This window comes from Oreochromis niloticus, linkage group LG17 (assembly GCF_001858045.2).
Source record: "Oreochromis niloticus isolate F11D_XX linkage group LG17, O_niloticus_UMD_NMBU, whole genome shotgun sequence".
Lineage (NCBI taxonomy): Eukaryota > Metazoa > Chordata > Actinopteri > Cichliformes > Cichlidae > Oreochromis > Oreochromis niloticus.
This window is the reverse complement of record NC_031981.2, coordinates 18,391,756-18,459,680: the sequence shown is the minus strand read 5'-3', so window position 1 is coordinate 18,459,680 and position 67,925 is coordinate 18,391,756. Positions and strand designations below refer to the sequence as shown.

Sequence of the window (67,925 nt, the reverse complement as noted above, 5' to 3'; positions counted from 1 at the left end):
CAACCACAGGTCTCTAGTGAAAAATGAGAACTCACCCACTGGTTACGAATGGTTGCTGGAGGTTGCTTTGAAACTAATTGCTAAAGCCCCACTGATACTGACCCCCTGGCAACCACTGGTTAATTGGGAAAAATGTGTATTGCCCGACTGAGTGGCTAGGTATGCAGTATACGGTGCTGCACCTCCTTGTATTTCCTTTGGTCGCTAGTGGATTACTGCCGTCGTCCATGGATATGGAAGTGGATATGGTATGGAAGAAGCTGAAACTTGGCACCTACTCCCTAAGTGGTAGTCAACCTGCAAAGCATGCAACACAAACTGCTAACAGAGACCAATCACCTTCACAGTAAAAGATGTGCCATTTCAAATGGGTTGGTTTTTTCACTAAGACACAATAATGACCTTTTCTGTTTGCATCCCACTGTTAAGCTTCAACGCAAATCAGTGTTTGGTTAGCAAGTGTTTTTATACACATTGGAATCTTTCATGCACATCATGGACTACGGTGGCAATCTGGTAGCAACCAAAGCAATCACCAGGAGTTTTTGTTGAAGCACCAACTTTGTGACCGAGTTCGCCCAGCAACCTGCAGCAACCGCTCACCAACTGGTTGGGGAATACACATCTTTCCTGGAGACTGATGGAAGGTTGCCAACCGGGCTCTAGAGCCCATGTGACTGAGGCATTATAGGGATTCCTGTAAAATGTGTAAAAATAACAATTTGTTTGACCTCACAGCAACACAGTGAATCTTCACAGAGCTGCTAACATGGCATAACTCTTAGTCTCGTTCTGTTGTTTGACTAAATTTGCCCCTTTAAGGTATTTTTGGGGCTTCTGTAAGAGTGGAAGTTGAGAGAGGACATTTCATATGTGGAAAATAATGAAAAGCAATGATGTCTTTTACAACTGCAAGCAAAGGGAGAAAAGATGAAAAAAATATGAGGACAGAAACTGACAATATAAAGGAAAAGAGAGCTAAAAGAAGACAGAAAGGAAAAACAAAGGCAAAGAAAGAGGAGGGTTGAGCACAGGCTTCCACTGAATGGTAATTAAAGGGGAAAATGTCATTAATTAGCAAACAGGCCAGCTGTGGCGCTCTTTAAAGCTCTGCTTCCTAACATTAAATATAGATTACAGGACATGCAGAACACACACACACATACGTAGAGACAAAATAACAGTGATGCACAGATCTAATTAGTGGGATTGATTTTCTCTAACCCCAGTGGAGAGACAGCAATAGGAGAGTGAGATTCTCCAAATGCCACTCCTCTGCAGGAATCCTCTCGCTCTGGGGGTATGAAATGAAAGACAAACTGACAGAAAAAAAGAAAGAAATGGGAGAATGGTGAGAAGGAAAAGGGGAAGATGGGCAGGCAGCTGTCGGTAGACAGAAAAAGCAGTAGGGAAATAAATAAAACCAAGAGGGAAGAAAGTTGGGAGGGGAGGGCAGGAGCACGACTCAGAGTGGCCTTTAGATTACATGAGTGGGAACAGACCTCAAAGCCATGACAATATCAGTGATTTGGCCAAAAGTTTTACATGGTACTCCAAGCTATTATTTCTCAGTCATCAAGGTAAGGTTTTAATCAACGGTAAGTTATATTCGTATCCCTAAAAGCCAAGTCTTTACCCTCCAGCTGTCTGTTAAAATTATATCGCCATAACCATCAGATGTCCTCAGAGTGATGGTTGTGAAACTAGGATAGTAAAATACTCCCCCTCACACACAAACATATCATCACAATGAAAGGAATGGTGGCTGGTAAACACAAAATTTGGAGTTCTGCAGCACTTAAATCCACTAAAGATAATTTGACCTTTTAGGCTTACTACAGTGAATACTTACCAAAGTGTATTAAATGAGATGCAGAAAATCTACAAGAACAAAGACGACATCTTTTTTCTTTTACCAACTTTCTGTATATTATTTGCACAAACAGCAACTAAAGTGTTTACAATGAGAACTTTTTCTTCATCCCAGGCCGCTCCCTTCTTGTTGTCTGACAATGCGATGGGATGCTAAACAACCTCCCCTTTCCCCTCTGCAGCATAACAATCTGCTGAAAATAGCCTCCTATTTACAACCGTATTAATAGTATTTCCACTGCTCTCATGCAGTTGAAGGGCATTTGTTTGTGTTATTAATAGTTAGGCCTTTGCTGGTTCTGCTTAGATGCTTGGTAAATAAACCCAATCTCTGTGTTAACTGCTGTGAGACTTTGTATGTTCAAACAAATACACGCTGTGCCCAATTTTTTGCACTGTGTGCTCAAAATTCAGCAGCCAATTGTGTGTGTGCGCGTTATCAACACAGCATTTCAGTCCATTCGGGGACTTTCGAATGACACCAAAAACTATCGCTGAAGACATCTATCAGTCATTAAATGAATAGTGACATGAAGTACGTGGAAAACAAAAAGCAGACATACCGAAGAGAGACACATAAATGGCAGCTTTTGTAGATGTAGATGAAAACCTGTGACACTGGGTTTTACCTTGAGATACTAACACGTACATAAAAGGGAATGAAGACAGAACACGGTTTTTCTTGGTTTGCTATAAAAAATAATGGTGAAAAACAGCAGGAATGGCATCATTTGGCAAAAGAGATGTACTAGAAATGATCTTGAGCACAAAGAAACTTTTTTTAACACAGTTTACACTTTTTCTGTTTTACTGTTTGTCCAACACATGGTAGATAAATATAGATATAGAATGGTACAGGAACATAGCAAACATAATTCTCTATGTCAGTGTTAAAAGAGGAAAAATCCACAACCTCTCCAGCAGTTCAGTGAGGCTGTATTTTCACATAGCAGAGCTCACGATCAGATAAATGACTAACATGCAGATGTTTAGCAGGTATGATATTAAAATTAAGCATGTTAGCACGCTAATATTTGGTAATTAGCATAAGTGATGCATTTGCTAAACAGCTGAGGCACATTGGAATGTCATAAATCTTGCAGGTATTTTCACAAACAATAGGATCACATACACATTCAAATTTTGACTAATGGGTTGATCCGGGGTTACAAGATTAAACCAGTGTAAAAAATTACCCTTAAGAAAAATCAAATAAAAACTAAGGTACATATATAAAAGATGGGCATAGGGTCTGTGTCTGCAGCCAGTGGATATATTTACCTGCAAAATACCCAGACTATGGCCTCAGTGAGCTACAGTCATAATTGCTAATTTTAACTTTTATTTAATGCAGCATAAACTTTTGTTTTGTTTTTTCAAATAGTCTAATTGAAAATAAAATACATAATACAGTAGGACAGAATTAAGGCTTGGCAATCATGCAGTTGTCAAGTCACCATCATACGTGCATGCAATGTCTTTACTTATGAAGTTTGAGTTTAAAAAAAGAAACTAAAATAGCACCTATGTAGTTCAGTCAAATGACTGTTTCAACATTTAGTTATGGTTTTCACTTCCTGCTTTATATTCTGATAGTTTGTTGTCTCTAGTGTCTTGTGTTTATTTTTTCCCCCTCCGTTTTATTTTCTTTACATATCCAGCGCCCGGGGAGCAGTGTGTAGGGACAGTATCTTGCTCAGGGGTACCTCAGAGCCGCCGTTCAGTGGATTCGAACCCCCGACCTTCTGATCATGGGGCGACCACTCTACCACCTGAGCTATCTGCAAAATGCACAGATCAACATTGTATTCTTTAGGATTTGGTGGACTGGTCATCACTGATCACTCACAGAAACAATACACAGCACAATAGTTACCAGAAGTTACTAGTTACACTCCTATCAGTGGTTGCTTTTGATGTGCTTAGTGTTTTCACAGATCTAGAGAAAACCGTTTTCCTACAACGCACCCTGAATCTGTAATAATTTGCAGAAAGACCTAAACTGAAACATAGCTATATCTCTCGGTGAATTTACAACCATCACAAGCAATGTGGCGAAGGACACATTCTTGAAACGCCACTAGAGTATTATGTTGTGTGGGTATTTGTATATTGTATATCATGTTTGATATACAATACACAAACATGTATTTTATGTTATATTGAGTGAGTTTTTTAGATTTTTTTCTGGTTGCTAGCTTGGCCAGGTTTCCTTTGTAAAAGAAATTTGACACCAATGGGGCTTCTTGCTTAAATAATGGACAAATAATGAAATAAAGACCTGAAATGTTGCAAACGGACACATGGATCATCTCTACAACCATCTGAAAAAACCCCAAACCTTCAGCGTGGGCATTAAGGTGAAGCATCAAGTAAGTTTTGCAGTGTGCCGTAGGACATAAGGAATAAAGATTAATCCCTCATACGTGGAGATCTTAAGCACTACAGAATAAAATTACTCCTCCCTCAGTTAAAGTATGTTTTCACTCCCAGAAAAATTATTGACATTTCCTGGGTACAAGATAATTCTCTCTTTATTATGCTACTCAAACTAGGTGATTGCATGCAAGTGTTTCTGTATGTGTGAGAGTGTGAGAGTGTGTTGGTGGTAGCGCAGTAGCTCCCAGGCTAACAGACTCTGGTGCACTGTGGGAAAACAGGAGGCTTTTGTCTTCTTTCATGGTTTACAGCACTCTTTCGCTGCTCTATCGATCCTTCCCTCCATCTCTCCCACACAGTTGGCCCCATCCCCATACCACCATGGTGATGTGTGTGAGTGTGTGGGAGAGGTACAACTCAGTTTTTTCCATCTCTTGCATGCTCGCTGCTATTTACCTCTCAGAAATAGTTTCCCATTGAACAAGATAGCACTCAGTAATGTGCAGGCTTAAACAAAAAATAAAGCTTTGCTCATTAATCTTTAATATCACAGTTTATACGTGTGTTATTACAAGGAAGCTGGCGCTAGGGTCATGATCACAAGGTTCACAAAGTCAGTATGGTGTTTTATTTTTCTTTCATTACCACATTACCAATATCTCTGGTGTTAAGAGTCTGATAGGTCACCAAAATGATTGTGCTTTTAGCACTTTGAAGCATGACTGTGCACAAAATATTCTAGGCCAATTCATTTATCCATTTAGGAGAAAATGTGTTAAACAATTGAACAGAGAGATAAACAGAAGAGGAAACATTATGTCCTCTGCAGACAGCAAAAAAGAGAGAAAAAAACAAGCTACTGGTGGTCAAGGTTATTTAACAAACCACAAAGACAACTGGGAAAGTACACATGTAAACATTACTTGTTCAATGTAAGCATCATAGTTGACATCCGTTGCTTATGAAAAGCATCATCTTTTAGTGAAAGATGATTCTCTCTCCACCAAGAAGTATTTTGGGGGTTATAAGATTCGCTTCAGTATTTATGTACCCAAATTAGTCCCTCAGTTTTAACAAATGTATTTTTTTTAAAAACAGAAATGCACATCGACTGTTATTGAATTTTCTCTTTCAACATGTGTGCGTCAATGTGAAATTGCTGTAAAAAGTGTGTTTATTTCTATGCATAGAAAACCAAGGCAGACAAAACCACATACACTGAAGGTCATGAAGGAAGAAAATACTTAATACCACTACTTTCAAATGCAAAATTCTAACCACAGTACGTCTACAACTGCAGTGAACTCTGTCCAATAAAATCTTTATAGAATTCCAACATTTTCTATATGAATCTTTAACAAAAAGGGAGTTTGTCCTATAAATACTGGTACTGTGTTTTCATCAGCTACTTAAATAAATAGGACTGGCTTATAATGTCATCCATCTCCTTGGCCTCAAAATATGAAACATTTTAAATAAAAACAAACTTATCACTAACTAGCCAACTTCATCTAAAAACTAAACGGAAACAAATTGAAAGGGAAATCATAATTAGAAATAAAAGTGACCGTGAACGACCATGAAGTGTGCAAAATGTTGGCATTAATAATTGTGATTCACATGAGGAGAAGGAAAGTTAGTGAATTTAGCAAAAGACCCTCTTCCATATTTAAGTTCTTGCACAAACACATGCATCCGCACAAACATGGCAAACCCTGATCTTCTTGTGCTTGATGTAGGAATTGACGTTTTTCCCTAAGACCCTCTCTCTAATCTGGCTGATTTGATAAGGAATCTCATTCCCCTTTGCGAGGCCACGCTGAGGGACCATCCGACAGATCTGACTCCACTTCATACTGCCCTGTCAATGCTATCTCCCATTGCTCATGGCAACCAGACAGGAAATGGAGCCCGGACACTGGGGGAGGGAGCGGTGCTGTTGTAGCCATTGCTGCTGCAACACTGGCCCCTCCGGGACCCTCTCTGGGAAGGGGTCTGTGAGACCCAAGACGATCGATTCTTATCGACAAAGGTGGTAATTACATTTCATTAGCTTTCAGCGCTAATCCACACGGCCCTGCTGGGGATGAAGCGAGAGACAAAGAATGAGAGAAAGAAAAGAATAATGAAAAGTAAAAAAAAAAAAAAAAAAAATAGGAGCAAGACAATGATGTCATAAGGTTTAATCACTGGTTGTTTCAAAATGTTTTAAGATGTTCATGCAATTAAAACTTGTACAATACTGTGAAAAGTCTCGACCCAACCCTTGTTTCTTTATATTTTGCTAAGTAAATAGCTGCAGTGATTTATTGAAATGGGAAAAGTTTATACAAGACAAAATATTTGGCATGAACCCTTTATTCTTCCAGATTGACTCAGCTCCCTTATCCAAATTTAATAGTTTTGAGGATTAGTTCTCCAGGTTTCTTGAAGGACATTCAAATGTCTTCTTTGGATGTTGGCTTCTTTGTTATTCTGTTCTCTGTCAAGATGATTTGCTTCAATAATCTTTAGGTTGAGCTCTGGGGAGGCCAATCCATGACTGATACTGCTCAACTGTGGTTTTCCATAAGAATGGCTTCCTGACAGCCACCATTCCAATGAGACCATCTAAAGACACGTCAGTGAACAGCAGATGGGAGGCCAAGAGCTGGGGCAGTGACAATCTAGGCAACTCTCAACCACAAAACACAAATATAGTCAATCTTTTGGACTTTCATCACTTTCATCTCTGATTATTTTTGTTTCCATTTTCTGTATGATTGGTTGTAGGAACCAAAACTACTAAAGATCATGGTTTTACCAAATGCACTCTGTCACATTTACTTTGAGGAGTTTATGTGCACCTTTTCCAACAGCTAGATGCCTTCCACTTAATCTGCAATTGCACTCCATTTATCCTTGAATACAATGGTTAACAAAAGCCCACCAAGATTGCTAGAAGGTAGAAGAGATTGCGTACTGATAACATGTATTTGACTGATAACAAGTGATAGTGGCCTTTCACTGGGCAGATAATAGAAATGGGTGTCAAAGCTCTAGTTGAGTAGCCAAGTAGATTGGCATGCAAGTTATGCAGGTATTTAGTAACAATACGAAGAAGCGGTCTTGTTGGGGCCCAGAGGGATTGAGGTCAGCTCTTCCAGGACTTGACTTATTAAAATCTTTAAAAACAGAAATATAATGAGGTGAAACCTCCTCAGCCATTTTACGCAGCTTGTGGAGTATTAATTTCCAAAGTCTGCATATTTACTCCAACCTTGTTAAAATTAGTTGTTGCAGGCTTGACTGACAAAATTTTGACATTTGAGAATCTACTTTAAAAAAAAGTCGATCTGAACCACAATTAAATTTGAAATCTGCTCTCAGAGGTTGGTGGTCATGTCTTCTGTCATCTCAGCCTGCTGTGTCTGCGTTTTTGTTTTGTTTGTGTTTTTTTAGGACTTCTCAACCTGTAGGAGTACAGAAGATGGTTAGCTCCACTGCACTTAACCCTTGGACTAAATATTCTACCATACAGAATTAAATACTAATTCATCTTCTTTTTCTATCTCCTGTACATCCTCCCTCCCTCTTCTTTTCTCTTATCCCCTCTTCACTTTTTCTCAACCCCTGAGGAGCATGTCAAAATGTTAATTTCCCTTAAATTACTAGCCATTACAGCGCAGATATGGGCAGTGAGGAAGAAAAAGAGTTATTTCTCTGTAAAGGTGAAGTAGTGAAAGAGCTGTAAGTGATTTTTTTTCCCCTCCAGTGTCCTCTTAGATAAAGCTTGTTTTTGCTGCTGCATTCATTTTTTAAAAAATTTGGCTCATTAGCAGGAAGCTAGGTAATAAGTTCAAGAGCATCGGCAAGCTTTTAATTAACATGCCTGCCCGTGCACGATGAGCTGTGGAAATAAATTCATTCATCAGCCCAACAAAGAATTTGTGATCTCTCAATCACTACAAACATGGCTCACTCACTCAAGGTTGTGGCTTTTCTTTGGTGAGCACTTTCAAAGCAATTAGTGTTGCTTTTTCAGAAGGACAACTGATGACATTTTCTCTTGGTCAAAGTTGAACTGCTCAGCTTGTTGACAGATGCATATATTAGACTTAAAGATATTCAGAGAACGCTCGGACTAAACTGCTTTCGATTCTTTTAAATTGAAGATTTAAAAGAATTGCGTTATTAAAATCCTAGATTGCATAGTTTGAATTCCTGGATCAATTTTCTCATTTCATTTGGCAATTTTATGGTCAGAGTACTTAAAAAAGGACAACATTATGTCAAATCAAGCCTTTCCCAGTACAGTTTTGAATGAACCATAGCGAACATCATGATTCGGTATCGGAGAAAAACAAACTTGAAATATTTCTTTTACTCAAAAGCTAGAAACCTTCAGTGATAGATCATCCATCTGAGTTCACTTCCAAATGTTTTTGGCAGATTTTATGCCTTAGCTGAAAGAGTTTGAACTTGACCTCATTTCCCCCCCACACAGGACCTTTTGAGGGTCTGCAGCAGTTTCTCTTTTTCTTACAGCAGCTAGTAATCACGCAATGCCACACATGCTTGGTGTACAACGGTGGCGGCCAAACTGCTTCTAAGCGCATTACCACCACCATCTGGGAGTAGTAACGTCCATCCATCTTATCCAGTTCAGGGTTGCAGGAGCACTGGAGCCTGTCCCAGTTGTCATAGCATGAAAGCCGGGGTACACTCTGGACAGGTCACCAGTCTGGGAGAGAGAGACACATTCCTACCTATGGACAATTTAGGATTACCACTTAATCTAATCCACGCATGTGTTTAGACTTTGGGAGGAAGCTGGAGTACCAGGACTTCACACTGAAAGGCCTCCCCTGGCTGGTGCATTTGAACCCAGGACCTTCTTGCTGTGAGAAATTTGCATAGTGCTAACCATTGCCTAGTAATACTGTAATTTCTTTTTCCTTCTTTTTTGCCAGTTTATTGAAATATTCAGAAATCATGACTATCCCTATATGTGTTGCTTGGGTCTATTGGCCTAATAGTACCCATATGTGACTATGGTCACACTGCAGACCAAAGTGGCTCTGGTCTGAGTTTATTTTTTTTCTCCACAAGAGCACAAATCAAAAGAAAGCTGATCATATATGATCTTTTATATATAATGACATTTGTTTGATAAAATCAGTGATTCCTCAAACATCATGATTCAACTGCTCCTGCATCCAGCTCTGTATCAGCAGACTGTAAACATGCACACAGAACTGGAAGTCATTGCTCTGCAAAGGGAACAAGAAGAAAAAAAACATTATTGATAGACTGTCTTTTATTGTTATCTAATGAAAATGTTACTAACATCTACTGCAGATCTCAGAAATGAAACTGCTTATGACTTCAGTGGCCTCTGTGTTTACAGTACTACAGCATGCTACGTGCAACATATTCTTCTTTTGCATACATGTGTTAGTTCAGAACTGGACTAGATTACAGTGGAATCTGATATTGGCAACAGTTAAAGAAAAATCTGAAAAGCCAAACCCAAAAAACATGACAGTATTTTACCACCCCATCAGCATCTGATTAGTTGCAAGCTGTTATTATTTAAAGTGACACTAGCATCTGGATTTCTATCAAGCAATAGAAACTGTAGGGAAAATCACTCCTCCTGATGTCAGGAAGTCCACCAGTCCTCACGTTTAGGAATGCATAGAAATATGGAGTATACGCTTAAACAGGAAGGAATTCTAAATGTAAACTGGATTTGCAAACAAAGAAAGTAAACTACACAGTATGCGTTAGGGCAGGAGCGATAAGGATTACTCACCTGCATCACTGCAGCCTGTGCTTGGGATCTTTAGGTGCTTACGTTATGTGTGGCTGTGCGTCACCTGCCAGCTCACCTAAACTGCATTTCAATGGGAGACATGGTTCAAACAGGATCCTGGGTAGGAGGTGTTTGCTGGAGCATTTGGCAGAAAGCAGGGGGGTACTGGATGTTGATGGCTTTGGGGAAGAGGTGGTGGTTGGGGGGAGGGGGGGGTCACAGGAAAATGACAGATCTGGTGTAGGTGGTGGCTAGCACATCGGAACGCAAACTGCCATCCAATCAGCTTCAAGAGACAGGAGTGTGGGAGGATAATTACAAGTATTTCTGTCAGAGGCATCACGTTGCCATTGATGCACTGGGGTGAAACCAAGAGCGATGTAAGAAGGCGAGTGGGCGAGTTATAAAGACAGGAGAGACATGAGAGGTTGGATTACTAAGAGCAATTAATTAAAGTGTGTTTTTGTCCTTTTATGTTCTTTATTTGCTCAGTGCTGGCATTATATACTCAGAAACAAATAGCATCATTTTTATCTGACTTTTCTCCAATATGTGATGGAAACAGAGGATGAAATAAAAATTTGTACTTTGATGTTAAAAAACAACAACAACACAAAACAAGGCAAAAGAGAAGGAATTGGTGTGCTGCTAAGATTTTTTGTTTCGCATGAACAAAGAACGGCAGAACTTACAGACTAGATTGCAGAAAAGCTTCTGTATGCATCTGTGTATTAATGGAGTTGAACACAGCATGTGAGTGCTGGCACTCATGTGTGTGGGTGCTGATGATGTAGCATGGAAAAGCCCTGAAATAGCCACCCCAAGCTAACAGTGTCACTCTCCCACACAGACGAACCACTAGACTCCATCAGTGTTACTACTTATCGTGATTAGACTAACACATGCCATTACTGGACAGACAGGTTTTTATTTTTGTCAAGAGTTTCAAAAAGGCACCGCACATCGTCAGCAGCATACATAATTTGATAGCACAAAAAATGGAGACCTTCCATTGACAAAATGGTCCCAACCTCAACCCCCCCAAGGCTGATTGATATGAGGCCCAAGTAGTCAGTGGTGTTTAAACCTAATCCTGACCTTACTGTATCAGAATGTATACATTTTTATATGGTCTTGCAAATCTTTGCGAAAAAAAATATTAAAACAGAAATGCATCAAAAAGTGCTTTTGCTTGTCTCCAGCATATGGGGTCATGATTGGTGTCTGGGGCAACAAGTCAGGGTCACCACCAGTGATGTCCCACTCATATCAATTCATTTCACATCAATTTGATATGTAATTTTTAAGCTTGTTTTGCATGTGGCTAAACAACTCTACTGCTAAGATGTTTAAATAACTACGTAAAAAGAATATAACTATCTCAAAGGGTAGGTTACTTGTGGTGATTAAGTGAGAATTGTCACTCGATTCTACCTGATGTAGGTAGATGTTATGGCAGGTTTGGTTAATTGGCAGCAGTTTCATACACAGACTGTACACAAATGATGGCTGTAGTGCTAAGGTTTCAAAAGTAAAGCCAATAGGAAACAGCAGGTGGCAGCTCTATTGGTTTCAAGTCAATGAGACATGTAAATAATTTTAGATAGCACTGAATATAATATTTGTAAAATAAGATCTGATTTAATGTAAAACAGAAGAGAATAAAGCAGGGCATTTTTCAGAGCATGGTTACCATTTAACCAAGCTGCTTTCAGGATTCCTTTTGTTTTCTAAGATTCCACCTTTGCTCATTGCATTCAATTAAAAACCAAAAAAAATAAAAACTGAGAAAAATGGGGTTTCAGGATGGAATACACAAACCAGCAACAAGTAACAAACGCTGTGCCATCTTTTATATACAGTCAGTGCACTTGTCAGGTTAACCTTACAGGATGGACAAGTCAAATCCACTGTACACATCAAAAAGACACTGACTAACTATCAATGTTTTTAAGCAAGTGGTTTCTAAAAATCCAGACATTTCCCTCAGGACTCAGTGTAGTTAAAAACCATAGCTAAAAGATTTAATGTTACAATTTACACTCGTGTTCCTATTAATATTGTTACTGTTGCAGGTTGTGATCAGTGGAATCCGATCATGGATGCAAGCAGCAAAAAACCAAAAAAAAAACCTACCTCTGAAACTTGTCTGCCCTCAAGCTGACAGAAAGGAAGAGGAGTGCTGTCTTTTGAGATTGGCTCAGATTGGCGGGTCCTCTACATCAAGAGGAACATGGTGAGGTGGTTCAGGCATCTGACTAGGATGCCTCCTGGGCACCTCCTGGTGAGGTGTTTTGGGTATGTCCACCAGGGAGGAGACCCTCTGGTCTGACCCAGGACACCCTGGAGAGATTATGTTTCTTGGCTGCTTCTTTGGGAATGCCTTGTATACCCCCTGGAGACAGGAGCTGGGGAGAGGCGAGATCTGGGAATTTCTGCTTATAAATGCTACACAAACACACCCAGACAAGCAGCAGAAGATGGATGGATGGGCACTTCAAGTTGCTTTGACGGCAATGCATTTCCTTGATTAAAAAGTCCAATATTTTAATCACAGAAGATTTTCTATACTTTTTATAAAACAGTTTGACAATAACTGAAAGGTGAAAGGTACATGTAAGCCTGGAAAATAAAACACGAATCCTCTTACTGTCTGTTACAGCCCTAAAATCAAAGTGGTGGATGAATCATGGGCCATAAGAGAAATTTTGATTGAACCGATTATGAGGTAAATGTTTACTGCACATTGCAATCGCTATGGAGTAATGACAACATCAGCGTTTAGATTGGCTGTCTATAACCCTCAATATGACTATATTGTATGTCAATCATGCATCCCCTGGGAAAACTCAAGGCTTGAATGTGCTACCAACACACAAAGAAAAAAAAAAAGACTGCTTTTGTTTTCCCAGTAGTAATAGTTAGCTTTCTTCTGGAAGCTGATGAGGTGGATGCCAAAACATCTTAAATAAAAAGAGTTTCCCTTGTAAGAGGAGGCAAACAAGGACAGTGAAGTAGCCTAAAAGAAAGAAAAAGGACCTTGGATGAACAGACATTGATGGAAGTATCTCTGGGATGTGATAAGATACAAAAAACACCATTCATTTGGTACCATTCCTACTAGATAAGTAAGGAAACAAAATCCTACCAACTTATCAGACTAATATGCACCATTGTACCATTTATGAACATATCTTTGCGCTGCTTCTTTTAGCACATGATCTGCCGCCTCCTCCTCAGCATCCTCCTCAGCATCCTCCTCTGTTGCACCAACTCTGTGCAGATCCTCCTTCACTACATTCATAAAGTCTGTGAAGGTTCTCAGTCATCCAGGTCATCGTAGTCAAAGGAGTTTGCAAAGAAAAGCGTCTGGACTTCTTTAAGTTGCTTGAAGACGTCTTCAAGCAACTTAAAGAAGTCCAGACGCTTTTCTTTGCAAACTCCTTTGACTACATTCATAAAGGTGCCTTCCTCTTTTCCTCCCTCCTGGCAGCTCCATATTCAACATCCTTTGTCCAATATATCCACTATCCCTCCTCTGCACATGTCCAAACATTGGCTCTCTAACCTCATCTCCAAACCTGAGCCCTCCCTTTGATGTATTCATGTCTAATCTTGTCCAACCCTGATCACTCACAATGGAAATCTTAACGTCTTCATCTCTGCATCCTGTTTTTTGTAAGTTATTTTGTTCCCAAACCATCCATCACAGCAGGTCTCACTACCATCCTTTAGACCTTCCCTTTCAAATCACGTCTGACGCTTGTCTCCGCCCACTCCACCCTCCCTGCACTCTCCTCTTCATGTCTCGTGTGTGCTGTCAGTTGCTTTGGATGGCTGACCCCAGATATTTAAGCTCATCTACCTTCACCCCCCACCCCAAAACACATGCATTCTGTCTCGTCTCTCCAGAGCATGTCTCCACTTCTCCAGGTTCTCCTCCACCTGCTCCCTTTTCTCACTACAGATCAACATGTCATCTGCGAACATCACAGTCCATGGAGACTCGTGCATGACCTCATCTGTCCACCTGTCCAAACAGGTGGACAAGCTGACGATACATGGTCATGTTTTTACAGGTGAAGATTGTTGATACATTTTCTTTCGCAGTTGAGAAATAAAATCAGACGTGTGGGTTTTTTAATTCTGATTATTTCCTTCCAGAAACAGTTGCTTTCTGACATTTTTTTAAAGGTATTTCACATTTAACAAACTGAATATGGGATGTTGGAGAAAAATTATTTGTTTTCCTTAAAAGACCTTTCAGTTAATATTAGGTGCATCATGAGTTAGAATTATTTTATAGTTTGCTGTTTTTATTTTGGTTGATTATGTGCACCTCCAGCTCTCTTTAGTTCACAGCTCTTGCTGACATTATTCAAATTTAGTGTTAAACCTCAGTTCCATTTGTCTTTTCTGCTCAAAGCAAAGTGTTGCTAAAGGATTTTTTTCCTGTTTTGTTCCAGGAACACAAAAGAATTTGTCTTCTCTGTTTTATTACTTTAATTTTGCCCTGATTTCCAGGATTTAAAACTCCGTTTAGCTATGGTGCTGTGGTGAATCTTACAAGCTGTCCAGAGTCTCTGCTACAACATTAATCCACCTGCCCAACACTGTGAAGGACCAGTGATACTGCTAAAAAAGAAAAATCTCTTACCTGATAGGTGTGGGAACTGGACCTCTGGGATTGTGCTGTACTGTCTTGAACCAAAATGCTGACAGTGGATGCTTTGAGTCCTGTTTGCAGAATGAGGCATCCCTGTGACACATCTATCATAAACAAATGTACACATGGGTGGCAGGCTGGACTGAACAAAAAGCAAGCAGTTTTATTTAGGTTGTTTGTGAAGGCCATGAAACACAGACTCCAAACAACAAGAAAGAGAAGAATCACAGACACTTTAACAAAGAACAGAAGAGCAGGGCTATAACGACACACAAGCTAATCATGGAAGTGAACACGACTGGGGGAAATGAGACACAGGTGAACAGAATCTAGATAATGAGACAAAGGGGAAGTAAACACAGTACAAGACACAAGAGACAAACGACTACCAACGTAAAACAGAAATTCAAGTGAAGTGGCGTTTTTTATGCCCAAAGAGAAATAAAAACACTCAGGAAAAAGATTTTCACTGAGGTTCTCATAACTCATGCATGAAAGGGTTGTATTTGTTTATTTAGTTTTTCAGATGAGTTCAACGTCACCGAGATTTGACCTCGTCCGAGATTTTTTTGTGGATGCATCTATGGTATGAACTTCAAAATCCAGTCTTTTATGGCTGAGGGGTAAAAATTTGAAAGCTATAAAAGAAGAACTAAGAGCAGCCAAAATCATGACCAAAACAGAAAATGCTTCATAATAACCAAAAAAATCAAGGCACAAAATCGCAAACTCAGTAATCTGATCTTTATTAGGCCTTAAAAATATTTAAATACAACCTCAGATTCACAGCAGCACACAACAGGAACATACATCATATTATACCATGTCATCAGTTCTTTAACAAACATTAAGTCAAAATAGAAAAGTCTGTGGAAAAAGTACACTTCAAAAAATAGAGAATAAATATTTTTTGTTAGGAAGGCCTGCCAGGAGAAAGTCTCTAAAAAGGACATGGTAACATGGTTTAGGTTGGCAACATTGCATCTGGTAAAATAAACATCTGTTATAATGTCTACTGACCAAAGTGGTAATCTCTGGCCATAATTCACAATACCACTTTAGCCTGGGCACCTTGCTCTGATTATGAACTCCTCTGTGTACCACAGATTTTTACAACAGTTTCTGAAATAAAATCTGTCAAATAGTAAAAGCTTAGCCCAAATTGGATCATGCAAAAGGACAATGATCCCAAGGACAAAATTAAAACAGAATGGCTGAAAAAGACAATAATCAAGGCGCTTCAAAGGCACAGTAAAAGTCCAGATTTGTCACGATCCTGGGTCATTTGACCCAGCATTTTGACTTTTAATATATTTTGATGTTTGTGGTTTATGCTTAAGTTCATTAGGTTAACTAAGTTAATTTTATTTTGCCTATGTCGCCGTTTAAATTCAATGTTTCTTAGATCGCTTTGTGTCATCACCACCTGTGTTTAAGTCTCCCTTGTCGGTTCATCATGTCTGCGTCCGTTATGTTTGTTGTTTTTTTGAAGATGTCTGGTGTCCCATGTTCACTGTGTTTAGTTTCACTTCCCCCTGTGGTGTCATTATGTTCATTCTAATCAGCTGTTTCCCCATGTGTTTCCACTTCCCCTGATCACCTCCTGTGTGCATTTAGTCTGCGTGTTTTTATTCACTGTTTATTCATGTTTCTAGGTTTTCATGCATCCATGCCAGGTCTTCATGTTCAGGTTCACATTCAGGATTTTTTCATGTAGGTTACTGTTTAGTTTCACCTTTGCCCTTTTATTTTGTACTGTTTAACCAGCTTTATATAAATGTCTCGTCCTTAGTAAAATCAAAGTTTCGTTTTGCGTGTCTGCACTTAGGTCCTCCTCACTCCACACAGTCAGCTTCTTCGCTAACTGCGACAAGATTTTAGAACCTGGTAAATACCAGATGATTTTTGTGTATTATGTAAAACCTTGAAACAATCACAAGAGGTTGCATTTTCTTTTTCACATGGCTGGCAGTCATCAACTGGTCAGTTTATGAACTGCACTCCTGGGGGAAGCTGCAGCAGTCGGGGAGTGCCATTAGTCTGCAAAGGTGTGGTTGACCTGTCAAATGTTTGTGGATATAATGGTGTGGTTGTCTGTCATACATGTGAGTGCATGTTGCTGCAGTTAATGTGAGTGCTGTCAACAAGGAACTCATCTCTCGGGAAAACACGGCCAAAAAACATCAGCAGTCAAAATATGTCCAAATATAAAAATCCACATCACATTGTATCTAAATAGAGTTTAATAGCATTCACAATAATAACAGCATGCAGTTAAAATGGCAAGGCCAGAATCCCAAACTGCTGCTGTCAGCAGTATCACAGATAGCCTGCTGTAGCACCATTTACCTCACACACAATTTAATAAGAGCGAGGTACATGCCGTCGCTCAATACAGCTTTATTCTGTCATGGATAATGATCGCAAGAGGTGTGAATGGGAACAACTCTGAGGCACAGTGTTGTCTGAGACAGATGAATTGTAAATAAACCTCAAACATCAATATGAACCATGCTGGATGGCCTGATTTCATACACTGGCACACGTGGAATGAAAATCACTTCAAAGGCAGTCCTTTAAAAATACCAGATTGCTTATAGTCTTTTTTCCCAAGGTGGTTCATTTCACTGTATTTTAAAATAGAAGTAAAATTTACATCTCTATATTTATGTGTAGAGAAATGGGTACGACTGATGATATTATCTCAAATCTACAAAACAAAATGCAGCGTGTATTTCACAAATAAGGGAATGTTAGCAAAATGCACATTTCCAGAAAATTATTTACATCAGTAAAACAATTTAGTTGAACACATTTTTCAAAAAATCCTATTAAGCTGGTTTGAATATCTTATAATACAAGTCTGCAAAAAATAAAAGGAAAATAAACTCATTGCAACTCCTGGAAGGTTTTAAGCCTTTTTAAGTCTCAATTTAGTAGATTTTTAATGCTTTTAACTGTATCTTAAACAACATTCAGTGACCAATAAAAGTAGTTATGCTGATATTTCATATTACACTGCTTTGCTAGAAAAACTTAATCCTGGTTCTCTCGTTTTTTCGAATGAAGGCAAAATTGCAATTAAATAGGGACAGAAACTAATTAAGAAAATAAAAACACATTGTCTTACCTTCTTCTGGAGAAACATTTCTTGGTTTCCTCCATTTTTGTAATTCATTCTCAATTGAGCATCTTTGGGCGTTGGACTAGTTTCAGGATAAAACAAAAGCAGATCTGCTATAGTATAAGAAGTAACGAAGTAACAGAATTATGAAGCCAAGAGACATTATAAATCATGCAGACTGAAGATGAGATTGACCCCTGTGACTAGATTTAATCAGGAAATAATAAGCTGTGGCTTTTCATTAAGGCTATGCTGACAAAGACAGAGAGAAGTTACAGGAGGCCTTCTGAGACTTTGTCAGGTGATGTCGAGGCCTCGTTTATACAAACATATACAATATTTTCTCAGCAAACTGACTCGACTAACCCCACAGCTACATTTCAGCTCCCTGGGACACACAAGCAGAGGCTGAAATTCCACTCTGGCCTTATCGATAGGTAGCCATCTAATCAGCAGGCGCTTCAATTTAGCCCAATACACCTCTGGCCAGTCACCGCGGCAAACAGCTTAGCACTGAGCATCGAGCCGCAAAAATGGCCCACACCCATCGCCTTGCAATGAGCCCAGCCAGACACCGGCCAGACCATAATCTGTGTGTGTGTGTGTGTGTGTGAAAAAAGGTGAGAGGCCGAGAGAGTGATAGCACATTCCTGAACTGTATGTCTGTTCAAATGTATCAAAAATCACTGCACGGATGGGTATGACTTGCCTTGTATTCGTTGACTCTGGGCAATATCACAGCTAAGTGGTGCAGCGGGGTTGTGGGTGATCGGAGGAGGGGGGCTGAGGTGGAGGGATGGAGGATATCTAAGACGAATTAGAGAGACATGATGAATGACGCAATATTTTCATGCCAGAGGGAAACTATTGCACTTCAAATTAGAGGGGGTGACAGAGAGAGGGAAGGAGGCAGAGGAGGAATGAAATAAATCCGCAGGAATAAAGGGCTAATGAGAGGGGAGAGCATTTTTACTGCTGGTGGGGGAAATAAAAGGGGCCGGGAAATCAGAGTAATAGCAGTTTACTAATACAAATATTGGCCTTTTACTGAAATGTAACTTTTTTTGTGAATATTTTCAGTTTCATTGTCTCTAATATGACAGACAAGACATAGCTTGACTGACAGGGGAGGTATTTGAGGGCTGGACAGTTGGATGGGTAGAGTAGTGATTGGCCAAAGGCATTTTCCATCTTGGATGGAAAAAAAAAACAGTATCTGGGGCCAACAGGTGTTACTTTCCTTATTTTTGTTATGTTGATTGCAAGTACAGGGTTAGACGGGCACTTATCATTAATAATAGGAGACCTGACCTTGTATGGTTGATGTTAAGAATTGTAGGAAGCACCAATATGGAAGTCTCTAATCCCCTTTACAGCACATTTCTGAGCTAACAATCTATCCTGGTGTCATTGTCTTTCTTGTCCTCCAGGTGCCTCTTGTTCCTCTCTGTCTTTTTCCTCTATCAGTGTGTATGAAGGCATGAGTGGCATTAACCACTCCAGCCATTCTCAAAGTCAAAAGTACTGCAGTCCACTTAAAAACCAAACAATCCCGTGGGGCTCACCCCATCTTAAATCTGCACTCTAACCCGAACACAAGAGTAAGTGATGTATTTCCTTAAAAACTGTATTCAAAAAACATCAACAACACAGGCTGTTGGCTATAAACTGTTAATGCTACTAGTGATGCACAAAGTGTTCAGGGCAGTGTGTGATCCACCTGAAACTGGGACACAAAGATCAATACAAAAACAGGAAATTTAAGACAGGATAATGATTAATAGTGAGTAACCAATCAAGAAACTTTTAATATGAATAAATAAACCTACAGTACCTTCACAGCCCACCAGGGGGGCTGGCCCACACTTTGGGAGTCAATTCACCAGTCTGTTGCAGTGGTGGACATGGCCTTGGGAAATTTTCAGAAGGCACACCTTCTCTGTCTTTGGTCAGTGCACTACTCAAATCTGACTTCCACCATCAAATTCTTTGTAGGTTTTACATGTCGCCTGTTTGCAGACTCAGTCAGTCCTTCCTAATCTCTAAGTATGTGCATATGTGTCATGCTTCCTTATTTTAGATCAAACAAATGTTTATATTGAACAAATATAGGTTAAGTAAATATGCAAGTTTTTAAATTGTTGTATTTATGAAGGGGGGAAAAACTCTATCCAAACTTGTCTGGCCCTGTCTGAAAAAGTCTAAAACTAGCACAGCGTTTCTTAAAAAGGACAGCATAGTCTAACATGGTGGTGGTGGTGTGATGGCCTGCGCTGCTTCACTGTTTCAGGGACCCGATAACTTGCTGTAACTGATGGAACCATGAGTTCTGCTCTCTACCAGAAAAACCTTAAGGTTTGTGTCCTGAAGCTCAAGAGTAATTGTGGTATGCAGCAGGAAAACGATTTGAAGCGCACCTCTAAATGGCTCAAAATAACAAAATGTAGTTTTTGCAGTGGTCTTTCAAAAATCAGATTGAGAATTAGATTGAGATGCTTAACCATGGCCTTAAACAGACCGTTCATACTTGAAAATCCTCAGATGTGGCTGAATCAAAACAATTCTGCAAAGAAGTGTGGAACAAAATTCCTCGACAGTGATGTGAAAAAGTCGTTGGCGGTTATCACAAATACTTGATTGCAGTTGTTGCTGCCAAGGTTGGCACAACAAGTTATTAGGTTTAGAGGGCAATTACTTTTTCACATAGAGCAGGTAGGTTTGGAAATGAAATCATTTAAGTGACGCTTTTTTTTATTTACTCGGGTTGTCTTTGTCTAATACAAACATTTGTTTGTCTGAAACATGTCAATGTGACAAATAAGCAAAAAAACCTAAGAAATCAAGTTTTTATGGGGCTGTACCTGAGCATCGCTCTAGCCTATGATTGTGCCTTAGATACTTGTCTGAAAATACTACCCGATCTCAGCTCCTGCAGAAATATTTACAATGATGGAATTAGGTATTTTCTGTTCTGCAGTTTGCCCTCTAGTGGTTGTTTTGTGTATTTTACGCTGCAAGATCTAGCCAGGGGCAGTTTCCCCCGTGTTAATCTGTTGCCATCCATGCCTTCACAAGTTGATAAACAGCATCATCTGTAAGTAATACTGTTTGTTATCATTGAAACAACTTGTGTGCATTATTGTTTGTTGTGAAAGCGTGATATAGTTTGTAGTTTGAATCTAATTTGAATGGGTGTATAACCTAAGCTAGTAAGGTTAATTTAGCTCATATGCCATGTGGTTTCTTTGACATTTTGATCATAAGCATGATTTCATTTGATGTTTTATTCAGGGACTCACTAAGCAGATAAATATTGTGCTCATATTTTTGAATATGTGGCTTACTGCTGTGTTTGTTATATTGTATATTGATGCAACATTTTTATTGGTTTATTTCTGGTTTTGTCAACAGTTTCACACTTTTTCCTTATTAAATCATCCAACTCAACACATCGGCCTGTTCCTTGGATTTCGATTAGGAGAGGGTTTAGCTGTCTGTATAGCTGAGTCTACGTTCATGAGGACAACACTTCGTGAGGACAGAACATTTACTGTGACATACATTGTTGTTCATCCTGAAAATGCTTTTTGACTTTGTCCTTCATTTTGAGTCCCTCAGGTTAACCTTGCCACACAGGTTTCTTGCCTTGTGTTCTACCCACACTAAATAGGTGGATGGTTTGAAATTTTCGTCAATGTATTGAATTCAAATTGATTTATATAGTGCCAAATCACAACAACAGTTACATCAAGGTGCTTTATACTGTAAAGGTAAACTTGTCAGTAATAGAAGTAAAAACCCAGCAGCCAGAAAGTTTTAAGCCTGGGGATGTCCGTCTCCCAAATCCAAAATGGGAGCTGATATCACAACAAAGGAGCCTGAAAGCTGGAGGTTCCGCCTCCCACTTTTATGCTTTACTTCAATAAATACTAAAAGTACATGTGTGGTGTGTTTATAGCCTTTCAACTTGAAAAACAAAACAGAGGTGTATTTTGGAAGTAGCTATTTTTAGGACAAAGAGTTCCTCAAGCAATACTTCTTGTTCCCAACCAGCAGTGTAGATCCACAGTTAAGGCCAGCGGTTCTTAAACAAAAATACACTAGAGTTTGCTGAAGCTATCGTGCTTTGATTCATATCAACTTGGGTCGTTTTTTTATTGTTAATGATAAGAATTGTGAGGTGGGAACCTTGATCTCCTTGGAGTGGAGTGTGCTAGAAAATGATTGAGAACTGGAATTTCATGGTGATTTAAGCTTAAACCAAACTGAATCATCAGTACCAAAGCTTAACAGCTGTGTTATAAAATGTCCAGTTCTTTAAAAGGTTTAAGTCCCTGCAAAAAGAAAAAATAGGCCATTAGCAACAACTGAAAGCTAAAAATCATGCTGCTGAGCATTCTGACACTTCAATCCGTAACACAAACCAGCAACAGGTAATTGTTTTTTGTGACTGTCCAAGGTAGCACCTATAGAATAATATCATTTCCAGCACACCACCTGCAGTTTCATCAGTTTGTCTTCAGCTAATGCTGCTCTCAGGAAATACCTGGAAAGTTTGGACATTTTTATGAGATATTATTCCATTTGACAAAATGCAGTTGGATCATTTTTCAATAAAACCTCCTACCGTCTTTTATGTATTTATTGTTTTTCCAGCCTGTACTACTTCTTGTAACTTTTATGAAACTCTGAACAAGCCAAAAAAAACCCCAAACCTTTTCTACCTTTAAACAATTCCAACTAAAATTCATCTCCAGTCTGGCAAAGATGACCTTTTTTCCACCAGTGGTCCTTCACACCAGCAATTTTCATCCAGATCAAACAGAAGCAAACAGACAACTATATACTGTAACACAGGTGGAAAGGTGTGACGGGTAAAAAGCAACTGAAGAAGATGGGCATGCGAACGAAGATGAAGAGAAAGCTGTCAGACATAAACACACACACAGACACACAGAAGTCTCGCTTACACATGCTAAGATTAAAGTACTCCTCAAGATGAGCTGTGCTGTGGATTATTCAAGCTTCCGGACCACTGATCAGCCAGTCCAGGGGTCCAATCAGACTGACAGCCAACAGTCCATTTCTCCCTTGCTCTCCCCCTTCTCACTTCACTGGTTTGATTGCACACACATGGATACAGACAGATGGATGAGTAATAAATTAAAGGGATTTAAAAAGGGAGGGGACACTATTCTTTCAAAAGAAGGTTTTTCAAGATGCTGGTAGAGTGCCCTGTCTAATATGCAATCTCCCACAGATAAAACACATCAAAACATTTTCATAGTCATTAAACCATTCAGTGCCCACCTCTGTTCACTTAAGGATGGGGGCATTGTCATTCTGGAAAAGACCACTTATATCGGGACAAAAGTGTTGCATCATAGCACAAGTTTTTAATGTTATTTTATTAGCTACAGACTCTGTGGATTCTGTTATTTTAATGCTTTTAGGTGCTTTTGTTGCTGTTGACCACAATATTCTTATTTCTCGCATTAAGCACTGTGGGGGTAGAAGGCACACCTTTAGCGTGGTTCAGGTCATACTTGTCAGAAAAAAAGTTTTATGGTCAGTTTTGGACGCATAAGTTCTGCTTCTGCACTGCTCCTATGTGGAGTTCCACAAGGTTCTATTCTGGAGCTCTATTCTTTTCTCTTTATATTTACTTCCTCTAGGATCAATTCTGAAAAGATACGGCATCTCATTCCACATCTATGCTGATGATTCCCAAATCTATTTGTTCCTGAAAGGAAATGATGGCAGCTCATTAAAGTTTTATTAGAATTAGTGCTGTCAGCGTTAATCTCATTAAAATGACGTTAACGCCATAACCGCATTAACGCAGCAAATCTCCGTTAGCGAGTTAGCGCGGTCATTTTAACGTTATTTTAACGAGATTAACGCTGACAGCACTAATTAGAATGTTTTGATGACGTCAAAGCCTCAATGGCCTTGAGTTGTTTTAAACTTTATTGAGAGCCAGACTGGTCATGATACATAGACCCAGTTGTTCCAGCAGTGCTCCAAAATTGGATCTGGGCCCCCACTATAAATAACTCTGGTGTGGACTGTGACTTAAATATGGACAAACAGAAGTTTTGTGAAGTCAGGTTTCCTTCCTTCTTATCTTTTAATAATTTTGATAGAGTTATGCATGCTTTTATTTCAACTTGACTCTTATAATGCGCTTTACGTTGGTATAAATCAGGCCTGTTCTAAAATCCTGCAGCTCGCCTTCATAGCAGAATCCATTTGTAAAAGATGTAAAGGAAATAGAAATTGAATGAAAATATGAACTGATATGTTCTGATGATAATGACGAGCTAGAAATAGGAACTGAGTCACTGATTTTAATGAAAAGAGAGTAATTGCAGACTAGTAATCAAAAACTAAAGAAGAGTGGACGCAGTTAAAGGAATGAATCATACCTTGAAAGTTTTAAAAAGTGACCTGATTTGGGGGAAAAAAAGAATTGGGTAGGAAAAGATTTGGTCGGCTTGTTAAAATGTGGCACCTTGTCAAAAATTACCCTTAAGTGAGAAGAAGAGGAAGTCAAGACCTGACGAACACGTTTCTTCCCCAGACTGTCTCTTTCTTTCTTATCAGTGCTTCACCTTCCATTTCACCTACCTGACTGACATCACAAACCAAGACAAGGCTCCAATTGATGTTTGAGTCCAATGTACCACGTTTCACTTCCCCATCCATTTCACTTGTAAGATGGATGGTAAAGCTGAGGCCCATTACCTCCAAAACTGTCCCCCAGGACAAGCCTGAATGGTCCGTGGAGATAAAGTTTTTACTTAGGTGACCAAAACATCTATTTCCTGTTGGGTTAAAGAGCATGATTTTTTTTTTTACATTTTGTAAAGAGAAACTATGAATAGAAATCACTGAAGCAAATACACACTCATGCAGAGTCCTGAACAAACGTGGCATGACCTGCAAACTGCAGTGGGCGGATTGGGGTTTCTGTTCGCTCCCAAGACAATTCTTGTTTGTCTGCACAAGTCTTTTCCTTCCGTTTTACCTGCTAGAGCCAGGTCAGCATCTGTTTTCCCATGGCGAACGTCTCGTTTCCAGCGTGGTGGGAAACAGAGTGGAGAGGGAGGGTTTTTGATGCGACACAGAAATGGGAACAAAATGTAAACACGGCAAACGCCCATTTCCCCCTGGGAAATCAGGCCTTGTGAAGACGGGGTGTCAGAACATATTCAAACGTGGTGTATTGCTTGCCTTGGTGTGCCTGCTTTAACTTGTAAAACATAACAGCAGGAAGAAGGGGAAAAAGAAAAGAAATTGGAGATATACTCAAGAAATAAAGGAGGAAGACTCAGTTGTACAAAACAAACAGATGGAGAGCCAAACAAAAGCAAAAACCTCATCAAGTTTTAAAGTGAATGGCAGTAGCACGGCGCAGGCGTTTAGTGCTTGTGACAGCACCTTGAGGTTTTATTTTCTCACCAAATGCTGCCGTGCACGTTGAATAACTTTTGCTGTTGCTTTAATACCAGCCATGTGCACATTTTCCTTCTGAGGTCTCATACTGTAGCAGCGCTTACAAGAAAGAATTTGCAGCTATCAGCGTACTTATAAAACCGAAAATCTGCAGGCGTTTTATTAATAAATTAGCATGTTATTATTATTTCAATTTGTAATGTGCAACAGTAATGGTGCTTTAGTTTAGAGCGGGGCTGTCAAACATAAGGCCCAGGGACCAGAATCGGCCCGGTAAAGACTCTAATCTGACCCACTGGAATATGTAGAGGGGGGCACAGATTTGTCAACAGGAGAATGAAGCGTGATGTTTTTCAGTTTTTACTACAGATAAGGAACCTCCCCTATTGTCATTCACACCAAAGTTATTAATTAAAAGGTACACAATAACAACTGAAAAAACACTGTTTTTTCCCCACTATCTAATGCAGATATCGATATTTCTTACAATGGGCCAGTATTTCATGGATCTGTAATTTTAGACATGCTGACAAATGTCTTTCATTTACTACAGCAGCATTTCTTTATCATTTAGAAAAACTGAATAGGATTAAAGGTGTAGTTAAACTTCTTTACTCTGACAGAAAGAGTTTTGGCCCGCTTTAGATAAAAATGTGGGCCAACCTGTCAAATGAGTTTGACATCCCTGGTTTAGAGAATCTTTATATACACAGTAATACTATTGTTGAGCACTGTTTGTCCCATGATCATGTTTGTGTGTGCTCATGCCGTACCATATATCCAGTATATGTTATGTTTCTCTCCATAATTATCTCAGCATAAATGTGATCGTACAATGAAAGCCACCTGCCAAGCAGAATCAAATAAATTACAGTGTACCTAATTTTTTGATAAAGCTGATGTTTGTAACAGTTGGATCACTTATTCACGGCACTTTTGCTCTGTCATGTAACATTTCTGCTCATTTTCCTTTAAGCTTAATATATTTCATAAAAGTGTTACACTTTCTTCTTAAATTGATCCCGCAGTGTAGTGACGGAGAGGCAAAGGCACTCTGCCTGAAAATCAAATCAAATAACCTGGAAGAAACAGTGTGAAAGGGATGGAGGATAGAAGAAGGATTGCAGTAGGTGTGAATAGCAAGGTTTACAAGACGGTAGTGAGACTATGATGTTGTGATGTATGGTTTGGGCATGGTGGGACTCACAAAGGCAGAGCTGAAGATGAAGATTTTCATTGGGAGTGAGCAGGATGGACAATATTAGATATAGGTACATCAGAGGGACAGCTCAAGCTGAGCGCTTTGGAGACAAAGTCAGAGAAGGAACACTGGATATTGTAGGCCAAAGGTTGTTAAAGATGGAGTCTGGAAACATCTACTCAGGATTTATTGTAATCAATTTTAGAACTTTTCGAGGCACAAACAATACCATTGTCACTACAGAACAATGCCAAATCTATCAATGTATGCTATTTTATCTTTTATCCCAAAACTGAATGTTATCACTTACTAAGTGAAAAGCCACCGCCTTGAAAATGTGTGGACGCTGTTAGTTGAATGGTGTTGACTCATCTTGTTCACAAGTCACATCAAATTGTCCCAGTCAGAGCTTTTCTGTTGAATTTGTTTGCTAGCCTTTCCCAGTGTTTCCTTTAGGGTTAGAGTAACATAAAGTTACTGTGTAGGTGTGTAACTGGCCTCTGTATTTGTTAGTTCCTCCCTTTTTTTTTTTTGAGTAAACTCACTATTTTGAGTTTATAGTGCAGGGAAATTGTTCAAAAGTGGTTACAATGACCAAAATTGTCTATATATATTATTTTAGATAAGGTAAACTTTTCAGAAGTTTAGAAGTCTCTATAACTCTGAATGTTTTTTTAAATAACTTGGTAACAAGGCCGTGAGGTTTAGCAGTGCAGATAATGCTTTTGGTTTCGTTCACATCTTGTGGCTGGACCCATTACACTCCTCACTAGTTATTCACTTCTTCCACTCCAAAAGGTTATTTATTTTTCGCTTGGGATTTAAAGCAGCTTATCTAATTTTTAGAAGGTTGGTGGTTGGATTATTTGCTCCTCAACCCCATATGCTAAAATGTTCTTGGCAAAGATACCCAACTACCCCAGATGCATCTATGTGGGTATGCCTCTGTGCATTGAAAGAGTATCCGTGGATGCCACTTGCAGTTTAAAAAGTGCTTTTAGTGCGAGGTGAGAGTTAAAAAGTGATATATAAATAACAGTGCATTTCACATCGACTAAACTAGGAGAGGGTCGCACCCAGACAATAAACAAAGGGAAATAAATTCTCAAAGAAGATTAAACACAGGTGATCACTGCTGTGAAACTCAGCTTGAGGCTTATTGATGGAGTATTTAGATCAGTTACATGACTAAGCCAATAAAACAAATAACTGTGCAGCACAGGCTGGTGCAATGGTCGCCTTGTAGAAAGCAGGCTCTAGGTTTGAACCTACACAAACAACTGCTGGTCAGGTTAATAGGTCAGTGTAAAGTGGGTGTTTATGTTATGGTCTGCGGTGTACTCCACATCTCCCATGAATTGGATAAGAACTGCCAGCTAAGAGAGCTGAGCCAAGGTTACAGGAGCCTTCATGCATGAAATACTTGAAATTTGTGAAGATGGACCTGAATAAATTGACACTGTAAGAATGTCTGAACAAGCGCTATCAAAGGGGTCAAAGGGTAATCTCTTACAGACCACTCCGCTACTGGACTGAACTACTGTAGGGACATGTGACATATGTCATTGCAATTATCCTAAAGATGCTCCAAAGAAGTTTAAGTTATAAATGTAACTTAGTTATACTTAAAAAAAATAACATTTCAAAAGTAAAATCGCTATAATTTATTCAGTGGTTTAAATTATGCAATAAAACAGCTGTTTCCTGAGATGGAAATGATGGCAATATTGAAAAACTTTGAGAACTCAGGGAAATTCAAAATAATGGCTCCAGAGGGACAAACATGCATTTTTTTTATACTTATATCCACTTTGGAAAGATTGCTTCAGTTGTCTTCTGCCAATCTTGCAAGTATGCATTTGGGTCCAAAACCTGTGATTCAAGACAGGGATGAAAGGACCTCACAGAAAACACGAAAGACTTCTGAGGTGTGGTGTTTCTATTAGGTGTAGAGTCAACGCTGTACTGATTGAACATGGTTATTTAATACTTTAAATCCATCCATCTTTAAATCCATCTGCCCAAAGCATTTAGGCAGGTCACCTAAAAGCCATTTCTGGCTTATTTTGAACCAACTTGCCAAATTAATTTAATTGGACCCTAACCAAACACCGCTTCAACTCGGTTGGATTTAGGGCAGCAGAACCACTGCCAAACGTACATTTTGACTTATTTGCTAACAGAAAACTTATAAAATAATCAGGGTTGTTCTTCAAAATATATTTTGTATTGTACAATAATCTAAATGACAAAGTGAAGCAGCAAAGTATGAATCACAAAATTTGTGTACTGCCAAAACGTTTAAGCACATCTGTAGCCTGGCCGAAAAGACTGAGCATTTGACATCTGCCTCTGATATTCTTCTCTGTTACTGCTTTAAATGCACTGTAACCACTGCATTCATATAAAAAACTATTTCAATCTGAAGTTTTTTGCTGACTTTTGTGTTGTATTAAATGGATTGGACAAATTCTCTGGACTGATAATAACCAGATCTTTTTTAGATTTGAGGGTACTTGATTATGATTCAGCACTACAAAACACATCTTAGGCACGTCACCTTTCATAACTTTAAACATGTGCCAAACCTCCAACTGCAATAAGTTTCCCTGAGATTTCCATTACAATCATGAGTGTGTGCCAGCTGGGTCGTGATTTCTTTGAGACACTGAAGGACACCAAATAAACTCTGACAAGTTATATGATGACTCTGCACACTCTGCCTTCTTTAGTGCTTCTTTGTGGCTTTGTGTTGGAGGCAGTCAGGCCCAAAGAGGAGGCAGGCCTGTCACCACCCGACTAATTGCTTACAAAGCGCCCACTTGGCCCTCTTCTCCCCAGCAGGTGTGGCATGTTTAGGTTTGTTTCTGGGTTTAATTTCCTTTTGTTAAGAGATTTAGTCAGTGTATATTTTCAGTTTAATTAAACTAACTATCCGTGTGGAATGTCATAGAACACCACTGGTCTGTGTCTTTCTTTAACTTTGAGTCTGCTAAGGGTTTAGCAGGTTTTCACAAGGGGATGGGTGGAGCGAGGCATATATTGATAGTATTAGTAACAACGCTGGTATTGGAGTGATACTAGCATGATGGGATCTATACTTTGGATTGTTTCTCTCCCCCTAAGTATAGTATGTTTCTCCTGCTCATCAGCAATTAGACATGTCTGCGTAAACTGCTCCTCTCATGCAGGCACACTTTAGATGTCTTGAAGTGACATAACTCAGTGGCAGGGCAGAGCATCGGGTGGAGGTACTTTGCAGCTGTAAATGAAAACACAGCAAACAGAGATCCTTGTTGGCAAAAACTTTACCCCGGAGCGAGCAGCAAGAGAAATGAAGAGGGGAGGAAGGGAATCCCTAAGACAGACCCAGACCACAAATATTTTCTAAAATATAGTGTTTTGTTTGTTTTTTAAAATTTCAGATATTGTATAACAAGACAAAACTGAAAACGTGAATGCAGTGTTTTCCCCCTCGCTCTTAACTAACTGAAGCCTTTCATTGAACTACAAATTGGTACTTTCTTTCTGGTCAGACACACATCAGCACTTCTGCTATCATTTTTTCATCATTTTAAAAAAATAAAAATGCAGACTTAAGCGTACACATTAGTTTTTGACTGCTAGTGAAAACTGTTTTCTTTACAAATAACTTTCTCACTGAACTAACACAGCCAATCCCTCAACATGTTTATGCTCTCTGCTCATATTTCCTTCATATTAAATAACTTTTTGCTTTTTAAAGAACTTATTTTAACATTGCACTCAACAACAAATAAACCCTCCCTAACCAAAAAGTAACTTAAAGGGCCAAATTGCATTATATTTATGGGCCGCAAGTAGAGGTGACGCGGGCTGATCTAATTACTTTTCGTGTCGAATTCCATGTCTATTTTACTTATATGGCACATTTAAAGAGAAATCAACACAGTGTGCTTTAAAGACACGCATATTTATATTCCAGGTCTCTTTTAAAAATACACAACAAACAGAAAAGTTTTTTTTGTTGTGGAAAGTAAAAATCACTCCTATGTAGTTGTAATTAAATTGCTCAGATTTGGGAAATTGATAAGTCATCTGATAATGACACACTCCTAACACTCCTCCTAATAACACTCCTCTATCCTACATAAGCTGCCTTTATAAGTTAAAAGTGTTGGTATTAGTATTAGTATCTGCAATACTGGACCAATACTGGACCAGATCAATAGCAACATTTGGAGGATTGCACTTGCTACTTTTCTCCACCCCTTTCCCTGGAGCCTTTACACTCCATGGCCAGATCACATGTGCTTCATGAGGCACATCAGCTCCAGTATAAATGGGCCAGCTAGACCCTCCAGTCCCCACCAGATTATCAGCATCTCAGTTTAGCTGTTCCTCATGCTGTCGTACAGCTCCTTTCCTCATGGTGATACAGACCGGTGGACTCTCACAGCCCCTCTCTGAGGACGGGTTCATCATCATCTCTCGCCTCTTTGTGGAAAATGCTTTTTGAAAGTTTGTAAAGTTTCACCTGGACTGTCTCTCCCCTCTCCAGGTTTAGCCTGGTCCTCTCCTTGACCTTTGCATTACCCGGATCCCGCACACTTCCCCGCCGCACCACAAATCCTCTAAGTGTGAAAATAAAGACTTTTGAAACATCGCCATTCTCTGTCGTTCTGGTTTGGTTTCTGCACTTGAATTCACTTGTCACCAGTTTTGCTGGTTTGTGTGATGGTCTCCTAATTTTGTCCGACCTTTGAGCCCGTTCATGACAAACCGCCCTTTTTCTCAGACTTTTTCTCAGCTGATGGAGCACAAAACAGAAGTAAAAATCCCATTTAGTTTAGGTGTAGGTGGCTTTCTGTTGGTAAGACAGTCTGAACAACTGTAGTGAATGATAACAGTAATGATAATCCAAGAATGAACTATTGAGTCAGCTGTTTAACTGTAAGATTGCCTTGACAACTGATTAAAGTTGTATTTTCTTTTCAAATACACAAAAATCATTACCTGGAGCAACATATCATTAACAGTTCGAGCCCCCTTGGCAGTGGTCAAATGTACCTACCCAGCAAGAAGACAACACGGAGCACAGCCGGCACCAGTTCAGGGCGTTATTCTAAACAAACTGCTCATGATTAATGCAGTGGATCACCACAGGAATGGGAATTATCATTCTGCAGAGCTGGGCAGCTGATTGGAGTAATGATTAGGGTGGAGAGACAGAAGGGGGTATGTGCGGGTGGGATTGGAGGTGGGGGTGGGGGGACACGCCAACGCCATGGTCCTGATTTCTTTCTAGCAGGGGGCCACTGCTCCAGTAGCCTGGCACTGAGCCAAACACACTGGATTTAGTTTGTTATTGAGGGAAGGCAAAGCAATCAATCTGGAGGCTGGAAGGAAAGGAGAGTGAAGAATTATTTTTGATAAGTCGTCTGAGGAAAACATAATCACGGCTGTGCGGTGTAAGCTTGTGATGGGCGTTAAAAAAAAGAAAAACGATTTTTTTTCCCCGTTGCTTTTCAGTTCTTTATTTTTTTCTTTCTTTTAGTACGGTGTGTGCTGAAATTTTCTGGACTTGTGTGAAAGCCTGAAAGGTGTTCCTTCCTCAGCTAGTGACAGATGTGTCAAAGCATGAGACAACATGAAGATCTCGAGGGACTTCTTTAAGTGTCACTGAGTAGCTTTACCGCACAGACACACACACACACACACACACACACACACATATATATACACACAACATTTTTTCATCAGAAGTGCTGAATAATAGTGCTGTACTAAGCAGACTGGGCCAATTAGGCCCACTGGGACTGGGAACAGGCACCAGTCTATTCGTATGTATGTGTAAGTGTTGCATGTGTGCACGTGGACTTTCCTTGAGTTGCAGGCAGACAGCAGGAGTGGATGTTAGAATATTGTCATCTGCCTGCTACTACACACACACACACACATGCACACATATACCTACATATCACAACAGCAGGGGAGGAAGACTGAAAAAGAATGGCAGGAGCACTGGAACAAATGAATGTTTAGACATGCTGCTGTGTAGACAAGCTTGTGAGGATGTGACCCAGCAGCTGTAGAGTCAGCACGCTGTTGCATATGTTTTCTAACTTCCCACACATGGTCTAACAAGGAGCTGTGAGTGATTTGTATAAAATCGGAGACTGTATAGAAAATGTGTTTTATTATAGACAATATAATAGCTTAAAGAAAAACCTGAACACCGAGAGTGAGAGGATCCAAGGGCTCGTCATGCTGGTATGGGTTCCCTTAGAGGAAAAGGGTCATTGATGAAATGCCAACGGCACTAGTATATATCAAGTGCTGAAAGTGCTTTTTACACTACATACAGCTTTACTTTAAGTGCTTCTTATCTATCATGCACATACACGGATGGATAAATCAGCCACAATTTGGAGTTCAGTATATTGCCCTTGGTTGCTTTGATACACAGACTGAAGGAACAGGGTAATGCAACCACTGAACGTCTGATTAGCAGGCAACCCGCTCAGTCTCCTGAGCAATGATGGGAGTAGTCTTCTCACGCCCCTAGAGTATGTCCCGAGGGCTCGCTGAATAGTTTGATGAGGATGAAAATGATATGAATCATGTGCTATCACAGTCAGCAGATCTCAACCCAACCTGTTGGATATTTTGGACCTGCACATTAGACAACATCAAAACACCAAATGAGGGAAAAGCTTCACGATGAACCTCCAGAAAAGCTCTAGAAAGAAAACGATCAACATGATAGAGCACTACTCTGTTAGCACATGGTGGTGATCCAGCCCCTTGCATAAAAATAATGGTCCCTGCCATCTTTCATTAACACAAAGCTACCAAAATATGTTAAAAAAATCATAATCTCAGTAAAGTAACCATAAAGCAGGTTTCATATCTACTCATCATACATAAATGTGACTTTTCCTGTAGACGTCCAGTTTCTCTTTCAGCAGTGCAGAGCATGACAACACAGCCAGCCTAGTGGCATATTTACCCTGTGTTGTTTCTTTCATTTCTAGACTAATTTTTATATTTCTTGGAGTGATTGGTGGCTCTTGTCAGATTTAAATGTATGCCACGACTCCCAAGCCTGGAGAACCAATGTCTAGATATGGCCTTGGTTAGTTGTTATTTTAAATATTTGTTAATTTTTTATTTATTTTTTTTGAATTTGAGCTTTTTACTACATATTGCATACTTCTAATCAAAATGACATGGCTGCAGGTTTTAGATCCCTTTGTTCATGTGCCTGTGTGATCCATATTGGACTTCCTGCAGTGTGTCATAATGGTCTTTTATGCTGATTGTCAGGACACAAATAAAGTCAAATGGATGCAAATCTGGTGAATAGCAGGTGGAAAGAACAAATGTGTCAGTGCGGGCATGTAACGCTTGGATTTTCAAAGTGATCTCTGGTGGAGCACAATGGCAGTAAAGCACATACATGATTGTTCTGTGGGGAAATCTCTTTTCTTGCAGTAGAAGTTTGCATTGAAAGCCTCACCCACAGGGATGAACCCATGGTGCACAACACTCTGAATCTTGCTGGTTTGGTGTCTGCCATGATGCCATCACTGCTTTCAGGTTTGTAAAATATAAACGCTTGAACTGTAATTTGTTTGCTTGGTTGGAGCAGAAATCCAGCCACCACCATTACTGATGATTCTCTACATGAAATTCATGTCACTTTGAAAGAGAGAAGTTAGTGTGTGCAAATTTGAAGTGAGTTGTGATATTGCTCATACCTGATGTAAGCAAATCAGCAGGAGTGATGTGAGGATAGAAGGCGAGAGGGCGGAAGGTAAGAAATGAATGACGAGAATCTGTCAATGAAGTAAAATGGAAGGTAAACGTAGAAAGGAGTATCTAAAAAGTGGGGTACACATGGGAAAGGTTTGTCCATAATTATTAGTGTTAGTGGACTGTTACGACAGTCCAGTCATATACAACATTTATGTTTCTGTTTATTATGCTGCGCTGGGCTGTGCTCACCACCAGCCACTCGCCTCCAGAATCCCGTACCTGTAAGGAGAAGGACTTACATTTCTTTAGTTTCACACTCTCTCCTTGCTGAAAACTGGTTGCTTTTTAATAAAAAGCCAAAGTGTCCTGAGTCTGAATCCAGAGTCCAACTTTGACATTAACATGACTGTATTGGCTCAGTGATGACTTCTGTCATTTCCTTCTCTTTGTTATGCGCTGCATGGATTGTCGGTGCCAGCTAGAAACACCAGGACCCAGTGCTCACAGTCTTTAACACTTAAACTATTGCTGGTACTCTTTCTCTCACTGTCCTGCCCAGGAACCAACCGTAGTTCCACCTTAGTTATTTCTATGCTTTTATTTTATTGCCTTGCTGCTCATGCACATCCTACAGTGTTGATTCTACTGATCTTCACGCTCCATTTGCTTTGTCCTTTAAGTAATCTCTGTATGTTTTATGAATTATTTTTGCCTGACTGTTGAAAATGGCTTCTCTTCCCCAGATTTATAAGCTTCTTGTAAGGAGTTCACATTTTCTGTTTTTTAAATAAGCGTCACATACAGAAAAGAGGGATTTAAGGAATCAAGGGTAAGATTAAATAAAAAAAGTAGATCGCATTGACTGGCTAGAATGAAGGAGATTAAGGATAAAATATATGGAGAGCTGATACAAGCAAACCAACAGGAGGGATGGAAGGATAGAAGGAAAGAGAATTATTGAAAGTGGGGGAGGAAAAAATAAATGGCGAGAATCTGGCAATGAACTAAAATGGCAGGTAAAAGTAGAAAGAAACAGAAGTATCTAAAAAGTTGGGGACACATGGGAAATCATGGCTCTCATGGAAGGTTTACCCAAAATTATTAGTGTTTATTAATAAGCTCTGGAAGGCGCAGTTGCCTGTTGCTACAGTCCAGTCATATATGAGGTTTTCCTCCAACACTCCAGAAGGTTCCACCTACACAACACACACCGCCTCACACATCTACGAAGGCCCGTCTGTGAGGATGCACACAAACATGCAATACGCTCACAGACACACATATATTGGACAGGCTTCCCTGCAAATCCATTCAAAATAGACTTCAGGGGGAAAACAGTGTGTTCTTTCACACATTGCAACTCATTCTGAAGTACACCTGTCTGCTCTGTCGCAGAAGGACGAGCAACTTGTCTATGATCACAACATCCTGATATTTACAATCTATGGCCAATTACAGTTTTTCACAATTCTTAAGATACATTTCTTGAAGCCTTCTCCCTTTTCCCCTCAAAGCTGTAAACACTAACCCCAATGTATAAAAGTACATTCGCTAAACCTCTGACTCTTCTGGTTTTAACTCTGCTCAGAACCAAACTGTTTTTCAGATCATGCACAGCCGGCAAATATAACACACAAGGATGAGGACCCAAATGCAGGCACATGCATTATGAAGTTTCATGAAAAAAACAAGAACAGAAAGACGGTGGTAAGAAAAGAAGAAATGAAGAAAACCACAAAGAAAACTCAATTCTGCTTCGGGAAGTTCCAAAGTGAGTGAAGTGACCTGGAACTATTTGCATGGCAGTCAAAATAAAAGCCGGCTGGACTCTCTAAATACTTAGAGAAAGCTGGTTCAATGCCCTCTCTATCACTTCCTTTAGTATAGGATATTTTATAGATATATTTAGGCGATCGTGGCTTAAGAGTTGGGTGTTCGTCTTGTAATCGGAAGGTTGCTGGTTCGAGCCCCGGCTCGGACAGTCTCGGTCGTTGTGTCCTTGGGCAAGACACTTCACCTACCGCCTACTGGTGATAGCCAGAGGGGCCGATGGCGCGATATGGCAGCCTCGCCTCTGTCAGTCTGCCCCAGGGCAGCTGTGGCTACAACTGTAGCTTGCCTTCACCAGTGTATGAATGTGAGAGTGAATGAATAGTGGTGTTGTAAAGCGCTTTGAGGGGTCCCGAAAAGCGCTATATAAATGCAATCCATTATTATTATTATATTTCATTCATTCAAATTCATTTTGTTTTCTTTGCTCTTTTTAAATGTGCTTTAAGAATTTTGTAGTTCAGTCAAAACAAGCGCAGAGTGAAGACTTTTATTTTCCCTGTTGTGACCCATTTTTAATGTACTTGACATGATTTTGAGGACAGTTATTGTTTAATTTTTTGTATTCATGTGGCTATGGTACATATGTACCATTTATTTCACTGAATAGTAAAATTCTTATAAATGTTAGTAACGAATATCAAGTGAAAAAAAGTTTGGGATTACAATGTTAATTGTAATTTCTTTTTATAAAATAAAATAATTATTCAACATATTTTACATAATGGGTATTAAACTCTTCTGTATTTAAACAGTTATAAGCTGTTACTGTTATGTACATGACAATGTCATAATAAAATGATATCATTTTATTTTTAGATTTTATTTTTTAATAATATTTAGAATCCCATGTATTATTGACTAGCTTTATATTGCGTTGTTCTCATTTTGACCATCAGCTCAATCTATTAAACTTAAAGGAGAGGTCAGAGGTCAAATGTGACATGATATTTGGGGGTTTTTCTATACACAGCATCCTACCAAACACTACTGAAAACATACCCTCCTTGGCAGAGGCAAATATAACTGATCATGTAAATGTTAAATATGACTTAATACAATGTTTTGAATTTTTATCAGAGGCTATGTTGACACTGCAGGTGAACGCTGAACACTCTACTGCTGTAATAAGCTTCCTATCAAGTTGTTGCCTTATGTGAAGAACATAGACGTAGCTCCCTATATGTCAGCATGTAGCAGTTATATATAATGTTGCACTGCCAGCATTTAGGATTATGATTATATTATTTTTTGCATCAGGCCAGATGGGCTCCATGTTTCCTCCCAACCATCTGTGTGAGCACCACCCTGGATGGATGGAGGGAATTTTAATTCGGGCATAGAAAGCCGTAACAGATAAGAGGAAATGAGTCACTTTGGCTCATCTCTCCAGCATAAGGAATGAGAAAACAAGATTTGTTTTGCTTTGTAGCTTGTATGCTCATTTTTCTTTAAAATTCCAAACTTAATAGTAAAATGAAGTTTTTTATAAAAAGTGCTTATGATTCATATGACCTCCCTACATGAACCAACCTGGTAAGAAGACAGCAGACCGAAGTAAGACGTGCATTTTGTCGTCCATGATCTGGACATTGTAGCTTCAATATCACAGACATCCGCAGTCAAATTTATTAAGGATCCTAAAAAAAAGTCCTTACGAATGGTCCTTGACACCTTTCCAAAACTGTTAATACACGTGTGTGATTGGACACGAGTGAAAACAGATACACACTGCTGAGAAAGTGTGGAGCTGACAATCACAGAAAAAGGAAAAACAAAGGAAGCAAAGCAACCAGAGACGCATGAAGATAGCAGTTACCGACATAAAAATAAGAAATTTGTAACAGAGAAACAAAGTAAACAGATAAAGACGAGGAAACAGAAGAAGCATGAGAAAAGACAAACACTAAGAAATGCAAGAAAGGATACTTAATGAAGACAAAAGCCAAAGCTCAAACTTCACACTAAACCTGATACGAGGAAAACCTATGAAAACATGTTTTATATGCCTTGTACAACTTACGCCTCAGTTGTGAGCAAATGAGCCATAAGTTGTACAAGTTTCATATGTTTCTTTTACAACTTAATTGTACGACTTGATTATAATTAAATTATTTATATTAAATACTCAAAATGGTCAGTTTCTGCAGTAAATCTCATCAGATAATGTCAAAAGACAAATGCAAATGAAATGCAGATATTTATCAATGCAAATGTCAGTAAATTATTTTTCTCTAATTCGTTTCCACATACTGTCGGTCTTCATATCATGAGAAAGAACATCGCCTATCACAGGTGGTTACATTTCAGTAAAAGAGATCTTCCAATAAGCTTTGGTTCATAGGGTTTTCTGTTTTAGTGTATTAGCTAAGCTCTAACAAGAGCCTGTATAGAAGGCTCTTCACATGAGAGATTTTTCCTCTTGACCCATGTTCGATAAAATTATATGTCTTTATGACAATCAGGAATGTGTCAAGAGGACCTCAACTGGATTTATTCTTCACTCGTCTTTCACATGTGTGGTCTGACCTCTGTATAATAGAAATCAGGCAAGTGTGGGGCACAATTTAAGAAAAGAAGACCTTTAAAACCATTTAAATAATAAAGGCCTCCATTAGCAAGTCTTAATTGGTTTTGGTTAATCTCTGGTTCCAGAAAACAACACAAAGTACCACCTTTTAAAAACACTTTCTTGCCTTTTCCCTCCAATCTCTCTCTCTCTTTATGCCTCTTCCTCTCCTTTTCTTCTCTCCATCTCCATCCTCAGTCAGCCAGCTTCCCTATGAGATTGTTAATCTAATGCCACTAGCACAGGAGTTGATGCTGCTCATCTGATACCACAAAGTCTCAGATGACACACTCGCACTCAGGTACAATCAGACGGGGACAGGCCCAGGAGCCCTGCAGCTTCACTAACGTTTTTTAGCACTTTCAGAAGCCTTGGTCCCAGAGTGGATCATTAAACTGGAGAATACCAGTTGCAGATGAACCAAAGGCGCAAGAGCTTGTTGGATCATTCCCAAAACAGAGTTGGAGAAGAAAAGGAAGCAAAGAATGGGATGAGAAGAAAGTTCTCCCTTCGTCTAAACACCGCTCATTAGCAGAAACAGGTATGTCGCCGAATGAATGATAGTGTGAATGGTTTAAAGAAAAAAAAATGTCATGGGAAGTTGGAGGAAAGACGCAGGGGTGCTGACAATGAGGGAATGACAGTTTCATGCTGAATAGGCAGGAGTGTCTAATCTACTGTTAGACATCCGCATCAAAAAATGTCTCTACTCCAACAACTGTTCCGCTTCCTGTCAATTAGGTGCCAGGAAATTGCACGCACATTTGTCCAAGCGGCAAAAAAACTACACACACACGCGTACACACTGCATAGTCGAAAGCATATGCACACACACTCCCGCATGCAACACACACCTCATCAAGCTGCAACGAGCGCGCCGTGATTAGTCTATCCGGGGCCCAGCATGCAGCGCGTGTGGCTATGCATTTGCTTGACAGAATGTGTGCGTGACACAACTATTCTCTATAATTTGTTTGACAAATAGAAAGCGAAGGCACGGAAACCGTAATTACACTTCTCGAGGTCGGAGTGAATTTTGAAAAAGTAAAGGGAAATAAAGGTTAAGAAGCAGCGAAAGTGAGGCCTTTAGACGGGGACGCGGAGGACCGCTGTTACCAGAATATTGATGACGAGCTGAAATTATCAGGCATATAGAGTCGAACCAAGTGGAGAGCTGCCATGAGCTGGCAATTAGTACCCACCATTCAACAACGCATGCTGCTACCCTACTTTCAAATGAGACAAGCCGTTCTTCTCCCCCCAAAAAATTGGCCATGACATGTGAGATTCTGCTGCTGGTGTCATTTTCCGAATTAAACCTCATTAAGTTAATTCTGGCAGAGGCAGACTTCAGGTACATTGCACGTATTTTGATGGCAATTATATCAGTGTGTGCTGGAGTTTGTCGCTGCCCTTTGCTACCTCCTCAGCCCTAAACACCAATCTGCCATGTTGTACTTAGCCATAACAAGCTCACTGAGAAATGCTGCAACTTTTCTGCCACTTACCTCTCTCCTGTGACTTTTTTTTAATGAGGTAAAGGGTCAGTGTCCGATTTTTACCTCGGAATGTTTGTATACCACAGAAATGATATTTATATAGGAAAGCTGTAGCACAAGGAGTCAGAGAGGCAGACGTGATGGAGAATGATGTCAGAGGCAGGCGGGGGGAGGATTTGCAGACTTTTTTCTGCATGAGCTGACTGGTTGCGGCAGTAGAAGGGTAGACGCTGTTTATTTCATTGGGCGCATGTTAAGCGCAATGTGTTGGATAGTCTGTTCTCACCGCCTGGCTGCTCTGATCTCATCCCCTCACAGAGGGGTTTTATATAAGCCTCAACATCAACATAGCTCTCAGTGATGATTACTTCAATGAAGAGAGGAGCAGGAGGAGAGGAGCAAGAAAAAAGCGTGACTTGTGGAAGAGAAGAGGGGCAGTGATGACAGGAGGTGAAGGGGTAAATGGAAAAATATAGGGGCAGAGAAGAAAGGCGGAGAAGGGAAAGAGAGGTAAGATGAAAAATAAGAGGGAAGAAGAGAGGGGAAATACGTGAGGAGTGGATGAAGAAAGAGGAAAAGGAAGGAAATGAGCATGATAAAGAAAGAGCAGTGGGTGAGGTGAGGAAATAAAGAAACAAAGAAAAGAAGACAAAATTAGGGGAGAGGTGCGAGTGAAGATTAGACCAACAGGAAATTGAAGAGAAATTGAGAAAAGATCCTAAAGAGAAACAGAAAGAAGACAGGAAGGAGGAAAGAATGAGGAGAGGAGCAATAGAAGGATAGGAAATAAGGAAAAGAACACAAGTTTAGAAGATAGGGTAACATGAAGCAGCCAAGAGAGGAAAAGTGGAAGAGAGAGGATGAGGGGGGGGGGGGGGGGGGGGGAGGAAAGGCTGCAAGTAAAAAAGTTAAATCAGGAGAAAGAGCAGTAGGGAAAAAATAGGCGAGGGAAGAAGGAACGAGTGAAGCAGAGGAAGAGAGATAAAGATGCAGGAGGAAGAAAAATGGAATGAAGTAAACGGAAGGAAAGGAGAGGAAGAGATGAGCAAAGAGGAAGAGGGAGGAGAGGAAACTGAGGATAGCAGGACGAAGAAGACAGACAAAAGAAGAGGAGGAAAGAAATGGTTCCTTTAGCAGAGGGAGGAAAGAAGAGGAAGAAGTGGATCTGGAAACACACACACACACACACACACACACACACACACACATACTGTACTCTGCCTAAAATGTCAGTCAATCATCGGGAATACTCGGTGTTCTCTGTGTTCGTCTTATCTCCCCTGACAGAGTCGACAGTTTGTGTTTGCTCAAACAGCAGATCAGGAGGCCGTCATTAAGAGACTATTGACTCCCTCCAAGTGCTTAAATAAACACATATCTGCATGCCTGTCAGCCATCCAGAGTCTGGAGGATGTGCTGTAAGAACGATCAGAGAGCAAGGTGTTTGAGTCAGGAAGTTGTGCACACTTTCAACCAACATGTTTTTGAAGGGAAATACTTTGCTTTTGGTATAAAGCTGATTTTTGCACTGATAACTTTAAAGGTGAGACTTAAGGCGGCGGGACTATGGAACATGATTTGTATTGCAGCAGTGATTTTATGCAGGGTTAAAGTGGGCTTTAGCAGGTGGGGGAAACATAAGACTGGGCGTGGCATTGTAGCATGGGGGAAAGAATTACATCAAAAAAGTCACATAATAATTTGTTTTGTGAGCTTGAGTAGATTTCTCTTTGTGTACAAACTGTGATCAGCTGACCTGTGCAGCTATTCCAATATTCACTGCTCTTAATCGATTTAGCTATATGAATTCAATCAGGTATAAGCAGATGCTACACAGGCTATCTGGCTGATTTTTAACCCCTAGACAAGATAAAGTTAGTGTAAGAGATATAATTCAGTGAGTGAATCATTATCAGGATCAGCACTTAAGTATAAATTGGTTTCGGCTACCCTTGATGTAACCTAGCAGCAGTATCCTGAATCTAACCAGTCAAAATAGCTTAATCTGCACTAAACTGCCTTGTATTTTAATGCAACCTTTAAATAACACATTAGTCTTCCTCCATTTGCTTTGTTTAAAGATTCACAAAAACAGTCCAACAACACATCATGTATAGAGCCAATATCTTATTTAAAACCTCTAAAGTAAATTAGGACAGTGTATAAAAAATTACAGTATATTAAATTTCACTTGCTGAGCAGTGCTTAACTTTAAAAATAATCTCTCATCTTCCTCTATTGGGTTGCACATTAATGTTTTTTTTCCATCTCCATGGGAAACACAACATTAGCTAGCGGACACATTTTGTGACACATTGTGCACAAACAGTTTTTGTGTTTGGTGACATTTGTTGAGGCGTTGAAAAAAGTTGCATTTGAAATTACCTGGCACTTTTAAAAAAAGCCATTACTCTTTTTATGCTCAATGTTTACGTAGTGTGACTGCAACTGTACGTCTGAACTCATCACAGGGATGAGAAGGAAAAAGCACGCGTTGAAGAAATAAGGGTCCATAGGATGTCATTATTTTCTTATTACTGAGCAAGTATCTCTATGCTGTCACTGGAAGCAATGCCAGGCTGCAGCACACAGACAATTAAACTAATTCAATGATAATATGCATTTATCTGTCTATTAGATTTAATTACTCATTAACTGAAAGTGCCAGAACACTGTTAGTTCTGGCCCACTTTACTGCCTATTTTTACAGGTGCTCTACTGAATAATCGCAAGCGCAGAATGTTTTTCGATAGTGAACACTGTTGATTTTTCTGCTCTTTCAATAGTTTGAAGAAAAGCCTAATCTGAAAATAAACTATACAACATGAAAACAAGCTGGGGAACCCACAGGTAAGATTCAGCAGATGCCATGACAAAGAGTAAAGGGAACGACTGGAATATTTATACACATGCGAGGCAATCTGGATCAGTAGAAACAGAAGGTGAAGAGACACAGCTAAAGACAATTAAGACAACGAGACAAGAGAATTAAAAACTGAAAAACTAAACACAGGTGACAAATGACTACAAAACTGCCACAGGAAGTCAGAAATGATAACTAAACAGAGAAACTAAGACACATGAAAAAACTTCACATGGGGTGGGGGGTGGGGGATCCAGGAGGAACTGACAGGAAACTCTGAGCAAACAAATAAACTCCAATACAACCAGAAACTAACAGCTAAAGAATCAATATACCAAGAAAGCATGAAAATATAAAACAGATAATAAGCAAACTAAAAACTGAACAGAGAACATTTAAAAGTCCAAAAACTCAACATACTGGGTTTGAGATTCAGCAATATTACAATACCAGTAAATGAGCAGACAAGAAAGGAGAAGATCTTTTAAACTACTGTAGGTGAACAAATGAAAATGAAAGTTAAATACCTGTTTCAAGCTGGCATCATTTGTAATATATATGTATATTATATGTAAGAGAGATGAATTTACCATTTAAAAGTTTCAGGTCATCTACAAAAGGCTTTTTTTTTTCATAAAAACCTTTCTTTTTGTTTTTTTCAGTAAGGATAAGAAAATAGTGATAACACTGAAAAGGAAAGCAATAATATAACATCTCCTTTTAGACTTTTGTGTCGAACAACAGAATACCTTTGGAAGTATTTGTCAGTTAATAAATATCTATTGTTTGAGGGAGCTGTGATTACTTACAAGGTCGACTGGAATTCATGTTTAACCTATACAAGCTTGTTCTTGTTGCTGGAGGTTTCAAATACAGGGATTCTGTTAAAGATGCTGGCATCTGAGGAACATTCAAAAGCAGTCTTTGGTGTTGTCGCTGTGATGCATCGTGCCATGATGTCGTTGTGAGACGAGTCTCGTATGTGAAAAATTGTAGTTGAGGCTTGTTCATAACCCTCTGGTGTAATACTTAAACACAGTGGGTACTTAACGTGCATGTTTACTGAAGGAGAATATTTTAAACTAAAATATTAACTAGGTCTAAACACACTCTACTTTACCATCCTGAAGAATATGAAGGAGAACATTGATGCCAAATGACCTGAACTTTAGAGCATGTCAGCATGCGCTAGCAAAGACCAGTCTTTCGGCCACACAGACAGAATCATTGCTCACCATCCGCTCAACTCACCAGATCTGATGCCCTGTGGCTTCTCTTCTCCAAAATAAAAGTTGATAAAGGGGATTACATTTTGAAACCATGGTACAGGTCCAATGCACAATGCATAGAGACATGTGTAAACCATCGGATCAGGAAACCCAATGACAGACCCAAACGACCAATGACAGGAGAAAATAGCAAACCTGACTGTATTTACCAATTAATTTCCAATCAGTTTGGATGGTATTTGAAAATAGAACAAATGTGTCCTGTCAAAAACCATTTCTTTCAGGATCTGCCTAAATAGATTTATTTCTTCACCGTTCAGTGAAAGCCAAGTAACAGTGTTCCTCATGCATGTGTGCATTCACTCCCCAAGAGTGTAAAGTAACTATAGCCATTATCTCCATTTAAATGGGGACATAAGGTGAATTTTGAATATGGAAAGACACACATTTTTCTAAAATTGTTCTAAAAGCTAGTGAGAGAATTCACATAGAAATTCAGTTTCATATTTTGGGTTTCCTTGTGGGAAGCACCGGATAGTATAGGGTTCATCATGTAGAACTGAATAATGCAAACTCCATAGATGTGAGATTTAAAAGGAAAATATTTTAAAGGATGTAGAAACTAAAGACACATCAAATGTGTACATGAATAAACTGCACACACACTCACTGGGGTAGTTAATAGTTATCAAGCCACTGTGATCTTGCAATTGATCAGTGTGCAGATCAAAGCAAGGAGCATGGCTGCAGAACCGTGTTGGCTAATTACCGGGGCCTGTAAAGGATTTCAGTCTTTAAGCATGGCCTCTGGGCCTCACCCCCATAGCAGGGATCCTGTGATCAGGGCCACGGAAGACCTGACAGGCATGGAGATGAAGCCCACGATTGTAAACACTCAGCTGGCATATGTTCACCATGACTGATTGGCCTCAGCCCTGTTAGACTTCAGTGCTTCCCTGCAGAGGAAGCATCTGTGAGCTGCAGACTGATGTTTCATGCAGCTCACCTCAAAAGCGTACATCTCTTTTTGATTCATCTCTTTTTTTAATAGTGGAAATGATCACAAATGATGGCATTAGTGGATCAAGGGTAATGACTCTGGACTGTATATACTGTAAAAGAACTGAGTAGCCTCCAGGTGGGAAAGGTTGGGAGGGAAATTGCCTTAAACCTGCATTCTAATTGGCCAAAAAGGGCTACTCCTTTAATTGCAAAAATAACCACATAATGCTCGTTGATTTTTTACTGAACACATAAAGTTAATTTTATAAGTCATGGGTCCAACTACACTCAAAAAGGAAAGGTTTGCTTTAAAGCAGGTCTACATTCTAATTGGCATGTCTCTGTACCAACAGACATTGGCAATTTGCCAATTGCCATGCATGGCAATGACGCAAATATTCAAAGTAAGACTATAGCATCTTGGTGGATCTGGCAACCTTTTATTTACAGTTTGTGATACTGATGAGAAGAAGAGTGTAGCAAATTAGGGCCTCTAAGTCCGCTTCTAAAAGTTACAACTCTGATAGTCAAATTTTTAACTATAAATTTAATTGCTGTGGGAACTATGTTTGACATATTCTGCCAGTCTAGGATATTTGTGTTCAACATGAGAGCAGTTGTAAGATCAATGAGGTTTTGAAGCATGGTTCACCTTTTGAGTCCCTGTGAGGTTAGATTTAGGCACCCTAATAAAGACAGTGGCTCTATTAAGCAGTGGAAAACTTGGAAAAGTGGAAGTGGAAAAAATAAATCTGAGCTCTGAGTTCAATTTTATAGTTCAAGTGTGACAAGATCCTAATTATGATCTCAGAATCTGTTTTTGGAAATTCTGATTGCGGCTTAAATCCTGTTTGAGATCTCATTTAACTCACGTGAGAAAACCTGGTGATATGTCAGCTTAAAAACTACTATTCGCATGCTCACATGTTAACGGGATACCCAAAAAGCCTGTTTAAAAACAGGACAGTGTGTATGCTGCAGTGACGCAGCTTTGAGCTTTGACCTGATAGTTCTGGATTCAGCCCATGTTTAAACTGTCAAAAGATTCAGGTTAAAATAACTGTCAACCGCTAGTCCCTTTCTGGGCTTCGGGCCTGAATGAACTAGGTCAGTTTGGATTTGGGTTGAAGTTTCAGCCCCCGTGCAGTTTTCGTGCAGCTTAAAAATTCCAGTCCAGCTGTGGTTTTCTGCTCCGTACCGACCCAGAGGCTGAAAGGATCCAGGCCACACTCCACACTGAAGGTCTTTTACTCGGTCGACCTTATCACAGTGCATAAACCTAACACAGAAAATGTTTCCCCGACAACCTGTCACACATAAGCACTTGCCACAAGTCACGGAGAGCTAGCCTGTGAGTTGAGTGTGTGTTTGTGGGTGTTTCTGTGTGTATGCTGCCTGGCAGAGCACCAAGTGCACCCCTACCTCTGCTGTCAATCTTGCTCTCACACTGGAACAAACCGGGGCATGTGGCCTCTCCTCTCTCCAACAGTACACCTAACACACAAACACATAGCACTCTGCCACCCGCTGCGCCACAGCCACTGATGGACACAGAGGCTTGCCGCAGCAGCACGCTCCTATTTCAATTACTCTGGCCCTCTCTTTCCCTCTCTTCTGCCCCCCCCCAATCTTCCTTGGCGACACAAAATGCACACCTCACTTCCAGCAAAGGTTTATTTTCAACTTTTGCTGTAATCCTCCACACCGCCCATTTTTCCCCTTTCCTTCAGTCAAAGGAGCATTTTCCCTTTCATCCACGGACCACCGCCGCCGCTGTACCAAAACTGATGGGCTGGGGGTAATAAAACGGAACAAAATGGAAACCCTACATCTACTACCACCAACAGCAAAAAAAAAGGACGAAGAATAGAGAAGTGACAGAGGCTCTGATAGCCACTCATCCGTGTAATCACATCCAGCTATTAGAATACTGCAGCTATCTGATGCCATTTGTTCTATCAGTGGATAAGCATTAGCGCTCATTAGTCACATGCATTAGCTCCTGAATTGGGCCTGACAGAGGAGTTGGTGTGGGTTTAAAACAGCAAAACAGGCGACGGCGTGGAAGAATGATATGTAGACAAAAGGATGGGTTGATGGATGGATGGGCAGTCAGAAGTATTGACTGGTGGGTTGACTGACAGATTGTTAAGAGAATGGACATGTATGTGCACAGACAGAACACAAATTGATGGATAGATTGGATGGATGGGATGATTTGTTGGTGGATACATGGACATGTGCTCTGAGATTGACAAAAAGTTGCAGCCTGAAGCCAAATGCTAATACATTTGACTTGAGACCTCGGATAATTATCAGTAAATCAGTAGCTCTCATCAAATAGTGTGGAAAACCTTTAAGAGTGAATAATGTTAACCATGCTACCATGTTTCCTAACTATGTGAGATGTTGCCAAAATAGTGTCTCTGTACATAAGAAAAGCTTATATATTCAGCTGCTTTCCCCCTCGACGTTGGGTTCTCACACATTTGAGCACTGCTATGTTTGGATTGCTCCTTTAAAGTCCAGCTCTTAAGGAATTTTCCAAACTTTGACACCCAAAACAGGAGTTTTGGGGTGTTTATGTGCAATATCCAAGCCTAAATAAAGGGGTGTTAGCTCAAATGTGTGACCATTATTTTCACCACTTGGGTTTTGCACAGTGAATTCGTCCCCTAGGGTCAGACTGTTCCACAAGTGCTTACCTTGAAGTGGACAGAGATCAGATTTATCCAAATGTTTTTAGTGTTTTGGAGTAGTTGTAGTCCATGTTATATACTGTAATGGTATCACTGATCCACCATGTAACTACATCTGCTACAGTTTTACTTCTGGATGGTATTACCTTGGTCTTCAGTAACACTCGGAGGAATCTCAGAGTCATTTTTGACTTTCTTTCACTGCTCATAATTAACAAATCTGCAGAACTGCTTTCTTGCAGTTGCACAGTATCTATCAAATTAGAAACCTCCTGTAAAGAGTGATGCTGAAAAACTAGTTCATGCATTTATTGCTTTTAGGCTGAACTATTATAATTCATTGTTATCAGGATGTCCTAAAAACTCCCTGTAAAGCCTTCAGTTGATCCAACATGCTGCAAGAGTATTGACATGGAAGAGATAGAAAGAGCAGATTTCTCCCATAGTGGCTTCTTTTCATTGACTCCCTGATTAATCCAGAATTGAATTTAAAATCCTTCTCCTAACACACAAGGTCTTGGATAATCAGGCCCAATCTTATCTTAAAGACCTCATAGTACCATATCACCCCAATAATGCACCTTGCTCTGAGACTGCAGGCTTATTTGTGGTTCCTATGGTATTTAAAGTTGAATAAAATATCCTCTTTTGTGGAACCAGCTCCCAGTTTTGATTTGGGAGACGGACACCCTTTTCGAATTTTAAGATTAGCCTTAAAACTTTCTTTTTTGACAAAGCATATAGTTAGGGCTGGATCAGGTGGCCCTAAATCCTCTCTTAGTTATTAGGCAATCGTGCTAGGCTGCTGGGGGATTCCCATGATGCACATGATGAGTTTTTCTTCACTCATCTCTTTTCTCTTTTTACTTTTTGCTTATACACAACTCTCCATTTAACCATTAGTAATTATTCATCTCTGAGTCTGTCTTGCCATGTCTACCTCCCCTCAGCCCCAACCAGTAACGGCAGATGGAAGGCCCTCCCCAATATGTCTAACATTTCTTCCTGTTAAAAGGGAGTTTTTCCTTCCCACTGTCACCAAGTTCTTGCTCACTGGGGGGGGGGGCTCTGAGTGATGGTGTTTTGTCTGTATTATTGTATGATCTTTACCTTACAATATATATTTGGCTCTATATATCTAAAATTCAACTGAGTTGACATTTTATCTATGATAGACACACTTCAGGAATCAACTCATGTATAAAATACAAGCTCGTTGTCTTTGAGGCGTGGCCTTTTGGACATAAAAATAAGCAATTAATGTTTCAACTTACACGTTTGTACCTCCACTAATTTGTTGACATGTTAGAGCCTAAATCACTAATTTAAACAAAAGCTGTCTGATTAATCAGTCATACACAGCAGACTCACTTGTAAATGTCTGCTTTACATCTCTGCCTGTGTCTTGGTGTATTTGTTTGTTCTGTTCTCTTTAAATTGCATTCTGTGTCACTCTTTTTTCAAATAACAACAGTCCAGTTACCCACGGGTATCATTAAAGTTTAATCAAATCTGAATTAATCGTGCATGCTTGTGTAGAAGCCGATCAAAATGTCTCATTAGAATCAATCATTCGGGTTAAGGACTTGCCATTAAAATAAAACAGCAGTGCTGATGAGTTCTAGAACAAATACGTCATCAAACAAACACGCTGTCACATCGGGAGAGGGTGATGGTGCACTGGCCGGTATCCAGCGATTTTACTGAAGCTTGACTTTCCTGTTAAGACCTGCAGACAGATGACAGATGTAATTCTTGACAAAATGACAAATGGTCTCCCTACATGTCTGTCTGTCCTGTCAGCAGGGGGGTAAATGTTAATCAATAGCACATCCCTATTAGAGGCAAGCAGATGCCACCTCCACCTCTGTGGCGCTTTGTGTCTGGTCTAAATGAAAGCCTGGGTCAGGACCACAGCTGTGGCAACCACACACACACACACACACACACACACACACACACACACAGTGAATATTGGATGAAAGCGTAGACAGAAGAAAGGGTAGGTTGACTGCGGGAGTAAAAGAAGTATGTTAGTTGAAGGTGGCCAACACGAATCAGTGCAGAGTGGGAGCCACGGTGCTGCTGAACTGGCTAAAGTAATGAGGCCGGCATAGCAGGGAATATGGCTAATATGGAGAGATCAAACTACTGGTACACCTCTAGGAACAAGCTCCCTGGGATCCCTGCACTTAGATGTGACACCCCGCAGGCCCAGACACAGGCCCACCCACACACAGACTGTGTGTGTATTAGCTAGCCTTCCTGTTAAGAACATTTTATATGAGTCATGATGTATTGACTTAAGACGGATGTGTCGAAATGGCAGAATACCAGGTAAATTCATAACTACTGAAACTGTGTTCTTACTTTTCTTTCAAGACAAAAATATCTTGCTTATAAAGATGGAAATATAGCAGATAAATAGAAGAGAACAGAGCATCATGGGAACAAAGTTTCACTTCAGTTCACAGGTGGCACTTCTGAAAGTTGTTCGATAGTTTCTAACATAGCCTTCAAGTTTTAAAGTCTTATATTTTGTGTTTAATTAGCTGATAAAATTTTAAAACTTTGTTTTTAGTAATGGTTTGCACAAAGAAAGCCAGGTGCTTTACTTGATAACACTTTTTGTATTTTGTTTAAGATTTTCAAAAGTTTCTTTGCACCTGAATTAAAGGCACATAGAAACAAGACATATAGAAAATGCACTTTTGTGAACCTTAAAGAAATCTTGGCAACAGCAGGGGGAGGTTTTTTTTAAGCTAACGAAAGGATTAGAGGCATAACTTTAATTCATGATATGAAATATACAACAAAAAACAGTCTGAAAGTTTGGCATTCTTTACTTTACTTTTAGCGAAAGCGAGTTTGATGTTACATGGTGAGGAGATGCTACCAAAGCCAACGCACTATGGAGGTAAAGTTAGAACACTCAGACCTCATTAGAGGTAAAAAAAAAACAAACAAAAAAAACTTCAATGAGGCTTTTTAATGTAACAAATTACCTTTTAAAGATACTATTACCCATCAAAGTTTGTTTGGCAATGCTTTGAAGATAAAGTGTTAAAAGTTGCAAAAGTATACCAACATTCTCAAATTTGGAGTTCTCTGTCTAACTTCAATGTTAACCCTGCCTTACATACCCTAAGTACACTTTTTTACAAAAAAAATATTACTTAAATAATCTGTAGCAGTATTTTAGTCATAAACATGTGCATTAACAGTCTAGGTGTGTCATCAAAAGACTGAAATTAAGCACCTTGAATATAAATGCTGCATCTAATGAATTACAGCTACACATTCATACAAACCTGATTAATAATGCTTAAGAATAAAAAACCCCCAATAAAAATACATGTGTTAAAATATTTTCACTTACCAAAACTGATGTCTACAACTGGGCCACTCGTACCAACAAATTCTCAACATTCAAGATGTTTACTGCCTTTAAATGACATTCATGTGAATTCTTCCATTTTTTAAAATCCTTTTTCAGATTATTCTGGGACTTAAGCACACGACCAGATCCATGTAAGCAAACTTGGAAAATTGTTTGAATGTTTTGCAAATTAGCCAGGTACAAACTGGCAGTCAACATGAAGAAAGCATAGAGCTGTAAACTACAGCCCTGACTGCTCTGAAGGACTGGGTGCTACCCTGTCCATAGGACTCCATCTTTAAGGCAAGTGATAGTGGTGGAGCAGAATTACGTCAGTTAGTGCCACTGATGTCATGTGGTGGAAAATATGGATTATGGGTATAACATTTTTCTAACTGACATTTTTAAAACTATTTGTCTGTCCTTGAGCCAACCAAGGAATACGGTCCTTGTTACAAATTTTGACGAAGGGTAAAAATAGACAACTCAACACCCTGTCTCTTAATAGCCCCCTTAATGACTCGAACAATGACCTTTCTCCAAAAGTCATGGGGGGAAAGCCATAGGTTTTGTAAGAACATTTTTCATTGAGATTTAAAGCATGTTCAATTCCTTAAGATGTTTCCCTTGTGCTACATGTACAGAGTGCAACAGAGAAGCAGAATTTTACTACGTGAAAATAGATATTATAATGTGTCCAAACCTCTGTGGCAGAGAAGGAAGAGCATATGCAGGGTGTACTCTTTGGTGGTGGACCCATACCAAGTTTGCGTCCAGGCTAGAGACCAGCCACATACACAAAACACTAAAGATGGAAGAAAAGAAGGAGAACAAAGAGAAACATTAATTATCAGTAGATTAGACATACCACCCTCCCGTCTCTGGACAGCTGACGACAGCCAGTTCAACAATAACAGCTGGTTTTAAGCTAACAGAATGCCAGCTAATGTTTCACTAAGAGCAACACCCACTAACAGCAGCAAGAACCTCAGTATGGCTGTCAAAAGCGAGCTTCTCTGACTCACTGACCTGCATTGTATCCTTTCACAAAGTTTTACATATGTGGGGCAACATACTTGTCCTACAGCAGCCACCGTAGCTGGGATTGTTCCCTTGAATTGGAAGGAGTGAGAAAACAGAACTCAACTGACTGCAATTTGAAATCTACTGACACTTAACGGTGAAAAATTTACACGCTGTAACTTTAAAAACACACACAAGCACAAGGCCCGGTTTAGGAACAGGAATGTGTAACACCAACACCTGTGTCAGCGGCAGTATAGCAGTTCCTCCTCCTTCCCACAATCCTCCTGGCCTTCACACCTGTCATTACAAACAAAATGAGTGAGAAATTACGCCAAACATTTGTCTGTGCTGTTTACCTGGCTTTGTGGGTTTGTCAGTTTAAAAAAAAAAAAAAAAAAAAAAAGCAAGATTGAGCGCGAGGTCGGAAATAAAACAAAACTGCTTTTTTCCCCCCGGTGAAGGACGCACACAAAGAACACGCTGAGAATACAAAGTAAGTGCTGTAACGGCACCCGAGGGAGGCCTTGTCAAACAAACAATGAGACACGATTAAATGGCATTATTATATGAAACTAGCTCAAGTCATCAGGGAGAGAAAGAGAAACAGATTCACATTTGCATCCTTCATTAAGTAATGGAGTTGTTTGAATGCTGACGCGCAATGTCAAGACATGTTGATGCCACGGCAGACATTTATGTTTCCCATGTACAGCATCCCTCTCACTGAAACTCTACAGGCCTGTCAGAGCTGCCGGAGCGAAGCAATCACTCACTCTCTCACACGCATACGGTACACACACAGACACACACTCGTACAAAAAGAGGCTGTATGCATTCAAGCATTCTCTAAACTAATAAACCTGCCTATGGACTTAGCCAGTCTTAGTCTGAAGTGTCATTAGAAGTGGCAGGCAGCTGTGGCAGCCTGTGAGGGGCTAAGAGGCTTGAGCTCCCACCGTCTGTAATCCCTGCAAACAAAGTACACGCCATGCTGGAAAATAAATATATAAGCGAGCGAGACATGCAAACATGATGCCACACACACACACGCACACAGTTTTACAGTAGGTGATGCAAAGATGCGCTCTCGAAAACTTCAAAGCAGCGGTGAAAATGCAAAGTCATGTGTGCGGCAATCCGACTTAAAAAAGTAATCCGACACCCTGATGGAAACGTGAAGAAGCACGTGTGAGGTGCACGGCTCCACCTACACCACCCCTCAACACACACACACACACACTCTTGAAAAAAGCACAATTGGCTGGAAGACACACATGTGCATAGAGATTGCTAAGTGGTAATAAAGGCCAAGGCTTATTAATGGGACAATCTGACAAGCAGAAGTGCTGTGCTGAGGATTCTCTCTCTGCCTCTCTCTCTCTCAAACACACACACACACACACACACACACACACACACACAGGCTCATTCCCGATAGCTGTAAGTTATTGGAGAGGAGGTAATGTTGCTGGGTAGCATCTCCCTGTAGTCACATTTCCACTTGGAGATGAAACAGCTAATTGGAGATGGGACCCTCTCAGCTCTGCAGACTCTAGTAATGGATTTGGATGTGGAGAGCCCCCCACCCCCATTCACCCGAGCTATACTTCACTTTTTATAATCCTCTGTTTAAACTGCTCCTTTGCCTGACCAAACCCTCACAAAACCGGTTTACTCTCTATTTTAACTTGTGGTACAACTTACCCATGTGTTCCAGGCTAATGTCAGGTTAAATGGAAATAGAGGATATATTTCATAAGAGTTTTGCATAATGATCATCAACAAACTGAGGTCAGCGTAATAAAAAACGGTGGGTCACTTTTTCTTAATCACTGCGGAAAGACAAAATGAATTTTTCTTCCCCTCAAAAAAAAAAAATCCTCTGGTCTACTCACCTTCCTCTTTTCATTTCTAGCTTGCTGTGAAGCTATTGAGGCGTTTGAGATATTCTTTCAAAACACTCACTGCTATTACATCTTCCAATGTGTAAGTGTTTATCTCCATCTCGCTTTTTCTTCTCCCCGTGTCTCTTTCTCTCTGCTGCTCCTGGTGTGAGTTTCTCTTTGAAATGCTTTCTAATTAGCACGTACAACACACAGCCAGGGTTAAATTAAATTGCTAAGATACAAGGAGGTTGAGGTCAACGGCTCTGCAACGACTGTCAGCACAGATAATTGGGAGATATACTTTTCTTTTTCCTCCTTCCACTTTTGCTAAATATCCATGATCAAAATGACAGCGGATGGCGTACAGACAGTTTGGTAGGGTGGCAGTGCGCTGAGGCGAAGACGCTTTATGAAATATGAATTTATTTTTAGAGATAGAGGAAGACAAGTAATTAGGAGTGCAGAGAGAAAATCACTTTCATGTCTACTCTCACTCTGTCTCTGCCCCAACATTCTTGCACCTGGGAAACAACTCCTGTGAAGCCAATATATAAGGGCCATAACTGGCTTTATGAAATATATGACAATGCAGTTCTTTAGCTGCATAATAACGGTGATAAATTCCACACTGGCTGAGAAAAGGAAGCATTAGAAGATGACTACTGTTGACTCTGATTTAAGTATAAAGGTTTGTATTGGTTTTCAATCATTAGTGCATTACAACAAGCAACTCAGAGATGACCGGCTTCACCGGGGAACCTGGTTCATTGTTTAAATTGTTGATCGTGTCGTGTCTATGAAGGCAAATAGTTGCCTGTAAAATCTCCAGTGTTTTTGTTGCTAGAGCCAGATCTGTATCTCAACTGACCCGTCACTGATACATTGGTGTCGCACAAATGCTGTTAATATGAAATGCATTAATATGAAATTAATGCAAAAGAAACAAAGGAAAAGGAAACACTCCTTTGTGGACCAATGTACAAACAACATGTTTGGTTTAAGTCACTCAGGTCAAGCTGTCTTGTCTTGCAGATAAAGTGGAAGCCTGCCACAAATGCTTGGGTTTTTTTTGATAGGATGTGAGCTGGCAAGAGTAGGAATTTGATTGGTTGACCATTTGTGGAAATTCTAAATAATTAGGGGAAGTGTGAAATGACTTATACATTTTGTGTGAATACATGACATGTTGGCTTTATATTCCATTACTGATAAATGATTGATTGATTAATGTTGTGGTTATTTGCAAAAATAATTGGGTTTTTTTTCTTTTCCCTATCTATAAAGATTATTGATAGGCCAGTTTGAACTGAGAAGGCGGGGTCTGAAAGGGGGCGATGGATGGGTGGCCATTTTGAAATTTGCTGTTTGTAACGATTAGAAGACTATAAACTGATGTTGTTTGATGTTCAGTCAAGTCAGAGTACTACTACACCTTTCTGTGCAACATTTATTTTTTTAAACCAGGCTTGATTTTTCCAAACTGAAATAAAAAAGGATTGATACAGAATGTTGAGTTTTTAAGAAGACGTGAACTTCAAAGAATGTGTTTACTGAAGTCAGAGGTGCTTTGTTTGCAGAGAAGATAGTACTGCGTTAAAGGATTACAGTTTGTATCAATGTTACAAGACTATGAATACAGAGAAGTCCAAGAACTTGAGTCTTGCATAGTGGGAACCTTTGCTAGCAAAGCTATAAAAGCAACAAGGACTTTTTACCAAGCTTGTTTACACATCCAGGGATGGAGCGGTCGAGACCAGCTTTGGGAATTCCTACCAAATTGCAAAGGACAGTAAGCCGTTCTCTGATTAGGAGTTAATCAAAGAGTGTTTGGTGGACTCTCTCACGCTAGCATGCTATGAGAACAAAGAAGCACTTGAGAATGTGTCCCTCTCCAGGCAAATGGCAAGAAGATGGGAAACTTGAGCTTCAGTTGAAAAGCAAAGCTAACAATTTTGCCTTTTTCTCATTGGCTCTGGATGAACGCTGTGATGCCCGTGACACAGGTAACTGCAAGCTTTGAAAGCAGATCCAAGATAATGTAAGTAAAATGAGCTCAGAACTAAAATTGGTATTTTTTGCATTGTGCTACACATCAGGAGGTGTCGAGTAAGTCAGTGCTAAAAAAATACTTAATTTCATCAGGGTGAGAGCACTGATTCACAGAGTCTGATACCCCTTTGATTCAGCAGAACACTTCACTGTTGGGAGTTTGATTCTTCTCTCAAAAATGAAAACTTTCCACACATAAGAAGTCATACTCAAAGGGCATTGGTTCTCTTTGGATCTACATTTATACATGAACAAATATTCTGAGTGAAATTTAACAAATTCAGATACAGGTTGTCTCTCTGTGAGAACACTGAGCCTGACTTTAATCCACTCGTTCAATCCCAAAAAAGGAAAAAGACCTGAAAACTGTAGATGAAGTCATTAAACTACAAGCAGAACAGCAATAGCATTCTGGATAAAAGTAAAAGACTTTGAAATTTTGCAGAAATTTGAATAGTTCTTGGAGGTGGGCATTGACTAATTAGCTGCCATTTTTACTACGCCTATTTCACATTTTCATTGCCTAATTGGAACATCTACTCTTACCAGTAGCAGTTTACAAAGACATAAAATGAATATTGAGCAGAAATGGGCTTATTGGTGCAGTCCCAGTTTCTCAAGTGATCCCTTGGGAAAATTAATTGCCGTCTCTGCTTTGAATGTTTTAAATTACTTTGCCTCCAAATTTATTTATCTAAATTTATCTTTTCTTTTACTTTGCAAGATTCAAATAACACTGGCTAAAATGTCAACCCATGACAGATCCTCTACCATGTTTTACAGATGACTGTAATAAAGATACCTCCTTACCTACTCCCCATTTCCTGTAGGAACTGTAGTTTTTCCAGGCCTGCCACTTCTTTTGTCCTCCACATGTCCAGTTTCCTCAGATTTTTTTAAGTAAACACTGCACACCATGCAGTGGTAATCCAGGTTTTAAGATCTTTTCAGACAATCACCTCGTTGGCGAAAAAATACTACTTTATCTTTGTGACATTGTGTTTTATTTCTCATTGTTTTTAGATTCAGCTAAAGAAATGGGCACAAATCATGTTTCTGCGACTGGCTTTTTTATGCTTCAGTGATTCATAGGTCAGTTTTAAGTGACTTAACAAAAACAGAAGAAAAAAAATTCCCTGAAAGTGGTCTGGACTTAAAATGAATGAAAAAGCAGCCAAAGACCTGCAGAAATGGTTAAGACTTTTGCACAGTAGCATGTGATATGATATGCTATAGTATTATATACTAATAAAGATGCTGATACTTGGTTGACTGCTAGTCTAATTGCTCGGCACAGCTGAATCAGTGCACGGTTTTTTATCGTTGGCTCTTCAGAAACACTTCTATGTAATCAAGAAAAAAAGGGGAAAACATGTTAACAGAAACCACTGTTAAGTAGGAAATGTGATATGTTATGTGTACGACATATGTATAAAGGTATAACGCATTTACATTCACTTAAAGGGAATCAAAGTGTGTTTTGGAACATACATCAAGAAGCTTGAGTGATTTATTAAGAACGCAACCCCTGAAAAATAAAACAAAAATCAAATGTGAAGCACACAGGAGTCAAACCCAATTCTGAAATGAAGTAAATAACGGAGAAAACAAAAGATGTATGAAACATGGGGAGAGTGTGGAAAGGGAGGGGGCGCTCTGGGAAAATGAGAGAGCAATATGTCAGCATGGTAACACCTCTAAAAGTCACCGAAATGCCAGGTCACCCTGCTTGACGGGAAGAATCAAACCACGCTGCGAGTGTGTGAGAGCACCTTGCATCACACGTTGCGCTTACAGCATCTCTCTAATACGCACACTCTGAAAAACAGAGCACCGGCTGATCGCCACTGTTGCTGTCAGCAACTCTGTCATCTACTGCATGTGATTGCTTTGTTATAAGTGCGCGACAGTACTTTTTGCGTCTACTCTGTGATGATTATGGCTTTAGCGACGCGTTTAATGCGGAAGGATGATGCGCTTGCCGGATATGGGTGGGTCACAGCGACTGCGTATGTGCCTGTGCCTGTCTTTGTGCTGTATTGTGAGTCGCTGGCACATTGTCTCACACGGAGGTAGGTGGGAGGATGATGAAGAGAATGTGCGTTAAAATTTTATTTCGTCTTCATTAATATTTCACGCGGATGGGTGCGATGTACAAACCGATGACGACACCTTGCTCCGGAAAAAGCCTCCCACAAAGCTGTGCAACATCTATTGGCACAACCCGCTGAGCTTTGTTTTGCTGCAGAGTAAACAATGTCTCCTCTTACCACGGTTTCCAAGTGTAACTGTTTGACTTTGGCTCTGACACAAACTTGAACTGGGCTCAATTCCTACTCTTCTCTCTCTCCCCGCCTCATCTTGCTCTCACTGCCATCATATCGTAGCGATCACTGAACCTTGAAAAATCTCAAAAGTAGAAAATTCTTGGTAGGTGAAATATGAGACGTTTGCAGGGATGTAATACTGGAGCTCACCCACTGACTACCCGAATCAGACAGATATTGTGTATTAGGATCCTGCTGGTTTCTCCAAAAAAGTAATTCACAAGAAATCTTAACAAAGATGAAAGAAAAATATCAGCGCTTGTAAGAACGATACCTTCTTTCAAATGATTTCCTTGAGCTCAGAGGCTGGAGCGTGCAGTGTGGTGCACTTTGAAAGTTTACCAAGGCAGCCGGAGAGTCTTTGCTGGTGTAATCTCTCTGCAAGGAATAATCCCCGCGATTGAATGACTAGGATACTGATTACAGACATGTACCTCCTGCGTCCTGCATTATTAAATACACAAACAAAAAGGGCTTGTTTATTTGTGCATGTTTCATTTGGGGTGGGGGGCTGAATAGAATAAATGTTGCTCTAAGGTGCTATAAGCCAAAAGAAAGTTTCGAAAAAAAATCTGGGAGTTTGAATTATGTTCTCATTACAAGAGAAAATGATAGTGTTCCATGTTTCACTTGTTTGTAATAAATGCTGTAACAAAACAACTTTGTTTCGTTCCATGAGTGGAAATACATGAACATAGACAGAGTGTTTTCTTATGGGGTCTACCAAATCAAAGTCCAAACCAAACATCATACACAGCTTGGGATTAATACATGTCCATTACATAAAGTATCTGATAGACATTATCAAAAATTTCATTTAATTGTCACCATTAATTACAAACACTGTACATCTCATACATGAACGTTAGAGGGCTGTGTTTCCACAAGATTCTCCTGTGAAAAACTAAGTGCACCCTCACTGCTTCCATAGGTAATAGAAGGATAAATAGCAGCCAGGTGCTGCTAATCAAATGTACCCGATTAAGAGACCATTAGCAAGTATGATGATATCTATAAGTCACAGTTTGCAGGTCTGGTGAATTGAGGTATGTGTTAACACAATTTAACATTCTTCTCAGGATTAAACATACCACTAACTTTATGCCAAGGTTAGACCATGCAGTACTCAGAGAAACTACCAAACCCCAAGTGCTCCATCTTAACTCATAACTCACTATATCACTATCACAGCAAAATGTTTAGTTCAAATGCCAGTCCACCACGTCCATTTCGTGCTTTGCCTCTCCAAAATGTGAAATGGACATGCATGCAGAAGTTTCGTTATTGCATCTTACTGCAACTTACTGCACTTTGGAGAGGCAAAGCGTGAAAAGGACACAGTGGATGGCGTGTCTATTAAGTGCTTTGCCGTGATATCGACTTGAGCAGTAAGTAGGATGACTGCAGAACTCAGAAACACAAAACAAACACCAAAACTTATATTGATGTCAAATCCAGAAACAATCATAAAGCCCAAAAGCAAGTACACACAAGACTGGGGCAAATCAACAATCTGACAAAGGGACACTGCGGCTAAACTTAGCATACAAAGTAAGGACATTTGTACTGGAGGGATGATTTCTTTGTTGTAACAATCCTTCTTGTACCTTTGGAAACTCTTTTAATTTCCCTTTGTAGGTTGAGCATCAGAGTTCAGTATGTGGGTTATGGCCACAAAAAACTTGCCAGATGTTCTCTGCCAGTGCCAAAAAGCTTGTTTTGCTATTTAGTCTTGTCTGGTGTTGTTTATTGGATTGGATGATTAAAGTCTGAATAAACAAGATACATTGTTAAATGAATAAATTGCTAAACAGGGGTCTCAGTAGCATTTGGAAGAACCATACACAGCCACAGTAGCCTGGCACCACCTCCTCATGCTAGTCACCACTCGGTCATGCACTCCTCAGGGATGGTATCCCATTCTTCAATCAGCATTTGTCACCAGTCAGCCACTGTGGTTGTGTTAGTCACTCTGGCACAAACACCACGCCCAAACTGATCCCACAAGTGTTCAGTGGGGTTGAGGTCAGGACTACAGGCAGGACATTCCATCCTCATCACTCCCAAATTCTGGAAGTAATCTTTGAAAACAACCCACTGTGGCGGGGTGAGTGTTATGATCTTGGAGGATAGAGTTTGGTCCCAGACCAGACTGGGCAAGTTTTCTAAGAAATAATCAACCAAACACAAATGTCCTTACTTTTTGTGCTAAGTCTATAAATACACAGAAGGGTAATTAGGGGAGAGTGGAGACACCTGGGAAAGTAGGAACCGCTGAACTAGATAACACCTGGGGAAATAACACTAAAAACAAGACCCTAGAGACATAACCTAATGAAGTAAAAGAGGAAATGATTAACTAGACACACCCAAAAACACAAGGAAAAGATAGAGGGGGACTAAAGGAAGCAAAGAGGAAAAATAGTAACAGCATTAAAATATAATTAGAACTGAAGACTCAATATACTATGAAAAACGTAGAACCAAAAGTCATATATGAAAACAGAAGGCTCCTATTAACATCAATAAACATTAAAAAAATCATCCAAAGCATCCAAAAAATAAAACAATAAGGTAAGTACAGCTTGTGTTCATCGGCGTAACGTTGTGCTGAACATTGGGGGGGTCAAGATCTCTGTCTAAATAAATAAATAAATGAATCTGAGTAAATTCCCAGATGATTAAACATACAACTATTTTGCTGGTAATACCTAAAATGAGTAAAGAAACTCAACAGACCATTTATGCAAGGTAATTCATAATTTTATTGGTTGGGTCTTATTATTGGGGGTGTCATAACCCCCCAAACCCCCCTGGAAATTACGCCCCTGCTTGTGATAGAAGAGTTGCCATAATTTAGACTCTTGTCTGTAAAACGAACACGGCAGCACAGTGAACAAACAAGATGATTTGTGGAACAATTTCCTTTGGACAGATGAGACCTAAGTGGAAATTTTGAACATAATTTACAGCATCACGTTTTGGAAAAACCAAAAACAGAATATCAGCACAAACTCCTCAGACCAACTATAAAGCATGGTGGTGGAGGAGAGATGAGAGAGAGATGTTTTGGAGCCCAGGAACCTGAGCACCTTACAGTACTGAAGTGACCATGAAGTCCTTTATATACCAATTTAGCTAATCTGCAAGAGAACAGGTGGAGAAGAAAAGAATCAAGGTGTTGCACTGGTCCAGTCAAGGCCCAGACCTCAACCCAACTGAAATCCAATGGTGAGACCTCAAGTCAGCTGTGCATGAACAAATACACCCAAACCACAATATGTAAAGAACAGTGGGCCAAAGTGCTCAACAAATAATAATGTCAGAGACTTATTAAGTCTCACAGAAAACTTTTTGTTCAAGTTATATCTAACAAAAGTGTTTCTATAAGCTACCCAATCACAGGGTGTATTCAGTTTCACAGAGGACACCACAGAGTCCTATAAAAACGTGACTTTGAAGCATCATCAGTTTTTCTGACTCAGATCTGTGTCTGCTGCACAATATGACAAAACAGACAAGTAAATCAAAACCTTTGATATCTAATTTAGCCTGTTTTAATGCCGGCTTTCTTCATTATTACTTCACTAATCAATGACTCTTTCATCTGAATATTTAAAGAGCTGATGATGAAACAATCAAAAAATAAATAAATTCTTAATCAACAGACTCTCAAAATCAGCTAATTACTGAAGTCATTCATCAAGCAAACAGGACAACATTCACTGGTTCCATCTAGTTAAATTAAGGACATGTTGCTTTTCATGGTAGTTGCCATAAACAAAATCCTACCATATGTTGCACTGTAAAATGTAATTCTAGATGTTTGTTATTTCAACATATTATTCTATATCAGTTTGACGATAGATGACTGAAGTTGTTGTTATAACATAGAATTATAAGTTAAAAACGTCCCAATTACACCAAAAAAAGCTAACTTGAAAACTCATGTTCAGCTAAATCAGAAACTTATGTGAACTTGACAATGTGGGTAAGTTGAGCACAGCAGGATTCAAAACTGCCTCACGTGACTGCTACCGAGGTGCATCATGGGGAATTGGCGGTTAACGGCGTGCTCACTTGGACGTTTTCTAATCGTCTTCTTTGGAATATGCTTTCAAGGTGAGTAACATTGGTTATAACTATAAGGAAAGAGAGCTACAAAAGTTGGAACATGTTTTGAATTTATGGCATGATGTGTGTTTTTCTCTTTTACCGAAATGTTTGCTTTAGCTAATGTAACTTTAGCCGACAAGGTCCAGCTTGTGTGTCATGACCAAACTTGACCTAATAAACTGACATATGGCCTTTTTTATGGGTTTAATGTGGCGCTGACCAAATCACAAGTATTGTGCCGCTAGCTTTAAGGTTGTGCACTCAACCACTGTTGCGATATTAGCAAGCTAACTCAGCTAATTAATAAAGCTTATTTCATATTGTCTCTGTACTTGTAAATTTCTTTCAAGTTCACAGGCTGTTGTATTTTGGTGGAAGTTCATTTTGGCAATATTTCCAATAACTGACTGGGTTCAAAAAGAACTTTTTGGCAGGACTGCTATGCTTGTTGTCATCTGTTTACCCCTATGTAATCACTTAAGTTGTTATTAACTGCTGCATGCTAAGCTGCAAGAGTGCACTGAGGACTGAGACAAAATATGGTCTACAAACCAGCATTATATTAGTTTTTATCAGATAGTCCCCCAGTGTGTTTATTTTTTGCTTTAATTCTATTGTGCAGTTATTTGTTACCCTGAAATGCTTTATGCTTAACAACAGCTCACTATTTTAACTTATTTTTGAACTCTTGTGATCAGTATGACTAGATTGTGTGAGTTTCCATACTAAAAGAGCTGTAGTGATAAAATAATTGGCATCAGAGACACTGATTTTTGGCATGGTATACTGCAGAAGTTTTTTTTTTTTTTTTTTTTTTGCATAATTTACCTTTTAATTAAACTGTATTCTCTGTATTGTAACAAAACTAATATTGTTTATATGTCAGAAAACTAGCAAACATGAATAAATGGCGAAAACAATATAATTATAACATATATTTTTATTTTACTTATTTTAGGTCTGTTAAGCCAAACTTGATGCTGGGGATTTATTTTTGTCAGTGGAGTCAAATGGTAAGTTACAATTTGTGCATTTTGTCATACTGGAAACACCTCAGATTATATTGTAACTTAATAGCTCTGTAGAACAAATGATATAAAGATTGTAGTGTCAGGGTACTTCTTAAGAAGTAATATGGCACTATTGATGATCACATGCAGGTGGCATAAACTAAATATTCAGACGTGCTACCAACAAATGATTCATTAACAAAAGCAATGGAGCAGACTGTTTAGGTTCTTGTGGTTGTAATAACATCCATAACTGCAGGTTTGTCATTAATTTATTTTCACAGGTCTAGATGATCACATCTGTCTTTGTCATTTAAATGAGGTGGACTTGCAAACTTTGCGCTCTTTTGGGTAAATTGCTGTCCACTACATATACACAGAATGTGCACAGTATTTCAGATCTAAAAAGGGAGTATGTAATGGACTTGCTGGCTTTAATGTAAAAAGCCTGTTGTGTAACTTTAATGAGGCAGTTGGACTAAAACAGTATTGCTCATCAAGGTAAACATCTGAGGAATAAGGAAACTCTTACTTGTCCTTTTACTCAGTGTTCTTTTAATCGCACGTTTACTAAAGTTTTACATCACATAAGTCATTTTCACAATCATTCTACTTTAAAAGATTTCGAGACAGAGCTTATTGTTCTCTGAACTTCCTTGTTCGCTGAACGGCAGGTAAAGTGCATCTTTTTCTTTGTTTGCTTTTGTGTGTTTGTGTTTTCTCTAATGGGCCTCAGATGACCGTTTGCTTAAATTTGGGTCTCAAAGAATCTTTTTTTTATTCTGCCTGTACTCTCCACCCCTCTTCTTCTATTGCTCAGGTTGAAGCAGAATTTGCCCGTCTTACATCTGTTGACCTGAAAGGGTTCCTTTTTGCTGTGCTTGACCATTATGGAGAGGTTCGTGGAGCTGTACAAAATCAAGAGCGGCATAGGAGGGCTAACTAGGCTCATAATATGCTTCGGTGATGATGTAAGTGTTCAACTGTGAAATCTAATCCTTTGTTTAAGTTTTAGGTTATCCAGTTCAACTGATGAACTCATTGAAAGAAAGCTGATAAGTAAAGTCAGTCATCATATTTCACAACTGGACATTTAGTGTGGTAACTTTTACAGAATCTATGTATATTGGTGGTAGGTTGGATATCATATTCTACTTGAATGTCCTGATAAGCCTGATTCAAAATCTCCAATGATAATCATATATTGATGGAATTATGTATCAAAAAGCTGTGAATTTGGAGCTGTCTACATGCTTCATAAACACTGTTTAAAAAGTGTTTTTGTTTTGTTTTTGACTTCTTTGACCAGAGCCCTACACAAAGGAAGAGGACAGAGGACCTCATTTTCTAAAGGAAGATCCCTCACACACTTTCAAGCCTGTGAAGGTTAGCATTGTTTCTTTTAGTAAATTTAATAATGACAGCACCACAGTGGATTTTAAATGAAACATGTGGCATCTATGAAACAATAGATGCCACATGATAACATGTGTACTTTTTCCTCACCAAATGTATTATTACAAGATCTTTGACACTGAAGTTGGTCTGGGTTTCAGAGAAACTAACTGGCAAGCTAGCATTGATATTATTAGTGTCTTGTGTTTATTCATTTCTTCACCAGGGTCTTTGACATTTCGCTGCTGTACTGTTCACTTCAGCTTTACGTTTGATTTCTCACATTGTATATTGTAATGGCAGAGATATTAGGATATTTAAGGGGCTGCAGTGGCTGCTACAGCTGTGGGGGGCAATACTTTGGTGAAATGTCCTGGACCCTGGAAAAGAGACTGTGTAGACTGGGTAAGCAATTAAAGGTTACTGGCCGAGAGTCATTGGGCAGCTGGGTAAAGGTGGATGTTGATATTCAGTGCCAATTATGCAACCTGTTCAGCCACGTCTATATGCTCTTTTTTCATGCTGTTAATATAGGGGGAAAAATAAACTTTAATCAATAAACTGATTAAAGAAGCATTGTCTATGGAGCCATAATCTGATCCTGCAGTGTAGCTGCAGTTTGCACATTTCATGTATTCTCAGCCAGATTTGGTTTAGAGCACAGCCAATATTTAGCATAAGTAGATTTAAATTCACACACTGGTGATGGCAAGCTACATTGTAGCCACAGCCACCCTGGGGCGCACTGACAGAGGTGAGGCTGCCGGACACTGGCACCACTGGGCCCTCTGACCACCACCAGTAGGCAACAGGTGAAGTGTCTTGCCCAAGGACACAACGACTGAAACTGTCGGAGCCGGGGCTCGAACCGGCAACCTTCTGATTATAAGATGAACTGTCAACTCTTGAGTTTCAGTCATCCACCCATGTGTGTGAATGACTGAATGTGTAAAGCGCTTTGGAGTCCTTAGGGGACTAGTAAAGCGCTATACAAATACAGGCCATTTACCATTTAAATTGAAAATTTTGTTTGAATTCTGCAATTGAAGACATGCTCAGTTATTTATGAACATGGTCTTTGTTTAAAGCAAGAAATGGATTTGTAACATGGGGTGCATATCTCATTCTGAAAAAACTTTAACAACTAATAAGTGTTACCCAAATCACCATCATCCAAAGCATCAGTATGGCTCTTCTTTGGAAAGACATGAATTCTTAAGCACAAGGGATATTGTGTAATTGTAATTGTGTAATTTTTTTTTTTTGTCTTTGAACCCTTTTATAGCCGACAGGTATTGAAGACACATTTTCTAAGAGGATGAAAGTTGGCATTGCGATGGTGAAAGAAGAAGACATCATCGATGTGTTGGTTGTCCTTGAGGCGGCAGTAATCCTGTCTAATCTGAGGGATGTCTCAAGTGCCATTTCCATGCTGATGGGCCTTCTTTTTGCCCTCAACATAGACTATCCAAAGGAACTTAAGGACATCTTTGAAGTCATTCAGAACATCCTAATGAACATTGGTGGAAGGCAGTGCATCTCACTAGTGCATGGTCTAAGAAACAGACTCTTGCAGAAAGCCATGCAGAACTGTAATTGTATGTTCCTTAGTGTTAAGGACAGTTTTTATTTTACTGTTTGTTTTTTTATTCTTGCAAGTTCTCATTCTCACTTTTGTATGTCACTAAATGACTACACTTTACATTCCAGATTAGACAATTACTCATTTGTTCATGGTTTAAGAAACTTATGTGAACAACAATATAATGGTGGACTTTGCAGATGCTTATCTCATGCAAGTCAGTAGTTTTTCCTTTGTTTTGCAATTGAGCAGACTCAAACTGATGTTTCTGAAATATCCATCTTATCAAATGTTTCAGAAGCATGCGCTCATTTTCAGAGATATTGGTTCTGTGGAATTTGTTGCAATTGTAAACGAAGACAAATACAAGAGTTTGATGTCTTAGTAGTTATAAACTGATCTTTACTGTCACTTATCAAAGGTTTTGTACTATTTTAATATTTCAAGTTTTATGCTAACAGGTGTGACTGAGCACAATGAAGTTTAAAAATTTTGCAAATGTAAAGAATAACTTTTCTAAAATAGCAAGTGTTCCGTTGATACATTACATTAATGCAGACTTTATGTTGTTACTTCACAAGAATCACTACTGCTCCTAGAGTATTGGTCAGAATTTAATCTTCACCCAAACTGGGCTCAAGACCAAGTTCAAATTTATTGTTTCACAGGGAGCAGCCTTTGAGTTTTGATGGATTGTGAGCCTGATGAGCTACGTCACTGATTTTTCTGTTTCTCAGATGACTAAGATGGCACAATAAATGGTGAATGTTGGGTGCTCCTGAGTAATTGTCTTGTCATGTTCTTAAAACAAACTTTCTGCCTGAAATGATCAGATAGACTTTAATGGAATCTGTGGGGTTTTATTTTTTTTCTGTAAACAACAGAAAATTAATTTAAAGGAATGTAGATATTTAAACCTGAGCTCTAAGATGAACCTAACAGGTAGTTTTGCTGAAATGGATGTTAGAAAGCTTAAAAAAAAAAAAAAAAACTTAAGATGTTTAATACACATTTTTCTTTACATCCAGTCAATCAACTCTGATAATTAAAATGAAACTGATTTACAAGTTCACTCAGCTACCTTAAGGAGCTCAGTTAATTAATAAACTTAAATCAACTTAGCTAACAGATTATGTTAGTTAAGCTAAAATAGATTGCTAAGTTAAAAGAACTACTAAAGTATTTGAATTAACTAAAAAACCCAAGTCAACTGAACTAGGACAAGAG

At 39.4% G+C, this 67,925-nt stretch overlaps 2 long non-coding RNA genes across 2 annotated transcripts; both read right to left on the bottom strand.

The window, feature by feature from the left end:
- Positions 1-7,554: 7,554 nt before the first annotated feature.
- On the bottom strand, positions 7,555-15,079 carry LOC102077406 (uncharacterized). The gene is made up of 4 exons (XR_269991.4): positions 14,706-15,079; positions 12,185-12,456; positions 10,049-10,129; positions 7,555-9,503 (listed from the first exon to the last, which is right to left on the bottom strand). It is a non-coding gene; the product is annotated as an uncharacterized LOC102077406 (long non-coding RNA).
- A 34,385-nt stretch (positions 15,080-49,464) lies between these two features.
- Positions 49,465-53,131, bottom strand: LOC109195084 (uncharacterized). The gene is made up of 4 exons (XR_002056763.2): positions 52,571-53,131; positions 52,337-52,419; positions 52,011-52,112; positions 49,465-49,657 (listed from the first exon to the last, which is right to left on the bottom strand). It is a non-coding gene; the product is annotated as an uncharacterized LOC109195084 (long non-coding RNA).
- Between the last annotated feature and the right edge of the window lie 14,794 nt (positions 53,132-67,925).